This window comes from Leptinotarsa decemlineata, unplaced genomic scaffold (assembly GCF_025532065.1).
Source record: "Leptinotarsa decemlineata unplaced genomic scaffold, Ldec_3_MD MMD2_P_RNA_scaffold_12, whole genome shotgun sequence".
In the NCBI taxonomy this organism is placed as follows: Eukaryota; Metazoa; Arthropoda; class Insecta; order Coleoptera; family Chrysomelidae; genus Leptinotarsa; species Leptinotarsa decemlineata.
The window spans coordinates 1,834,909-1,901,263 of NW_027412526.1; the positions used below are offsets into that span (position 1 = coordinate 1,834,909).

General features: G+C 37.8%; 3 protein-coding genes across 4 annotated transcripts; 2 read left to right on the forward strand and 1 right to left on the reverse strand.

The window, feature by feature from the left end:
• The first annotated feature begins 5,878 nt into the window (after positions 1 to 5,878).
• Cyt-c1 (Cytochrome c1) lies at positions 5,879 to 13,089 on the forward strand. Its single transcript, XM_023173910.2, is given in 6 exon segments — positions 5,879 to 6,155; positions 6,337 to 6,384; positions 6,506 to 6,654; positions 7,013 to 7,269; positions 7,272 to 7,304; positions 12,519 to 13,089. Coding segments are annotated over 6 exon segments (918 nt in total). The 5' UTR covers positions 5,879 to 6,083; the 3' UTR covers positions 12,878 to 13,089.
• A 9,832-nt stretch (positions 13,090 to 22,921) lies between these two features.
• Positions 22,922 to 30,302, reverse strand: LOC111517687 (cathepsin L-like proteinase). 2 transcript variants are annotated; one of them, XM_023173909.2, is made up of 5 exons: positions 30,208 to 30,302; positions 27,981 to 28,071; positions 26,528 to 26,863; positions 24,217 to 24,493; positions 22,922 to 23,333 (listed from the first exon to the last, which is right to left on the reverse strand). In XM_023173909.2, the coding sequence occupies exons 2-5, from the start codon at positions 28,059 to 28,061 to the stop codon at positions 23,065 to 23,067; spliced, it is 963 nt and encodes a 320-aa protein (XP_023029677.2). In that variant the 5' UTR covers positions 28,062 to 28,071; positions 30,208 to 30,302; the 3' UTR covers positions 22,922 to 23,064. The 2 variants fall into 2 exon arrangements, with proteins under 2 accessions (XP_023029677.2, XP_023029676.2); XM_023173908.2 differs by lacking the exon at positions 30,208 to 30,302 and adding an exon at positions 29,978 to 30,078.
• Positions 30,303 to 47,034: 16,732 nt separating this feature from the next.
• On the forward strand, positions 47,035 to 50,125 carry LOC111517684 (cilia- and flagella-associated protein 263). Its single transcript, XM_023173905.2, has 2 exons — positions 47,035 to 48,014; positions 49,664 to 50,125. Exons 1-2 carry the CDS (start codon positions 47,126 to 47,128, stop codon positions 50,098 to 50,100), a joined length of 1,326 nt encoding a protein of 441 aa, XP_023029673.1. The 5' UTR covers positions 47,035 to 47,125; the 3' UTR covers positions 50,101 to 50,125.
• The last annotated feature ends 16,230 nt before the right edge of the window (positions 50,126 to 66,355 follow it).

Genomic DNA, 66,355 nt, shown 5'->3' on the forward strand with positions numbered 1-66,355 from the left:
AGAAAATAGTTTTTTTCTCATAACGGAATGCGAGTCCTTACAAAATTTTTGGGGGTCATTATGATACCTCTTTTTTTCGAAACTCTCGAGTAGAAAATAAGTTCTAGCCTTGTGCCGTCAGTTGTAAGTGGCGGACATGGAATCTTGAAAAAGTTGAAACAATACCTCATTGGTATTCAGATCTTTCAATTTTTTTTTCAAAATGAAATATAGCGCTGGTAGTTCAGTAAGATGCCTTTTGGCTTTAGAAATGCACCTGAGACTTCAAAACTGTTCATTGATGAAAAATATTTTGTTTCGAAGACATTTTTTCCAATACTCAAGACCTGCTTGTTTAAAATGAAGATTACTTCTTATCACTATTCGGCACTAGGACTATTTAGATAGAACTACCCATTGTCAATATTTTTTATAATTTTCTCAAGAAGAAAATAGGTTTTCGCTCCTGATGGAATGCGAACTCTTTCAAAATTTTTAGGGTTCATTATGATACCTCTTTTTTGGAACCCCCGAGTGAAAAATGAGTTTCAGCCTTGTCTCGTCAGTTATAGGTGGCGCACATGGAATCTTGAGAAAGTTAACACAGTACCTCATTGGCTAACTCAGTTATTCATTTAGAAATATCTATTCAGATCATCAGATTTTTTTTCAAAATGAAATTTAGCGTTGATAGTTCAGCAGGACGCCTTTTGGCGTTAGAAATGCACCTGAGACTTTACAACTGTTCATTGATGAAAAATAAATTGTTTCGAAGACATTTTTTCCAAAACTCAGGAACTGATTGTTTCAAATAAAGTTCACATTTCATCACTATACAGCACAAGGACTACTCAACGTCAATATTTTTTATACTCAGAAAATAAGTCAGTTGTAAGTGGCGCACATGGAATCTTGGAAAAGTTAAAACAGTACCTCATTGGCAAAGTCAGTTATTCATTTAGTCATGTCTTATGAATTCGTGCGTTCTTTTATGTGAACGTAGGAACAATTCCATTTTATAAAATTATGGTACAAAGTCATGAAAGGACCTATCCTGCACAGAAATCAAATGATTAGTGGATAAATAATTCTCTGAAACCCATTCCTGAGTGATTATTCGGTTGATTTCATGAAATTCTTATTGCAAAACACTGGAAACATCTGCAATAGAGCTTGTTTAGCACAAATGCTTGTGGCATGTAACCCAATATCCATGGAGGTATTAACCTGGAAAGTAGTTATTTTCCAAAGTCACCGTAGGAAGGCTGGGAAAGATGATTGTTTCGAATTTCTTCCAAAGTATCCTTTGGCTCAATAATGACAGCGTTATTATTTGACAGGGAGAGGCGCACCGCCTAATGGTAACTAATGGCCATGTGGCAAGGGATCATGGGGTGCAATTCTGATCAGAAATGGTGATTATGAAACGGTTCTCAGGCGATCAATATATGGTGAAATGTTGGTGTTTTTTCAATGGAAACGCAACAGAGGCGATAACCGTTGGATTTGAATCGCTGGTGTCTGTAATTATATGTTTGTTCTGTAAGGACGCCAATTTCCAAACGAAAGAGTTTCGGAAAAGGGTAATTCAATCTGCGAAAGGCCTTAGAAATGCAACAGCTCAAGACTCTCGGTGTTTCTTGATTGAATTGTTTCAAAAGAAGACTACTTATTGATCATTGCTGGTATAGATGGTCGCTCAAAGTTGAGTGGACCAACTATTATATAGAACTCTTTTTCTGTAAGGAAAGTTGAATAGCCTACATAATATTGGTTCATATTTCATTCTTCTCCAAAAATATTTATATATTTATCAATTTCTATTTTGTCCTCTTCGAAGCAGTCTTATAATACACATGGGCTGGAATCGATTTTATCATCGCTCATCATCAGTTTGGGATGGAAAATTCAATGAAAATCACTGAAGAAGAAAGAAATTTTATGTATAACCACTTTCTGCACTATTCACTTCATTTTTGACTGTAGACATAAATTAGTAACACAGATATCGAATACTGAAAATGAATATATACTTGAAACTTCGAAAACATATACCCAAGGGCATGTATGCCCTTGAGGAATATTCGAGATGAAATGAATACATGAATGACAAAACATATTTATGCATAAAATCCAAGGGAACTCATTTCATTTCGACGCCTGTCCGATCCAATTCGTTTTCCTCAGAAATAATGTATAAATACGCAAATGTACGACTGGGAAAACTTCTAAAGAACTTTTTTCGTAATTACATGTCACTGTCTTGTTGTATTTTTCTCCGCTTTTCTGAATCCTTCGATTAGGAATAAATTCGATCACGTCGAAAAATGATGGAGTAGGTAGCAAGGTGACTATTATTTTACAGCATTAATGGTTCAGTGCGTAAAAAAACCAATAATGGCAAAAACGAGCGAAACGCTCGACTGGAGACAGTATTTGTCCTGGTGTGGAAAAAAAATTAAGCAATGGTATTTCCCACATTTTTTGTATAAAGATATAGAAGTGGAAAAACAAAAAGCTATTTTCTCAAACATTTAACAAGTCCTAAGACGTATCCTCTTTCCAATGTAAACAAAACTCATATGATTGTCATCGTGACAGAGTCAGATTTGAATTTTCCGGTGAGATAAGATTGTGAATTAGTGCAAAAATTGGGCCTGTTTTCTCTTTGGAAAATTTCAACCTTAGGGATGCTACACCTTAGGGATGATAGATTTTCATATTGTGGAAATGTATGTAGATGCACACTGTCTCCAAGATGAAAATACTAGTTAGGGTCACATTTACATGTTTTGAAAAGGCGGTTAACACTGATCTCTGGATTTAGCTTTGGATAGATATCCAATAGCTCTTCTCTGTAAGACAAATACTGAGCTCATTAGCTGATTACAGCAAAATCCCCAGAAGGAAATGTTGAAATATTAAGTGTGATTCAATGAGAGAAAAGTAAGCCATTCTGCATAAGGCAGTTCGTAGTTGACAGATGGAGGCATAAAGTCAAAGGACATTTCCAGAAAGCTGTGACTTCCAATGTCAACCAACAGTCTGTTGCACTCTGCATTAAAATGATTTGTGCAATTGGCAATGTGTACAAGTCTATATGTAGTCCATCCAGCCTCTCTCTACAGGAACATGTGGAAAGGAGGTAGATCCAGAAGGATCTTCTTGGCCGCTGACTGATGACACCACTGATGGCCAGACAAGCCTGTCTCTGTAATCCAGACAGCTTTGCCTGGGCCGTTTTCTGTAAAGCCTTCGGCCACCAGGCAAGTGCACCATAAGTGATTATTGGTCTGAAATTGATCACATAAATCCAATAGATTTGTTTGGGAACTAAACCCCAAGTTTTACCATAAATCCTCCGACATGTCCATAGAGACAGTCTAGCTTTGTGTAAAACTTTTTCCAAGTGAGCGTTCCAGGTGAGTTTTTGAACAAGAACAATGCCAAGATATTTCACCTCCGTTCCAAATGGAATGACCTAACCATTGAGTGAAAGTGGACTTAGATTGTTCAATTTTCTCCTCCTGGTGAAGGGGATTATCACAGTTTTGCTGGGGTTGACAGACATCTGCTCCCTCAGGCACCAACCGTGAACAACGTCCATCGTGCTTTGGAGAATATTACAAGCTACCCTTCCCGATGTGGACCTTGCCAAGATGACAAGGTCATCCGCATTAGCTTGCAGATCAACTTTTCTTCTGTCAAGGGCATCAAGCAGACTATCCATCAGGAGCGACCACAGAAGGGGAGATAGTACCCCATCACAAGGGCAGCCTCTGGTAACCCTGACTAATCTAATGGCCTCGCCTTGAAGAGTCGTAGTTGTAGTTCTGTTTACCGACATGGCATAGATCCAGTCAGTTATGGTCGATTCTATGCCTTTCCTAGCCAGAGATGATACTATAGACTTAGGTAGTGCATTGTCAAATGCTCCTTCAATATCGAGAAATGCAGCAACCGCAATATCCTTGTTGCTGTCAAGGGATTGGGAAATTCTCTCTACATGGTTGTTCATTGCTAAATCTGTCGATTTAACTGTTTGATAAGAGGTGGTTATTCAGGGGGGATGAATGAAATGCCACCCTCCTGTATCCTCTCAAGTCCTTTCAACAGGAAGGATGTAAACCTGATTGGTTGTACCGATTTAGGGTGTAGGTCTTTCCGATCCACTTTAGGTATACAGGGTGTAACTGAAAAAGCGTAAAACATTTGAGGAGGTAATTCCTCATCGGAAAAAAGATAGGATCATTCATATAAAGAAATTTCATTGGAGCATCCCTTGTTAAGATACAGCCCTTTGAAGGGGGTACATAAAATTTGTATGAAAATTTTTTTCACAAGCACTGGAAAAGTTACAATATTGAAATTAACCTGACGTTTTGTACTACCAAAAAAGACACTCAGCCAATAATTTATTTGGTTTACCCCATGGTTGTAAGGGGTGGAAAACGCAACCCCTAAAATTTATTTCCAATTTAACTTTTTGTCTTATTATTTGTTTACCATTTAAAAATTTATTTCCGATAGCCTGTTTCATTCTCAAGAAAAAATGTTTCTTGGGTTTTTTGCCCAAAATAAACCAGTTCGTAGCAAAAAATTATTTTACGAACAACTACAGAGATACATCGTCATCAATGCGAACTGGATTTATTATTAACAAAACACACAACACGTAGAAATCATAGTAAATGTTCAATATGTCTACCTTCAGACATTACGCATGCGTATAGACGTCGGCGCATTGAGCCACTTATTCGCTCAAATATTCCTGGAGTCTCTCTGATTACCCTGCACGCATCGAAGATGCGGTTTCTTAGGTCCTCTACATCGCGAACAGGAGTACGATAAACTAAGCGGGCCAGTTCTGTGGTCCTCTTCGACCTATCCACTGATTTGCATATGTTTCAGTTAAATGCTGACGTGTTACTTACCAGCAGAGGTGTGTCTTCCGCGTGGAAAGCCAACTTGTTGAAGTTATTTTTTGGCTTGGGCACGTCAGCTGTGTACACCGCGCTTTGTGGGACTTGTGGAGAGTTTCTGTCCTATTCTGCATTGGCATCGCCGGTCGGCTAGAAAAGAACCGATTTGTGTCACCGTTGGTCTCGTGTAGCGAAAATTAGTTACCTTCGCCACGAGTCCGCACCATATCGGACTCTGTCGAAAGCCTTGCAGACTTCGAGGAATATCACTTCAATGGTAGGATGTCTTTTCAGGATGACGCGTTCTGCTCTGCTACTCAGAGGTTGTGGTCAAGCTCTGGGTAGAGATTTCAGTGCCCGAATTGAAATTTGGCCTGAGTCTTTCCGGGTCACAAGACCGTCTACCAACTCAAGGGTTGAGCACTCACATGGAAGCTAGAATCACATCCAGCCAGCCCCACTCACTTCCGAGCGGTGTGAAGTTCTGTTTGTTGAACTTCACTTTACTGTTTGTAGTGAATGCATGGTGGTTCCCTCTACCTAGCTGGAGACCCACTCGGTCTGCAGCTACATATAGTTGAGACTTTCTTTTGCGGGAGTATGTTCCCAATGAGCAGCTATTACGTCGTGACATCTATTGGGTAATAGTGAGAGTAGATGGTAGAGTACGCCGTCAATTGGTCCACTAGAAGTATCATTCAGTTCATCTTGAAATATAGGAGAATATATCCGTTGTGGAAGCATCTCACTTTTTGTCGCCGCCATATTTCAAGAAACTTCATTGTCAAACTGTCCAACTCGCTGTTTTGTGAATTTACAGAACAGTGGTTAAACAATAATTTTTATCCAATATGAAAAATTGGAATAATAGAGATAGATATAAATGAATATCGAGCTGTATTTGAATATAATCAGAAAAAATGGTAATGAAACCCAGTGTTACCGAGAACACCGAGAATAAAGCGAACTCTGTCATTTTTTCTCTGGCAACATCGCCTTTGAAGTTACGTAAACTGTCATCCGTAGAGAAATATTTTTCTCTCTATTCCTGTAACTTTTCAAAAATTGACCAGGCCTTAGTTTTTAAGTTTTTTGTACAATCCCATTCGATTGAATTTTTGAACTTCACAAGTCTGGTAACCCTACCAACATCTGCTATCTGACCATTACCTTCCCAGCAACATGGCAGCGAGGGTAGGACGAATTTGTGGTGCTGGTTTATTAAAACCCTCTAATTTATCGTCAGTTAACCAGGTAAATGGAAATACTTAACTCAAGAGGAAAATTATACTTTTAATAACAACAGGTTTTTCGTACCAACTCTCTATAGTTTTGTATTTGCAAATTGTTCTTTTGATACTGTTATGTCATCCTTTTATGTTTCAAGTATGAGGTTCTAACTCTGAAGATCATTGATTTATTTCTATTTTTTTAGATTAGTTTATATTCAACGACTAGAGAATGGACAAGAAGCAAAAAAGCAGTAAGTATTTACTGGGACTTTATTTTCTAATGCCACACAAATACTAAAACTCTCCTGAAAATATACCCTGGACATAGAAGAATATGACGTGACAAACACTCACTGTTCCTTATAATTTCAGCTTCTTGGAGGCCTTGGGGTATTGGCAGGCGGTGTCGGGGCCCTCGCGTTAGCATTAGATCAGTCAGTAAGAGCGTCTGATCTTGAACTACACCCTCCCAAAAACGTATGGAGTCATTCTGGAATGTTCAGTTCCCTCGATCATGCCAGGTGAGTCGACTTCAAAATTTCTTTCACACCATACAATAAATTTGAGTGCAATTCTATTTGATTCGATAATGACAATTTTGTGTCGAATACGCTTTTGAAATCTTCAGTAATCAATCTTTTATCTCGAATGTGTTTTAGAGGTTAAGTATTTAAGGAGTAATCATACTCAATTCATGACTTACATTAATTAAAACTTTCAACAACGTCTAGGAAAGAATTGATTTCTTGCCAGGGAACTGTGATCCTTTTGAGTTTGTTGCATGACTCATAAGAACGTTAATAAAATTTGCCAATATGAATATTCCTCGTCAATTGTACAACAAAAAACTTAGCTTTACATTTCAATTGTTTGCCTTAGTGTGAGGAGGGGCTATGAAGTCTACAAGCAAGTCTGTGCAGCCTGTCACTCTATGAGATTCATAGCTTACCGTAACTTGGTCGGTGTCACGCATTCCGAACAGGAAGCCAAGGCCGAGGCCGAGGAACAGATGATCGAAGACGGTCCTGACGAAGAAGGAAACATGTTCAAACGTCCAGGTAAATTGTCGGACTACTTCCCCAGTCCCTATTCCAATGAGGAAGCTGCCCGTGCTGCCAACAATGGTGCCTATCCCCCGATCTTAGCTACATTACCTCTGCCAGACATGGAGGTAAGTGAATTTTATTTTATTTACTTATTCATTTAGTTATACAGGGCTTTTCATGATGAGCGTTAATTAGCCGTTTCTGACAAACTGTTTAACGGATCGACCTGAAAATTTCGCAGTATGCTTAAATCAATATGACCCACATGCCTAAAATATTTCAGACGAAGCAGCGTTGTCGCTTCTACTGTAAAATAGCGGCTTCTTTGATTTTTCAAATGGAACACCCCATATATAATATCATATTATGATTCATTATCACTTTGTCAACGAATTCATATACTATTTTCCTATACCTATCTATTACCTTTTAGAAGATATAGAATAATTTCGATATTTTTTTTACCAAACATGAACTTTTATAAATGCTGATAATCTTGAACTCTCTTGCACTAAAACGATCAAATTTGAAATGGAGTGGAGTGATACTATGAGGATCTTCACTCCGAGTCATATTTTCATTTGCCTCATACAGGTCTTCAAAAAATGCAGATACTTTAAACACATGAAAAAATGAGTGGAACTCAATTTTTTCAAGTGGAACACCCTGTATATTTCAAAATTTTTGAGCTCTACTTCCAATTTTAGATTGACTTTGTTCAGATAATACTATTTCTATTTTGAACCGTTTTTGAGATAAACTGTTTCAAACGGAAACTGACGTGGTTTTCTTGCTTGTTTTTTTGAATTCATCACTTATTTTGGATATTCAACATTTGTTTTTATACTTAGTAATATTTCTTTTTGATCCAGTTTTGTAACTGTCTCAGATCAGTCAATTCGAAATTGGTATGTACCTACCTTAGAAAAAGTTACAATTTGTATACATTGAGGTATTGGTCTCTAACGTACAACAGTACACATTAATATTTTTTAATAGTGTGTTTTGGAAAAATAAATAAACCAATTATTTAACGTCAGACTTTCGTTGGTGGTTTTGACTGATTGTGATAGCTACCAATTATAATAGAATAATGTAAAGATTAGGTTACAGTAATGAAGATTTCTTGAATTTATTAATAATTTATGGTGAGTGCAATAGAATTGCAAGTAGAACATGCTGAGTATTTCATGAAAGATATCCACAACTTCCGAAGCCGAATAATAATGTGATAAATCGACTAATAAAAAACTGTAGGTTGAATGGAACCTTCCGTCCAAAAATCATTCGTAAGAAGACTAAAGTGGATGATGATGACAATGGTATAACAGTTTTGGGATACTTTCATGCATTTCCAAATGCTTCTCTGCAAGAGGCTGAAAGGGAGATAGATATACCCTACGTGACAATTTGTCGAATTCTTAATAAGCATAAATGGCATCCCTATAAGTTCTACTGTGTCCAACATTTGAAAGAGACTGATTTACCTCGTAGACTGGAATTCTTTGAATGGTTACTTGTCAAGACTCAAGAGGATGAACATTTCCTTGACAATATCATATGGACAGATGAGGCCAAGTTCACAAAAAATTGAGTTTTCAAAAGACACAACAGTCATTATTGGGCGCCAGAAAATCCCCATGTTGTCCGCCAAAGGGGTTTTCAAGAAAGATGGCAATTCAATGTATTTTGTGCCATAAAGAATGAGTCAATTTTTTATATCGAGTTTTATGATGATAATTTGAATGCATCAAAATATCAAAATTTACTGAGGAATGGAATTCAAATGATTTTAAATAATAGACCAGGAAGAGAACGTGTATGGTACCAAATGGATGGTGCTCCACCCCATAATTCTCATTCAGTCAGCGAAGCTTCAACCTAAATCTTCGAAGACAGATGAATTGGTAATAATGGACCTTTTCGTTGGCCTCCTAGAACACCAGATGGCAATCCATTAGATTATTTCGTGTGGGGTTTCATTAAAAATATGGTTTACTCTACTCCAATAACAACAATGGAAGATATGAAATCGAGAGTTACAACTGCTTTCAATAGTTTGACTCCAGACTTGATCAGAAGCGCTACACATGACAATCTTTTGAAGAGATCACATGTTTGTTCAAGTAGAGGTGGAGATGTGTTTGAACATATTCTGAAATACACTGACGATTAAATTAACTAATTAATTTATGGGTTTATTATTTTCAGTTCGTGTTTCAGCGTTGATAAAACTATTGTTTGAAGAGAAGTTTCATTCGATGGTTGAGGAGTATTTTAATAATTATCTTTTCATTGTATTATCTGTGACTAATTGAGAAACATCAAACGAAATCTGTTTTACGAAAATGAGTGATGAACAAGGAAACCATGTCAATTTCCGTTTGAAACAGTTTATCTCGAAAACGGTTCAAAATAGAAATAGTATTATCTGAACAAAGTTAATATGAAATTGGATGTAGAGCTTAAAAATGTTGAAATATACAGGGTGTTTCTTTTGAAAAAATTGAGTTCCACTCATTTTTTCATGAGATCAAAGTATCTGCATTTTTTGAAGACCCTGTATGAGGCAAATGAAAATATGACTCGGAGTGAAGATCCTCATAGTATCACTCCACTCCATTTTAAATTTGATCGTTTTAGTGCAAGAGAGTTCAAGATTATCAGCAATTATAAAAGTTCATGTTTGGTAAAAAAAATATCGAAATTAATTTATATCTTATACATTTGAACTAATATAATTCTAACAGGCAAGTAACAGTAGACACAATACAACAACACAAGCAGAGATTATTAGATGGCTAAGAATATGGTTTTTAAAGCGGGAAATTGATATATTAAAGTTTTTAAGGTTATTTAAAGAGCTAGCCAATCAAAGAGTTCTGGGAATAAAGCTGTTATATGAATCTGTGAAAAGAAACTTAAAACGTTTGCATTTGTCTAGTTGAACGACTGATACTCAGTCTGTTGATAATTTTGAATAGAAGTAATAAATCTCTATGTTTCCGGCGAGCCTCAAGAGAAGGTATGTTCAAAATGCAGTCCAATGCAGTTATACGCATCTTGAAGGCAATATATCGCAGGAAATTGTGCTGTACGACCTCGAGTTTCACTTTTTGTGTAACTTAATGAGGGGACTAAACTGTGGAACAATTATCGAGATGAGATCTAACCAGGGAAAAATAAAGAGATTTAATAGCAATGATGTTGGTGAAATCACGAGTGGTTTTCTTTATAAAGCCAAGCGTCTTCATAGATTTTTGAATTACAGCGGAAATGTGTGATTTATAGCTAAGTGTGGAGTCTAGGATCACACCTAGATCTTTGGTTTCAATAGCAGAATGTAAGATCCTATTATTCATACTATATTTGAAAGTGATTGAGTGATGTGTTCGATGAAAGCAAAGAATTTGGCATTTGGATGCATTCTAACACATACGATTTTGCAAACACCAATTAGATAGGCAATCTATATAGTTTTGTTGACATAATCTATCAGCTTCACTTTTGATTATTTTGAAACATTTTAAATCGTCGGCAAATAGCAAAGCTTCGCTTTCATGGAAAAAGCTGATTAGATTGTTGATAAAAAAGTTATACAACAGTGGTCCCAAATGTGAACCTTGTGGAATACCCGATGTAACTAACATTAGAATAGAAAGGAAAAGCAGTGAGAACAAGTTATATCAAGACATCCCTTTGCAGGAACTCATCTGAGCTGTAATAATAACTGCTTATCCAATCCAATATCCTACCACCTAACCCAAATGGCATACAGTTTTTTAATCAATAAATCATGAGAGACCCGATCGAAGGCTTTAGAAACATCAACCTGTGCAGATATCTCAAGTGTTTTTGTTATGTAGTGCTGGTAATAAATTAGGTTGGATACTATAGATCTACCATTTGTGAACCCATGCTGCTCTGGTATAATTAATGATCTACAAACCATGAACCAAATGAACCATGTTGTATCTTTTTTGTAGAATAAATACACGTCTTGCGCCAGTAGAAGTACCTCACATTAGTATATTTTGAGCCATGTGAGAATAGGCCAAAGAATAATAGACCATCTTGATACCATCTAAGTCAAGCAACTCTTTGAGCTGGTGTATTGCAAATATTGCCTGGTTCAATTTTCTACACACATGATCAATGTGCGGCTCCCAAGACAAGATTTTATCTAAGTACCATACCTAGGAGTTTGGCTGTATCAGATAGTTGGAGACGTTTTTGAGATTCAATGTCTTTCTCAAGAAGAAACCCAAGTGAATTATTTTATTTGCATTCAGTTTCAGTTGGTTTCTGTCACACCAAGAAACCATAGCGTCCATGACTGAGTTTATATTGAATTCTAACTCATCTGATATGGTAATGTCATCTGGGAACATTACGATGTAACCATGTTTGATATATTTCGGGAGATTATTTATATACGCTGAGGATACACTACAAAAACACACAAAAGTGTGTTTTGAATTTCCACAAAATAAACAAGTCGTCAGTCAAAGAAGTGAAATCATTTATATAGATTGAAAACAGCAGCGGTCCTAATATTGAACCTTGTGGTACACCAAGCATAATATCTTGAATATATGATGCAGTGTTATTCAGAGTCACAACCACTTTTCTGTCAGATAAATATGACTTAATCCATTCAAATAAGAATCCTCCGATACCAATGTTGTACAATTTACTGATCATAATTTCATTTCTTACTGAATCAAATGCTTTCGCCAGATCAACTAAGATTGAGACTACATACTTTCCCTTATCAATGTTATTGTAAATGAACTCAAACTTACTAGCAATAACTGTTTCAACCGATCTAGCTTTTCTAAAGCCATGTTGTTGATCAGACAAGATTCTGTATTCTTCAAGGAATAGAACAATTCTATTTGCAACAATTTTTTCTAGTAGTTTTGATGGCACATTTAATCATGAAATTTGGCAATAGTTGTCAATATCTACTTGGGAACCTTCTTTATGTATTGGTATAACCTTTGCGGTTTCCCACACTTCAGGAAAAACTCCCTCAAATATTGATTTATTCATGAGCTTCACTAGAATGCCCGGTATTGTTGGAATCAAATCCACTCCATGATTCATTTTTCAAATTATTCGTCCTTAGTATCTCAGGTTCCAACACTTCCTCGAAGAAAACAGAGTTTTCATGGAAAGTTATCTTGTTATTTTGATGGGCAATAAATTTGTTATTATTATTATCATAATCGAGGCTGCGCGCGGCCTTGACTACGTCACATTTGATTTATGGCTGCCAGTGGCGGCCGGCGTTATTTTCTTTAGGGCATGATTTACAACAATATGTTATTCTGCAGGTGAGGACTACATCTTCGCCCTACTAACAGGCTACTGCGATCCTCCCGCGGGCGTGGTGCTGCGAGAAGGCCAGTACTTCAACCCCTACTTCCCAGGGGGGGCTATTTCGATGGCGCAAGCGCTGTACAACGAAGCCATCGAGTATTCCGATGGGACGCCTGCGACGGCCAGCCAGTTGGCCAAAGATGTATCCACTTTCCTGAAATGGACCGCGGAACCCGAGCACGACGACAGGAAGAAAATGCTCATCAAATGTATAGGCATATTCGCGATGCTGGCAGGTCTTTGCTACTACATGAAGAGACTCAAGTTTTCTTCGCTGAAGACGCGTAAGATCGAGTTCAGGCCCAAGAAGTAGGGCGGGGCGGGTACCGTAGCGTGACATTTAGCAAGATTTCAACTGTATTAAGCATAATTTTCTTATACTGTACATATAATTGTGATTTACTCTTTTTTCCCATCATTTTAAAACAGGTGTCTGTTTGGCACGTGGTGAGTTTATTTATTTTTTCTGTGGTTCGTCGTGATGCGAACCAAATGTCACGTTCTTTGAATAAAAATGTTGAGTAAGGGGTGTTTTTCTTTGCGATTTTTATACACTGCGATATATTGAAACTTTCCCTTTTTGTATAGCAAAAATGACACTTGGTCACACATGATTACTGTTGACTTGTTTGAAGATAAGTTTAAAGCTTTTTTACATACATAAACAGCTGTGCGAAGTTGTATAACTCTAAATTTTAAGGAATTTTAAAAAGTAATCAAAATACTGTGGAAATATATCAGAAACAGATCAATGACGTTAGATTAAAAAACCAAATTATCAAAGAACAATTCGTTCAGGACAGTCTCAACTCCCTACACGGTAGGCTAATGGACCGACACCTATCAGAAAACAACTACTCCCCTGGCTAATACCACGAAGGGCGTTGGATTATATCTTAAAGGTGTCAGTGCAGGATTCTTCACAGAAGTTATTCCTACATATGCTGTTGGTGATACAACAGCCGCAATAAATTTTCGGGCTGTTTGGCCACTCGTTTGGCCATCTGTCTACTGTGTAGGGAGTTGAGACTGGCCTGAAATTATTCTTTGTCGGTAGCCAAGCGGTTCGGCGTCGGTGATTTGTTCACTCAGTCGAATTGACTGCCTTGTTGGTCGGTGGTTGAAGCCCTAGTCTGAACGATCGATCTTCACTTGCTATCGTCCAACCCGTGTTAGGAATCACACGTCAAAAGGTAAGACCTCGTTAATCCTTAGCTCGCACAAGTTTCGACTTCTGAGGGTTGTCGTTCGTAGGGGTGCGACAGCTGGTTAACGGAAAAACAGATTTTGTTTTTTTAATTTGATTTATAGCCAGTCTTCAAGTATGCCCAGTGACTATATGTGATTGAATGAAAAAGTCCAATAATGTTGCATGTGACGGTTGGAAAATGATCAATGAAAATAGTAACAGAGCAGCATACCTATTTGATTCCAAATAGGCTGCTATATGACAAACAGAGAAATTGTTGCAATGGATTGACATCTGAGTCAAAGACGGGGTGCCACAGGGCTCTGCTCCAGGACCTCTATTGTTTCTTCTCTATGTCAATGATCTTCCTCAACATATAAAGGGGGGTTACGTCAAAATGTTTGCTGATAATACAACGATAACTATAGCAGGCAATAATGCTGAGCAACTCAGCAAATCTGAACACATTATTGATCAGTACAGTACCTGGTGCCAAAGAAATAAGCTTATTCTAAATACTTCTAAATCGATCAGTGTTAACTTCCACTTCAGAAGAAATATTTCAATTGGTCGACGCTCTAGCTAGGATATTAAAACTTCTGAAGAAATGAAGTTTTTAGGGACCTACCTAGACGCTAATCTAAATTGGGATAGGCAGGTGGACTATATATGTGCTAAGTTAAATAGAGCATATTATGCCATAAAACAGTTGAAATCCTGTTTGGATGAAACTGGCTCACTCAGCATATATTATGCCATGGCCTACCCTCATATAAGTCTGAATATTATGGCTTGGGGCAGAGCAAGGGATTTTTTTTCATAGCACAGAAACGCATCATAAGGCTAATCTTCAATATGGATTTCCGGGATATCTGCCGGCCCGTCTTTATAGACAAAAAATATTGACAGCCCCATCCATCTTCATTCTTGAGTGTATTTCATTTTTTAGGCGAAACAATAAATTATATGACGAGACTGCTTCAGATCACAGTCATAATACAAGAATTCTATATCAGCGACCAGAGTTTTCCAAGAAAATACTCAGGTCGGTGTTTATTTCGGTGTTCTCCACTTCTCCAACTTTAGACAAAAAAAATTGTTCTAAAAATACAAAAAATATTGAAATCACTTAATGCATAACGGAGATTTTTAACAAAATTATTTGGAATTGAAAACTGAGGAGTTTTTGGATACAGTAAATTTATTTATTTATACTATACATTAACAACATGTATACAACGAAAAAAAAAAGGTCACATATGTAGTTATTGAGTTGTTTCAAGCTAATATTCCAAATGAGCGCCATTTGAATCGGTGGCAAAAAATATCGTTTTAGTTTCGCAAAAGCAAAGAAGAAAATAAGTGGTAACGTGACAATTTCTGCCCATCGTTCAAATCGTGCGGCATCCACTTTTCAATACGTTTCAAACCATCAAAAACCGCATGGGAGCTGACACCCAGTTTTATCGTCATCCCACGCACCGTTTTCGATGGGTCAGTCTCCACCAGGCTCCTCAAATCCTCGTCCTGGATTACTGTAGGTCGACCACTTCGGCGTTCATCTTCGAGGCTAAAATCTCCGGAACGAAATTTTGCAAACCAACGTTGATCAGTTCGTTCATCAACACTATCATTGTCATATGCCTGGTTAATGTTTCGGTCTGTATCAGCAGCGCTTTGGTTCAATTCGAAAATCGCCCAACATTACATAATAATGAGCTCAGTGATTTTTCGAAGAAAATTTTTCACGCGCCATCTATTCGTGAAAAGCTTGACTACACAATACAATGTGATGAACACGCTGGGAAACTATTCATTTCTATGTTCACCTAGCAAATTTTCATGTCGATGCCGGTATAATCAGATAATAGATAACAACACTATGAATATGATTTTTCACATTCGCCATTTATATTTGAAAAGCCGAACTATTGAATACAATGTGATGAATTGATTAGGAAAGTATTTATTTTCACATTAACCGAGCAAATTTTCGTGTCAGTTCTGGTCATCAGGCAATAGATGGCAACAGTAGGATATTATATGTTAACTAATTGTAGGACGGCATTGAAAATATTCCACATGATAATAATATATAATATCATTTGATAAATTAGACGAATTATTAAGGATAAGGATGTGAGAGGGGGGGAGAATTGGAAAAATGCTCTCAATTTTAGATATATCCAGGAGAGTTTTGTTCACCACTTGCGTGATGAATCAAGTATATTACATTTTTGAATCGTGGAACATTGAGCTGATGTTTGTATCTGTATCTGTAGAGTAGGGAGGGTGAGTAGAGGCCCACAGAACTTAGGCCACATGTGACCCATTGTACATCCTCCCGAGGAGTTGTCCTCCCAGGTCATCGTCCATCTTGTCCTTTCCAGGAAGGTGGGCTGGTCACTAGGATACTTCTCCTTTATATCGGCATGTGTAGGCCAAGACTCGCCGAACACACACTCTCTTACTGACGATAACTCCGGGCACTCGCATAGGACATGCCTGACAGTATCATCTTTCTGTTCACACATCCTGCATAGAGGTGTGTACACTAACCCCATATTGTGGAGCCCTTAGTTGACAGTCAGAAAACCTACTGTTTCATCCCATCTCTTTAGGGATTGATCATGAGTGTGTCGTTTGGCTAATTCCGCAATTGCCGAAGTCATCAGGCCGTAGGTACCACTGAGTCCTAAAATGCTTAGTCCAGCCGTGTCCTTGGCTGAATAGTCGGCAATACGATTACCTTTACTCCTGTCGTGCCCTATAACCCACCTCAGGATAATGATATTATCTACCGAGGCTTTGGCTAAATCTTGCTGGCACTCTAGTACTAGCTCTGGGGTAACACGTTGTCTGTTCAAGGCTAATAGGGCTTGTCTGCTATCAGTGCAGAATGTTATGTTTTTGCCAGAAATTCCTTTCATGGATATTTTTTTTTGTGGCGATTGTGATACCAACCAGTTCTGTTTGGACCACACTGGTATTTTTTCCCATTCCCTACTTAATCCTTAGGTTAAGTGATCTGGAGTACAGTCCACATCCTGGGCCTTCTTTGGTTTTTGAGCCGTCCGTATACATGCGTATTGCATTTGTAGCATCTGACTCAGTGTTCTGTTTTTATTTCTCCTTAACGAACAGATCCCAGAGGGGTCAGACCAGTATTTAATTCCATTGCCACGGTTGGTGTTGTTCTCATGGCTCCTGTGATGTTTAAACAAGTCAGTCGCTGTATTTGATATAACTTTTGGATGACCATTGCGTTGCTTGTAGAACTTTCGATCCCCATGCAATCTACATGTTAACATAGGTCTTATTATTGTAGTATAGATCCAGGTGACCAGCGTTCGATCTAGCTATTTCGCTGCTCCGGGCAAAATAAATTTTGTCGCCTTTTACCCATGCGTTATTCCATAGATGGTATAATTTCAACCTATTTTTGTCGCCCCTCATTTTTGCCGCCGGGCAACTGTCCGGTTTGCCCCCCTAGATCGGGCGCAGGAGTGAAAGACCCCTTGAACGCGTTCCTTGAACTGATGTCGTCAGGAGAATGGAAAAATGATGTATTCAGAAAGTTGCATAAAATATCGCCGACGTAAATGACAAAGAAAATAGGGCCAAGAATAGAACCCAGCGAAACCCCCCGTTTTGTCTAAGTGAAGATATGTTACATAATGATTTTGAACGAATTTCAAAGTGTCTTTTCGAAACCAATTTGCAACTCGACTAGTTTCGCTCAACTCCTCCGGAAGCAGGCTTGAGCTGAGAAATTGCAGTCGCTAATTTGACCGTCATAGAAATGAAATCGTATTCTGAAAATAGTTGCAGATTTGAAATGAATGAAGAAAAATCAGGTATATCTTTTTTTAATTTTTCATGGGATTCATTAATTTATTAAATACTGTACGAAAGATTTTTATAAGAAATTGCAGAATTATTTCGTTTAGTGGTAGTTACATGAACAATATTTTTTTAGAAAAATTTAACGTGCCATTTTCCGCTTCATATGAGGAAATACAATAAATTTATATAAAAAAATAACAGACGACAGTTTTTCCAAAACTTCAAAGAATCACTCTGACTAACTACAAGAAACTACATGCAGTTCTGGTGTATGGGAGAAGTGTTTATGAAGGATTCACTCTGCAGGGGTGCAGTTTCACCATATTTCTATATTTTCAATCTTTGTTTTGAATACATATTGAATATCAATTGAACGCGCATTGTATTTTGATATTCGATCAACACGACTCGAAACTTTATGAACAAACTCTAATTGCTCATTATACGAGAATTTAAGACATTCATTTAACTGTTGCCTTCTAGTTTGCATGTTTTCAAACTTTTGATTGCTTGAAATCAACCCATCCAAGGCATTCCTCGTAACTCGTCAAAAATGTCACTTTTCAATAACGTTCATATCAATAAAGTTTTTGGCTACCTCCCGATACCTACAGTCCCAGTCTAGCCCACCATTAATTCAAATAGTTCAACCTGTCTAACTCTGAAAAAGATCGTAATGTGGCCGTCAGATCCGAGAAATCAGTGTAATACAGGGTTAGCCAAAACTTTCAACCAAATTTAATTGATTTCCGATTGCGAGAAATATAATTCACAGAAAGTAAACGGCGAAGGGCACTGTGTGTGTGATTTTGCGTATCATTTGATTTGTGTTTTTGTGTTGTTTTTCTATTTTGAAGATTCTTCCTTTTTCATGCAATTTTTAAATTTTTTTGCCTGTTGTGTTTTTGTGCGTTGTTAGGCGTAGTGTGCTGATGTGTGTGCGTTTTTGTTTTCAGTCAATGCGGTTTTTCGAATTTTTTTCTGGCGATTTTTGTGTTTGAGCGTCTTTTTAGTATTTTGAGATCCTAGCGTAGTTTATACTAATTTATATGTGTGTCTGTGTGTGTGTTGTGTGATATTCACTGTGTGTTTTGCAGTGGGATTATTTGCAGTGCGCTACTTTTTTTTATCGCGTTTTGTGTTTTTATATGTTATGTTTTATGGTTGTGTGTTTCGTGTCGTGTGTAGTATATTGTGCATGCTTTTTTGTGTCTATTTCATTTATTGCGGCTTGTTTCTTGTGTGTTTTATGTTCTGTCATGTATTTTATGATATTTGCTGTATGTTTTTTGTGTTTTGTGTTGTGTGTTATGTGTAGTGGGCGATTTTTTGTTTTTTATCGCGTTTTGTGTTTTTATGTGTTATGTTTTATGGTTGTATGTTTTGTGTTGTACGTTTGTTTTCAGTCGTGTGTCGTATGGGTTTTTTGTGTCTATTTCATTTATTGTGTTTTTGTGTGTGTTGCGTTTGTTGCGTCTTGTTTCTTGGGTATTCTCTCATGTGTTGTATGATGTTTTTTGTGTTGTGTGTTATAAGTGGTATTATGTTGGGTATTGCATGTGTATTCACTGCATTATTTTGTTTCTTGCGTGTTATAGAAAAAATCAGGCGTATTTTTGAGTATTTTAGAATATCTTGGCTTGTGTTGGGTGTGCTTTTTCCGTTATTTGCTTTTTGACGGTTTTTGAGTTTTTTGCCTCTTATATGTGTTGTGTACCTATGTGTCTGTTGTGTTATTAACTGTATTGTGTGTTTCTTGCAATTTTCACGTGTTTTGAGTTTATCGTGTTTTTTATTGTTTATGTAGTGTGTCGTGTCCTCCAATAAGAATATTGTGTAAAATACTGGCATTTCTTGATTTCGTTTTGTATAGAATTTGGACTAGTTTTTGGAAAAGAGAGTTTTTGGCTTTCTACTACTAGTTCTTTTGAAGCGACCATTTGTGTTCAATAATGATAATAATGTATCCACTGTTGGTTCACTAGACACATATGGTATGCCATGATTACATTGAAACTACTTATTTAACCGAATCAACTAATACAAACTTGTGAATCGTCAGGTATTTATTGGACATTCTAATAAAAATCGGAGTTATATGATGCTTAAATTTTAAGATATAAACATACTTGGAAGCAGGTGACAAACAAGTAAAGAAACGAACAAAAATAATAATTGGAGCTGAAATGCAAAATGGTCAGAGATAGAAACGTTGAAAATCGAATGTGCTAGTATAAAATATACTAATCGTAGGCACCGTTTTAAGGGCCATATAGAATCTGTCATCTGTCTCTACTGAAATATCCTCTTTGAAATCTTGGTAACTGTAGTAGTACTTTCTCATCAATTGCATCTTGTTCTTGTTGAGATCCATTTGTCGCAAGTACCGACAAGATATGTCAAGCGAACATAACACATTTCTGATGGGAATTTTTTCTTCCTATGACTCATTCCAAGTGCTTGATATGCCACCGTCATGACCGACCCTGTATCACTGTTCCATCGTGGTCACTCAATTAGAGGGGTTCATCTTTCCTACTGTGCCGGTGACAATCAACAATCGCTCATGCTTCTGTTTGTCATGCTTATGTAGAAGTGGTCTCTGCTCTTGAAGATCAGTTGTTTGCAGTGCCGTACTCGAGTAAAATAACATACAAGGGGGGAGTAAAATCAAGTCCAGCGAAAAGTTGATGAGTCCTAACAGGAAAAGTGGGACTTGTACGCGGTCTATGTCATATTGAGTCAAAATGTGAGTAATACAAAACATGATAATGAGAGGAATACTTTTTCAGAAAAAAGCTTTTCGGTGTTTTTCACAATGTTTTTCTATTATAATTCTACAGTTTCTAAAATATGCGATCTACCAAAATTTCAAAGTATTTGTTTGTTCGACAACAGTGGAGGGAGACATTTACATCATCTCAGGAAAATTCGTAGAAGTACAGCTAGATTACCCTGTACATATCGAGACGCTCACATACTTCACATGAAAACAAGAACGAAAGAGCGGGAAATTCAAAATTCAAACTGATTTATACTTTCCATAAAATAGAACACCGGCAGAGGATGTAAATCAATGTCAAATGGAAATAATATATCTGTTAAATAAAATTGGAAAAGACAATGAAATTGTTCAAATAATGAAAAGTTTGAAAACTATTGTAGTAAACCGTTTTCCTAGTTACGAGTATGAAATGCTACTAACGAAAAATTTATATGTTTAGACATAAGTGAGGTTAAATATTTATTTACACAAATATTAAGGAAATATGTATCTAAGTTTAGAAATAAGTAGCAAACTTGTGAAGAAAATAGTTTTTAAGATATCAAAGTTAGAAATTTATGGTTAGTAACTAAGGAAAGGGGATGCTTTTCAACTTTTCTATCAACAAAACATTCTTCCCAAGGCGATGAAACGAGAAACCATTCTAAATCTTCTGGTCCCAGAATTTAATTGAAATTGATAGAAAAGTCAGCAGATATTGTATAATTATATTAAAAATCATACTTAATACTTGAAAGAAGTTTGAAATAATACTAACCTGAATGAGCCAACTCCAACCAAGGGATTCATCAAGAAATTTATCACTTGGAGAATTTCCAGCAGGCAAGGGGATAATCCGGTGGAAACACAATTTTCACTGCACAAATCACACACAGAAGGAAAACCAGGTATTGACCTCTTTCCATATCGAAGATAAAAAATACACGCATATATAAATAATTTGTCCAAAAGGAAACACTAGACAATTGAACAACAATTAACTTCATGAATGTCCATCGAACATAAAACAACAAAGTGTCCAGGATAGATTAACTGACATTTCATAAACTGATAGTGCGTTCCAAAATTCATTTACCTAACATTATTCGGTTTAGCATAGAACATTTCTAGCGTAATTTGCTGTTCACTCTAGTTAATTTAGAAAGAAAAAGGTAGTCTTTTTGCTGACTAGTCAGAAAATAAATGAAACAATATTTGGGTATGCAGCAGGCCAAAACTTAGTGTACTTTTATAACACAGATTGGAATCGTGAAAGATTGGAATCTGTGTTATAAGAGTACACTTAGTTTTGGCCTACTGCATACCCAAATATTGTTTCACTTATATATCTGTACTTATGAATGCGGAGGATTAGCATTTGTACAAAGGAGGAGTTTTCAATCCAGCTAACTGTCCAAATAATCGTCTCAATGACGCAGTTTTAGCTGTTGGTTATGGTACGTCTAACTCGGGAATGAAGTACTGGCTGCTGAAAAATTCTTGTGGACTAAATTGGGATGAATATGAATATCTTAGACTGATCAAAGATGCATCTTTGCAAGAATTTTCAGCAGCCAGTACTTCATTCCCGAGTTAGACGTACCATAACGAACAGCTAAAACTGCGTGATTGAGACGATTATATGGACAGTTAGCTGGATTGAAAACTCCTCCTTCGTACAAATGCAAATGCTCCGCATTCATAAGTACAGATATGGGTCCCAGGGTTCCTGAAATTCAAAGATATTACATTGTTTCACTGGTTTTTATTACACTATACAGTGTGTCCGCAAAGTATGGAATAAATCGATATTTCCAAAACCAAAGGTCGTTTTACAAAAACCTGAAACATGTCAGTTTTTAATTTTGATATTCTACCTTTCACAACAAAATTCCATTACACAGGGTGATCCATATTAATGTGATGACGTCATCGGTAATTTGTTTAAATGCAACACCCTGCATTTGGTGTCAGTTATAGATAAACCATACTTTATGTGGGGCCATCTGAAGATGGTTGCCAGACTTAAATCCAACGGATTTAAGTCTGGCAACCTCGCTGGCCATTCAATATGTCCACGTCTACCAATCCATCGGTTCGTAAACATTCGGTCGAGATACCTTCGAACATCGGCACGAGTAGCTAGGGAAAGATGGCCAATCACGGCAGAGCCCTGCGTTACCGTGACAAGGCGATGCTACGGCGAGACGGCGCTTGGTATCTCGATGGTTCCGTAGAGAAAGCTGATAGGCTCAGTGTCATTCATCCTTTCGGCAAGGATACACACACCTTAGGATTAAGCCACCGTTGGGATGCCACTTAGTTAGGGAATAACAGAACCACAAGTGATTCTGTCGTACCCGTATCAAGCGGGGCTACGTGGGAGCAGACATCTGATGGCCGATTTGCTCAAATCCCCACCCCAAGCCAATGCACTCGCCAAAAAACAGCATACACAGTGGTTCAGGCAGTGAAATATGAACAAGGATAGCCACCCGTATGAGTCTGAGTCTGATTGTCTGAAAGATTCTACTTCTTGGTAAGAAGAAACGAGGACACTCAAGAATATACAATTTTATTAGTAAAATTTAATAAGATGTCACATCTTTAAATGTTATATGTAGTTGAAGAATCATTATCCAATATGTGTATAGAGATTTCCTTTCATTGTCAATTGCTGTATGAATGAATTCGGGTAATTCTACTTGAGAAATGCGTAGTACATCCTAGTTGCCACGCCGCACTTGTTATCTGCATCTCTGATCAGTCTGAGGTATCCATCTTCACCCCACTTTACTCCATAAGTATTCTTCAGCAGCCAGTACTTCATTCCTGAGGCAGACGTACCATAACCAACAGCTAACACTGCGTGATTGGTATTAGTTGGGCAGTTAGCTGGATTGAAGATTCCTCCTTGGTACAGTTTTAAATCCCTCGCATTTATACCCACAGATATGGGTCCCAGGGTTCCTGAAGAACAAAAATATAGCATTGTTCTATTATTTTCAAGTACACTAGCTAACACGATATGTACACCCCGAATAGAAAGTTGTTGAATATTGCTGCGATCAATCCTTCCAAGTGAAGAAGGGTATCGTAGAGGGATCGATTCGGCTCATGCTTCATGAAGCTCTTCCACTGAGAGTAAAAGCAGTTCTGATGTGCACTTTTTGGTATTTCCTTGAGCTCTCGCAGGGATTCGGTTTTTTATGTCCTCAATCGCCGAAAAACGGCGACTGAGATATGATTACTTATTTATTTATATAGAAGAAATACAAATGGGTCTGATCCAAAACAGTATTCACAGATATGTTATTTCTCAATATTATAATCAATATCTATGAAAAGTTTTCAAAATTGTTACGAAGTTGAGTGTTTGAAGTGAATGATAATGATATAAAAAGAATTAAAATTATATACATAATAATACATGTACATAAACATATCTACACACAAATACCAATAAAGTTTGTGTAGTGTCTACCGGCGCAACAATCCCAACGGGTGTAGATCCTTCTGGTCGGTAGCTAAAGCTGTTAATCAGAACTTTACAAAATACACAATTACACCACTAACACAAGCGGATGGTTCAATCGCAACAACAGCCATTGAAAAAGCAAATATACTAGCTGAACAATTTGCGTCCAAGTCGATTTTCTGAGAAAGGGACCACCCACTATATCCTCACTAGAATCCACAATGCGCAACGAAAGTCTTCCAAATAACTATAGATCAGTGATATCAAAAATCATGGAGAAAGTCGCAAACCACCAGGGATCCATATTGCCTTCGACCGTCTTTTTACAAATACCATTTCCTTCTTACAAATAAGTCATATCGAGAAAAACCTTACCTACAGCTTTCTTGAGTTCTTCCTCATTTGGGCTCAATCTTTTATATCCCTTCATTCTCAGAATCACTTCTTTGGAGTCATATTGACAGTGAGTATATTTTGCTACGTAAGGATAAGAACTGTCTGCTTGTAGTCCATTACTCTTGATATAGTCGAGAGCCTTATTCCTTTGACTACCTTTACTGCAAGTTTTGTGGAAGCAGTCGACCAATTGCTGTTCGCTGAGGGGTATCCTAACCTTATTCACAATGACATTTTGTCCTTCCAAAGCACCATTCTAAAAGAGACAATTCATTGAAAAGATTACAGTTTCAAGATGGAATTCAATTTGGATTCAAGATGGAATTCAATTTTAAACATTTAGCAGTTACCAATCAATTCAGAGTTGATGAGCACGAAAATACCTTTTAGTTGCCTACTTTGATTGCAAGCTACCTCAATGATTTTTGTCTACGCAAAACTTCGAAATTCACTTTGCGAGCAGTTCTTTCTTCTCTGAACAGTGCTCAATATCCCATCAGATGCATTTTATGAAGAAGGTTTGGTTCTCCAGACCTTTCATGAAGAGAGTCAAACTCTCCTCTAGTAATTACCTATACAGAACTTATGATCTCCCACTTCTGGATATCTCGCCACCTTAGTTGCTTGATTTTGCTGCATATCTCACTGAAAAAGATTCGACTTTATGCAATTATGATGGAGTTCAAGTCGAGAGCTGAGTCGAGATGTTTTAGGGATGCCTCATTCTAATTTGATATCTAATGGGGATCTCTTATCCTAATTCAAGTGCATATTTGATGACTAATTCGAAGGCTAAATCAAGGACCCAGTCGAGGATCAAGTCGAGGTTTTATAATAAAGCCTAAGTCAAGGCTCGAAATTTTTTTTGGAAGTCTCGTCCTTATTCAAGTGCCAAATCGAAAACCAACTCGAGAGACAAATCGAGAACCAATTCAAGGATCAAATCAAAGTCCTGTTTCGAGGCCTAAATCGAAGTACAATTTTTTTTGGGGGGATGCCCCATCCTAGTTGGAAGATAATTTCTATATCCAAGTCAAAGACCTATCCCAATACGGAATCGTTGTTGAGGATATTTCATTCTGATTCAGGTGCCAACTCCAAGACCCCTGAGTGCCAAGTCAGGCTTTCATCTTGAGGCCCAAATCGAGGCTCGTTTTTTTTTTTTTTGGGGAAGCCTCATCCTTATTCAAGCGCCGACTCGAGGTCCAATTCGAGACCCAAATCTAGGATCAATTCGAGGATCAAGTCGTAGCCCAAATCAAAACTCAATTTTTTGATATGCCTCATCCTAGTTCGAGGACCAATTCGAGGACCTATCTCGACACGGAATCGTCATTGAGGATGTCGCATTCTGATTCAAGTGCCAACTCGAGGACTGATGCGATAACCAAATTGAGGACCAAGTCTAGGGCCAAATCGAGGTCTTATCTCGACACCTAAACCGAGGCTCAAAACATTTTTTGGGGATGCCTCATCTTGATTCGAGGTCCAATTCCAAGTCCAAGTCGAGGCCCTATCTTGGAATCGCCGTTGGGAGTTTCTTATCTTAATTCAAATGCCAATTCGAAGACTATCTCGAAGGCTAAGTCAAGGACCCAGTCGAGGGCCAATTCAAAGTTCTATCTCGAGGCTCGACGTTTTTTTTTGTAGATGCCTCATCCTAATTCAAAGATCAAGTCGAAGTCTTATGTCGAGTACCAAATCGAGGTTCAAATAATTTGTTTTGGGATATTTGACGTGAAATTTTGGGTGCGATGCCTCATCATAATTCAAGGACCAATTCGATGTCCCAGTCGAGGTTGTATCTCAAGCCCTAAACATTTTTTGGAAGACCCATAAGAGATCCTATCTGGGGGACCACACGGAGGTCCCAGTCGACGATGAACTCGAAAACCACCCCTAATACCCCCCAAGGATCGCGGACTCTTGCGAGGTTGTCTTATTATCTTCAGATATATAGCACAGACGGGAAGGGGCCAGTTTCGTCTCTGTCTTACTTCTGCTATTGGTTTGTCCATTGATTGAAACTTGCATTTCATAAATCCTGTGATGTGATGAATATTTTTTGTTCAAGGAGTCTGTCATGATCTGCAGGTTTTTATGCCTGATGTTTTGTCCACTACTGCGGTTGACATTATCAAAGGTGATGAGGTAACGAAATCAAAATGCTTCCAAGAAACCTACACCTGGCAATCGATTCTCCATTATTTTTCCTTGTGAAACTTTATTTTCCCTATTTAGAGTACTGCTTTGATCAGAATACCAATTCAATGAGTTGGAAAATACTTACAACACTGAAGGCCCAACACGATTGGCATTTACCCTGATTCTGCACAGGCAAAACTGCTCCTTCCACGACCCAGTCTTTGGAATCTGCCACTTTCAGATCTTCAGCAAAAACGTGAAAACTCTCGTTCAAAGCAGGAATTTCATCATCTTGGAAGTTGAGCAAATCGAGGTATTCTTCATCGGTCCAATCCGCAAAACTTGTAACTCCCAAAAAGTAGCTTTCGAGTCCTTGATGATACCTTGCATTGTGTTTTTCGATTATCCGTAAATTGTTCTGGAATACTCCAAATCTCCTTACTTTTTCTGATGGATCTGAATATGCTTTGTTCTCGGTTCGCTGCAATAAAATCCATAAAGCTTGAGTTATCATGTGTTACACAAACAAGATGTTAATGTACGTAAAATGTTTATTTTGTTACCCTAGAATCTGCTGAGCTTGAAAACAGAGTGTTTCAAAAAATGTTCACTGGAGAAATAATTTTTAATAGCAGGCTAAAAACTCTGCTCCAATGAAATAGATGAAATATGTGTTTTGTTGACAAAAAAATGAATGTAGGTGAGAGGTTTCAGTTATGATCATGAGTCATATATCATTCCAATGGAATAGATATGAGATGTTGATACTGTTACGTTTCCCGTGGGTTGGGAAACGGACGGGATCGCCGGACTCCTGGTCAGTGGCAGAAATAAGTAGGGTGAGGGGAACTGATACTCCCCAAAAGCCTTTGCGAAACATGCCACCGTGGACCAGCCTACCCAAGCAGAGGTGTAAGGAATCGTGCCGACAGCTGAATGGCCGTAGGGAGAAACCAATCTCATGGCTGGGCAGAAGTGCTCACCTCAATCTATGGCGGTGGCTGGGGATGATCAGAAATGTCCAGCACAATCTACTGCTCGGAGTGAGGCTCGACATAGTAGATCACCTCGTGATGTAATACAAAGGCGGCGTATTTGCGGCGCTGAGACCAAAAGGAGAAAGAGAGCGAAAGATGCAGGAGTGGCAGCAACTATAAGTGCATCCTCCTCCTCCCCCACTCCACCTCCAACAGCAGGGGCACTTCCTGCGGCGAGCGCCTCGAATAAAGGCAAGGAACCGGCCTCATCGCCTTATCAGATCGTTCTGTACCGCACTATCCACCAAACTTGACTACATCGATATGCTCGTGGAGGCATTCATATATGGCAATCGGAGTACCTCGAAGGAGGGAGAGAATTCGTCGGAATTCCGACTTGAGTACGTCACAATTGATTTATGACGACCAGTGGCGGCCGGTGTTATTGTTTTCAAGGGATAATTTGGAACGATACGTACATTTTGATCCAGTTGTCATGTAGTCATGATGTCTGTGATCCTACAATGAGGTTTCCATTGATCCCAGAACGTCTCACATCTGATTCATTGTATAAGAAATGCATATCATCGGTACAGTTATCACTATTACTAGCATTATTACCTGAAACTCCAACCAATGTTCTTCGTCAGTAGTAGCATTGACTGCGACTAGGATGGCTGCAAAAATGATCAAGAGCTGCATCTTTGAGTTCCTTCAAAAATAAAATTATTTTATAGTTACGCGCTTGTATTTGGCTAGCTGAAATTTGTTTGAAATAAGGTTAGGTTAGGCTACAAGAGTATCTGTAGAGTAGAGAGTTTAACTGTAGGTCCACAGCACTTATGCCACATGTGACCCACTGTACATCCTCCCGAAGAGTTGTCCTTCTGGGCCATCGTCCATCCTGTCCTTTCCAGACAGGTGAACAGGTCACTGGGGAACTCGCCGAACCCACATTTTCGTACTGAGGATAACTCCGGGCACTCGCCTAGGACATGTCTGACAGTTTCATCTTCCTGTTCACACATCTTGCATAGAGGTGTGTTCACTAGCCCCATAATATGGAGGTGTTTCCTTAGTAAGACAGTGGCCAATAAGAAATCCTACTGTTGAGCGAAAATTTTTTCTGGTCATCGCCAGATATTTCTTCAGCGCCAGCTTCCCAGGGTCGCCCAGGGTGATCCTGGCAAGATTGCATCCTTTCATTTCCTTCCATCTCTTTAGTGATCGAGCATGGGTTTGACGTTTGGCTATTTCCGCAAATGTCGAAGTCATCAGGCCGTAGGTGACACTTGTTCCTTAAATTCTTAGTCCAGCCGCTTCCTTGGCTAAATACTCGGCAATGCGATTACCTTTACTCCTGTCGTGCCCTTTAACCCACTTCAGGATAATGTAATTATCTACCGAGGTCGAATCTTGGTGGCACTCTAGTACTAGCCTTGAGGTAACACGTCTGTTCAAGGCTAATAGGACTTGTCTGCTATCAGTGCAGATTGTTATGCTTTTTCCAGAAAGTCCCCTCCTGGTTATTTCTTCTGTGGCGATTAAGATACCAGCCAGTTCTGTTTGAACCACGCTGGTATTTTTTCCCATTCTCCACTTAATCTTTAGGCTCAATGTGATAGAGTACACTCCATATCCTGAGCCTTCTTTGGTTTTTGAGCCATCTCTATATATGCGTATTGCATTTGTAGCATATGACTGTGTTCTGTTTCATTTTTATTTTGTAGGGTTTATTAAACACAAACCTGGGTTCAATTGCATCATTGGCTGCCTGCAGCAGAGGTTGCGCAGTAAACGCATCTCGCCATAGACTCAGCGTCAATTGACCCATTCCTACTTCTAGGTTTAAACCAGCCGTGCGCAATCGTAACATGGCCATTGACGCGACGTCATTATTGTACAGGTGCAGAGGGGCCAGACCAGTAATTAATTCCATTGTCGCGGTTGGTGTTGTTCTCATGGCTCTTGGGATGTTCAAACAGAACAATCTGCTGTATTTGATATAATTTTTGGATGGCCGTTGCTTGTAGAACTTCCGGTCCCCATGCAATGGCTTCGTACGTTAACATAGGTCTTATTATTGCAGTGTAGATCCAGATGACCACACGGGGTGAAAGACCCCATGCGCGTCCCACTGTCCTTCGACATTGCTCATAAGCCACATATGCCCTTTTTTGCTCTACTCTGTAGGTGAGTGTTCCATGTCAGCTTCCTGTCGAGGTTAGTACCAAGGTATTTCACCTCTTCAGAGAGGTTTACTTTGCTTTTGAAGATTTCTGGAGGTTTTAAGCCCGATAAACTTCCATCTTAGTCATCTTGGACCATCTTAGTCTTCTTGGGATTGATCGACAGTGAGTGTTCCTTACACCATGTTTATATTCATTTGAGCCCTGCGTTCTATGGCACAGTGTGTTCACAAATTCGCTGGTCTGCAAGATAACTACGTCATTTGCATATGCAATTGAGTAAAATCCATTATTGTTGAGATGATTAATTTGTGTGGTTACAACGGCTAATAATATTCCATTAAACTGTAACAACAGACATTCATCTGTTCATTTTGTATGTTTTTTCAAAATTTCGGGAATGTGAATAAGTATTCTGAGCTTGCTTACAACTTGTTGGAGTAGAATTGCCCATAACAGCAAGATTTCTCCAGCAGTTGGTCTATAAATATTGCGAGCTTGATAATGTCAAGCATAAATTCAATTCACGTAGCTGGAATGGACTGGTTTGAGCTGGTTTGAGAAACTCCCAATTTTATGAACCTCACTCGAGTAAACCGTCCTTCATCAAAGGATATATCAAATGAAAGTTTTTTCAATAATAGTCAAGATAAACTTACCCCAATAAACGGCGAAGCAAACAAAAGAAGTTATCGGATGTTTATCCTTTTTATACAGTCAGAATGAACTTGAAAGGTTGATTTAGTAATTATCAGGAGACCTTCCGTCGAACCCTGTTTCCAATAGTGGTTATCTCTTGAACTTTGTGGAAGTTTATCTCGGGGAAATATACCTCATTAGTTGAATATGCTTCTATAATTTTATGAAAACACCGTGTTGCGTTTTTGTACAAGGTGACCTAGAATTTAGTCACAAAGCAACATCTCCGTTACATGTGAAGCTAGAAAAATTCAACATAGGCGACCCAGAAAGAGGTCAGATTACCCGTCTGAGATCATCTCATGATGGTTTTGACAATTGTAGCGTCGTGGAAACTACCCAGCACTTTTTTTTCGAGTGACACCCCAGCAATTGATACCTAACTTGAGTCTCCGTGTCACTATAAAAACAAGGAGGTAACATTTTTCATGATCATAAAATTTATGGATTTCTGGCACAATCTTCCAGGATTGGCTTACTCCAACGAGTGTGAATAGGTGTGAGCCACAATAAACCCTTGCGGGTTGCAGTGGAGGGTCGAATAGATCCACTCACTTTATATCTAACCTAACCCAGTCATTGCTGTGAATCAAAATGACCTCCACAATTTTTTCATTTAGTTGATATGACTCAGCATTCACTGAAAACTATCATTACTACCAATCTTAAAAGTTGATCTATTGTTTCAAAAATGAAGGAATAAATAGCTAATCACGCTGCCAATCCCTTTTGGAATTACACTCATTACATCTATCAACATAAGCATAGTTAAGGAAAATCATTTAAGATGTAAAACCAACACATAGACAATTACTCCGGCGATATAATAAAAAAAACAATGAATAAACTCGGTGTAAATCACTATAAATAGAGGTTATGATATAGACAGTCCGATAATTTATGTTGATAAGGTCTGAAAAATGTGGCTATTAAAATATAAATTACTTCTAAGAGGTCGGATCCGAAATTATCCTCAAATTTATGTTAAATGGATTATTTAGAAAGCGGATAAATATTGGCTATTATATTAATAAGGGGGAACCTATAATAATGATGGAATGGCTCCGAACAACTGACGTTTTTTCGACCGGTTTCACTCGCCAACGTGATGGGGATTTTTTCGAGACCGCGGTTTCATTTGAAGGATTTCGTTAATGGTTTCATGAACGGATCTGAAGAAAACAAAAAACCGGCACGTTTCGCTAATATACAATAGTTGAAGCGTTCTTGGAACAGTTTTTCGTAAGATTTTCACTGAAAAGTTTACAAAATCGCAGCACTAAGTCGGAATTCCGCAACAAAACAAAACAAAAACTTGAGTTGTCGAAATGAAAAACATTTTGAAGACTGTGTCGCTGGCGACTGTTTCTGCCAACATCGAAATGTCCCATAGGCAGGCGGAAAGATAAAAAGGTTCCAGTGTTTAGTCTGTGTTTTCGTAAACAGATATAGCATGTCTGTAATTAGAATTATGTTTGAATATTTTCGGTTCCGTACATTCAAGAAGTTTTCAAATTCATGATTGAATATTCTTAAAAAATTACAAAACGACCATCTCACTTCTATTCATTTCTGTCATCATTTATCAAATCTGTCATAATTTTGGATTCAGAAAAAATCATTCCTGTGAATCAGCTGTTCAGTATAGTTTCTCTAGATGGAAAAATGCGTATGATGCGTATGACTTTAAGCGCGAATTAGAAACAATTGACAGAAACATTTTGTTAAAAAAAATTAATTTTTATGGGTTAACAGGCTCTGTGCTGGCATGGTTTCTTAGTTACCTTAGTGAAAGAAAACAAAAAACAAAAATTGGTTCAAAAATATCTGATGAGGTAGATATCAACATTGGTGTTCCCCAGGGAAGTGTACTTGGCCCACTTTTACACACACTCCAAAAAGTATACCGTATCTTAAGTGAGACTATACCAAAGCGTTACATGCTACTTTCGCAGTTCTCTAGCAATAACTCTCACTGCATAACAGCTGGTGGAAATTTTACTTTTCATTTTCCTGATGTAAGCGTTAGATTTCAGTCCATCGTCTATATACAGTCTCAGAAACTTAGTACAGTCTCTGTTTTCAATGATACCGCTCCCTACAGATAAATTCTGAAGTGAACATTTGAAAGTCATAATATTTGTTTTAGAAATATTGTGGGTGAGTAGATTGGAATCATACCAAGACTTGATTTTTTATATATCATGAGCTATTGTCTCATTGAGTATATCTATACCTTTACTATGCCACAATATCGTGGTGTCGTCAGCGAAAAGAGTGAATATTCCAGATATACTAATGTTCATCGAATCGTTAATATACAACAGGAACAATATGAGACCGAGAACCGATCCCTGTGGTACACCAGTATTTATTTCGATACTGATTGAACATTCAATCGTTTTCACAATCTGACTGCGACCATTGAGATACGACTCAAACGACTCAAAAGTGTTATCCTTCTACATCCATAGACACTCAGCTTACGTAGCAGTATTTAATGATCAATGCAGTCAAACGCTTTTGTAGGGTCACAAAACATTGCTGCAGCAGCATCTCCATCATTCATATTGAAATACACCTCAAACAGGAAAGCAAATATTGCATCATGTGTGCTCTTGTTGCTCTGGAATCCAAATTGATTTTTCCTTATAATGTCATGGCGAAGGAGAAATTCATTGAGTCTTTCCTCAACTAGTTTTCTAATTAGTTTTGCAGTAGTAGGTATGAGAGATATTGGTCGATAATTTGAAGGATCATCTACAGAGTTACCTTTCCATAAAGGAATCACTATTGACAATTTTAGAAAGGATGGAAACCTGCCATTTCTGAATGAAAGATTGATTAGTGATACAAGAGTTCTGGGCGCTTCTATTGAAAGATTTTCAATAATTTTGATTGAAATTTCATCATAACCAGATGTTGATTCATTCCTAATATCACCAAAAACTTCAAACAGTTTATCAATATTCGTATCATCCAATTGAAGAGATTCATTGATTGCAACACTTTGCAAATCAATATGTGGGTCAGTACCACAATATTCTGACTGAGCTTCTGTCCAATCGAACAGTAGAATTCATTTATATCGTTCACACTGATTGGTATTTCGATATCTCTGCTCTTTTTGGTACTATTCCTCTATTTGGTACTATTGATACTTTTAGTTTATTGTGTGAGTTATCAATTCTATTTTTGAAGTAAGTTTCTTCAGCAATTCTGATGGTATTTCTATAAATTCTTGACACATTTGATTCCATCGAGAGCGGTACATATCAGAAATACGCGACGGACTCAGTTCACCTCAAACTTCACTTTTCAAGAACTCTTTCATCTGAAATACTTCCTGAGACCGTTCTTCCAAATGGATTCAATCTCAAGCGATTCGCACAGGCAACGCTTAATAATAATAATAATATACATAATACATTTAAAGCAAATTAATCATGCACAGTTCATTTATTATAAGAAGATAAAAGGCGAAGTTCAATTTACATGATGAAAGTCATCATTTAATTTCTCTTTCACTTAACCTCAAGCTTCAAGACCGTCTGAAGAATTCTTCAGTAGTACATGTGATTTGCCATTAAAAAAGAAAAACACTGGACTCAGAACTGTGCCTTGCGGTATCGCATACTCAATGATTCTTGATTTACGTGAGTCATCACCAATTGTTACTGTCTGGGTCGTTTCATTAAAATAGCTCTCTATGAGCTCATGACAGTTTTCTTTCATTTCTATTTCGTCTAGCGTCAAGCGCCGTTACTTTTCCTCGTTCAATGTCAGGACTCGATCATTTGCGTCAAAAAAAACGCCCTTGCTAGACAACACCGTCCTCGGTATTCCATTACAGACTGAAAGCAGGTAATTATATTTTCAAAATATCTGAACCAGTCTTCGATTTATTATCGGATAAAGAGACTGTGAATCTGCCCATTCACCGTTCTGATCAGCCTCACATTCTCAACGTACCCCCATATTAAGGTACATTAGTTAGGTAGTTTTCTCGACTTTACTTAATTTATGTAATTATAATGTGCCAACAGTGGTGTAGGGATGGGGGTTTGGAGGAGATGAGAATTTTGAATCTGATTGATGGAAATCGAAAAATATAGTCGAAGTAACCTGTATTGTGAATAGTTGAAGCTATCGGCATTTCGAAGGCCAAAAAACCCAGTACAGAGAAATAATACCGCTGCCAACTAGTCCACGTGGACTGAAGAATTGGCAGTTTGTATTGGATAATTTTCACTAACCGAGTTTTATTATTGGCTGAAGAGTCATCAAATTAAATTTGAAGTAATGTTGCGGTGACGAATAGAATGTAGAGATGAGTATCGCCGTTGTGTCGTGAAAGTTCGCGAATTGAGTGTTGAAATTCTATATTGGGACAGTCATAATTACTTAAAAATTTTGTTATGCATTTGTTTGAATATTGAAACACAGATTGTATGTTTCAATGTATATATGAATGTACATCTCAAGTTTGGTTTCGAGGGAAAGAAACTATTACAAGCAACATCAGATTTGACCGAAATTCCTTTCTCAACTGTACGTAAAATAGTCAAAAACGAACCTTATGAACGCAAGACGCGATATAATACGGGATTACTAAAACCTTCAGATGTTCATCTGATAAAATCATTGAAAAAAAACAAGCAATGAGATTTCTACATCTGAAATCATAAGGAAGAAATTGAATACTTCCGGCCATAACGTGAGCCGCTGTGACACAACCCTCCAGAATTGGATAAAAAAACTTGGATTTAGATTTAAAATAATAAACAAACGTCAAGCAGTAATGGAAAGCAGAAGAATAGTGGAATTGCGTAACAAATACTAAAAAAAATAACTAAATATAGACGAGAACAACGGCAAATTTTCTATTTGGACGAAACTTTGTATAACACTCACGGCACAGTTACGAAAGGGTGGACTGATGGTTCGAGAATGTGTACGCCTAACATGCCTGCAAACAAAGGGTCGCGACTAATCGTTTTGCATTGCGGAGGAAGTCAAGGATGGGTTCAGAGTTCTTTGAAAGTATGTGAAAAAAAAACTTGAGAACTGCAATGTTGACTGTCATAAGAACATGGAAACTAATATTTTCGAGGAATGGTTTGAAAACACATTGATTCCAAATTCGGATACGAATAGTGTAATAGTTCTTGACAGCTCATCAAAGTACCAAATAAAAATTCTAGGAAAGATGAAATACAAAGTTCTTCAATGGATAACAATTTGTATTTTGAAGAAAACTAAAGCAAAAACCAACTCTTGAAGTTTTACAGACAAAAACATTTGAAAAATTGTATGCCCTTGAGAGTATTGGACACACCTTACTAAGACTTCCCCCCATTTTTGTGGTTTCAATCCCATCGCGTTGATATGGAGAAAATTCAAACAAAGCATCAAAATTTCATATCATCCGATGGTGATAAAATTTGTGAATTTCATAATGGTGTTAGTGGTTGCAAGTTACGAGGGTGGATTCAAAAGTACCCGGCCTGACCTAGAGATGGCGGTAGTTGTTTGAAAAATATACCAGTATTGAAAAGTACACAATCTGTGAAGCATATTTTTCAAGTTTGAAGACGCTGCGTTGTTTAGTATATGTTTGACAGCCATCAATAGCTAACGTTTACCGTGAATTAGTGAAAATGTATCTGATATGTCTGATGGTTTTTAAAATAGTTATATTTTTAAAACGAAAAACCTACGTTCTGGTGAGTAATTCAATCTGGAATTCATTATCCCTTGTACAATTGAAACAATAATAATCGTATAAGTTTTTTGGGGGAGGTATGTTTATGAAAATTCTTTGTTACAGAGCCCTGAAGAAGAATTAAATTAAATTCGAAATGTCGGCAAAAAAATTGATTCCGTTACCTAACCAAACTTTTTTCAGAGAAGTTATTGGATTACTAAACTAGTTAACTGATTTATGCGACTGTTACATATTTTAGTTACCCGCCTTATAGGTACATACAACTATAGAGAGTCTTTCGAGATTTATCATTTCAAATCATGCAACAACATTGAATATTTGAAATGAATACTACATTTTTCACTTTTTACCCGATCAAATTATGTACGCCTATAGAACAACGACTAGAAAATGCTCAAAGAAATATACTTGGGCCGGTGGTTGAAACTGAGAGGTCGAACAATCGATTTTCACTGTGTTTCGTCCAGCCAGTACTAGAAATGGCACGTCGAAAGCTAAGACCTCGTTAATTCATCTCCCGTACATGTTCATACTTTTGAGGGTTGTCGGTCGTAGGGGGCGATAGTTGGTTAACCAAGAACAGATTTTAACAGATATGAACAGATATACTTTGAACTGTAGAATCAGGATTATATTAATATTATCCCAAAAAATTCAAATACAAATGAAGTACGTTTCAAATTTTTTTTTTCCCAATCTGAAAAATGTTTTACGGAAAAACCTATAAGAATTGTTCAGGAAAACAGAGATTCATTCACAACTCTTCTGCTGATGTTTGTCATTTTCAGAAAATCGGTCATTCACGATGAATATATTGCCAGTTACACAAATGAATGGCTTACCACTGACCGATACCCCCCATAATTTTTTGATAAAACCCTATAAGTGATAGCACCAATTTTGCAATTCAATTTGGCAGTAATTGAGTTTTTTAAAATAACTCCCTAGCTGATACATACTCTAGATGAAACAAATTATGTTATTAAATATTATTGCTTCATAAAATTGGAAGAAATGAGCACAACGTAGTTTTTCATTCTTCGGCATTGCTATTAAAAGCGCATTAAAAGTTCATTACGTATCTACGGGGTATCTATAATATATTGTTGTTGGTAAAAACTTATTTGTATCAAATTCCTCGAAATCACTCATCGAGATCGATTCCTCAAAGAGTTTTCATTTCGAACAAGTCAAAAACAATGGAGATAAAGCAGAATAGCAAAACAAAGGGTCTTTCATTGAGCACATTCTGTTTTTAAATTCAAATAAAACATCAGAAACGTCCAATTTTACATGACTGCCGCATAAATCATGCATGAGTTATGTTGACTTTGTGGACCTCTGTAGTTTGTGCATACACCTTATTTTCATACACCTGCGAATCTGGAAAACCTCCAAGAAAAAGTCTAATGGGGTTAAATCACACCATCTCGGTGGCGAGTTCACAAAACCTCCACAGGAGATGACCATGCCCTCATATGGCTTGAGCAGAATATCCAATGTGACATGAGCTGTGTGGCATGGGCTTTGCGGCACGTAGTGGTATCTTCTTGAAGTCAAATATCGTTGGTGTCCAGATCATAAAATTCAGGCCAAAAGAACTTGGTGACCATCGACCTATAGTCTCGTTGGATGGGCTACTTATCTGGCCGCAGGGTGGTAACGAACGATCCTCTTGGGGGAACCAGGCGCAACCTCATTGTAATCAGCCTTCCTCTGGTAACGCGGGGCATTGAAAGAAGTGACCAACTCTTTCCTTGCTACTCATGGGAACACGCATGAATGAAAAAAACATAAAAACAGATACAACAAAATCAAAAACCAATCTCGAGGCTGGACAGAAGTGCTTACCTCAGTCTATGGCGGTGGCTGGGGATGAACAGAAATGTCCACTGCAATTCACCGCTCGGTTTGAGGCTGAAAATAGCGGATCACCTGGTGATGTAATGCAAAGGCCAAAACTGCACCCTTCTGCTCCCTCACTCCACTTCCAACAGCAAGGGCACTTCCTGCGCCGGGCGCCAAGAGCTCCGCTTCGAATGAAGGCAAGAGGTTGAAGAAGCTGGACAGTAATGTCGCTTCACCTTTCAAAACCTTCGCGGAGGCCGCCGTGAGACACCTCAAGGTTTCCAAAGAGAGTGTGTGTTCGGCCTACACCTGCCGATATAAAGGAGTGACCTGTCCACCTTCCTGAAAAGTACAGAATGGACGATGACCTAGGAGGACAACTCTGGGTTACGTGTTGGCTATGTGCTGTGGGCCTACACTGGCTAACGTCTTCTCAAATAAATATGGACTGATGACGCTGCTAGCTCAAAATCAACACCAAATTCGATAATTTCGTTTCGTCACCTATCCATCCATCCAGAAATGGCCATCATCAGTTGTCAACTGCTCCAGTGACCATTCAGCGAGCACACGTCGTTGTCAATGGTCGTTTACCTTCAGTAACTGGGTCAGTTGATTTTGTACGGACGCAGGCTCAAGTTGCCACGGAAAATTTGCCAAGGCCGATTTCTTGGAGACATATCCTAGAAATTAAGCAATTCATACAGTCCAAGTTGAAATTAGAAGAAACTAAAGAATATAAAATTGTAGAGTTGTAACCAGCAAAGGAAATACGATTTTTGGAGTGGGCAACAATAAATCTGCATGAGACGGAGACCGGAGACGGAAACCTTATTCATCAAAAGGAATAATAATAATAATAATGAATATTACTGGAGTTTTTTCCCAACACCAAATCGTTATTTTTAACACCTCGACACATGTTTCGATCACCAAGTGATCATCTTCAAAGAGGAAGATTAAAACCAAAGGTTCCAAACAGTGCATCATAAGTAATAATAATGTTCATTCATATTCAAATCACAAAAAAAAATAACTAAAGTAATACATACAGTTGAATAAACATTGTAGAAACCACAGAAGCATCAGATGTTGCTTGTATGTGATGAAAAGGAGATCCAAAGGAAAAAAAGGAATATATGATAAATATTAAAGTATGAGAATGAATTATATATAAAGGGGATTTGCATATGGAAATAAACTACTTAATATATGGAATTAAAAACACATAAGATAATATAAAATCACAAATATCAGTATAAATATAAAAAGTTGTCAGTTTTGACATATAATATTATTCAAATATAAAATCATACAAACATAAAACTAAATTGACAATTAAATATAAAATCACAATTGTAAAATACGCGTACTAGTAATAATATATGAAAACATCCATATATGATATGGATGTTGTTGAAGATGGATGTGATATATACTAACAAAACGATAGTGCCCATATATACAAATATATACACATTCATATATGAACACATATGTATTACAGAATTGTAAGCGGACAATATAGCGAAGGTACGTATGGTTTTTTTCCATCTACTCAAATAGACGTAGAAGTTCAAGTCTCTGACTTGGAAGATTATGCTCTTTCAACTCTTTTTTTGAAGCGATTGATATTTGAGAGAGATTAAATATTTTCAGAAATTTGGTTGTAGAGTTTAGGCGCAAAGTAAGTAAATGATCTTTGTGTAACGACCCTGACCAAATTACTGTATGTCTATTTGTATAATATTTAGTGCTAGAGCACAATGAATACAACTGTCGTATGTCTAGCAGACGAGTTTCGATGTATAATTTATCAGAGGGATACCTACCATTTAAAGAGAATATTAATTTAAGAAAACGCCTAATTTCAGTTTGAGAAATATGACTATTTAATGCTCCTCCCTGAACTACTATTCCATAGCGGATATGACTTTCCACAAGCGAGTAGTATAAAGTTCTGAGATATTTTAGAGGCAGGAGTTCTATAAATTTCCTAAATTTGAATAGAATGGTTCTCAATTTATTGACGGTATATTTAATATGGAGGTCCCATTTCAAATTCGTGTCTAGAATTATTCCTAAGTATTTTATTTTCTTTTCAGAGAAGATCTGGAAAGGAGTATCAGTTTTTATTGTTAATTGGTCGAACGGGGAGCTCTAGCTGCATTACAACAGAATGGTAGGTAATGTGTTTTGTCAATATTCATCGTCAGTAGTTTCTTATCCAGCCAATATTTTATGTGGGAAAATTCTGACTCAACTTTCATTTTCAAGGAATTCCAGTTATCTGCTTTGTAAAAGATAGCAGTGTCATCTGCGAATCCGACTATGGTACCGTTGCCTAATGCGAAAATGCCTTTAATATATATATATTAAATAGTATTGGTCCCAGCACGGAACCTTGAGGTACTCCACAGTCGATCACCTTATCACTGCTCAATATGTCATCGATTCTTACTGCTTGGCTCATTCCTGTTGAATAACTTTCAAAGACTGAAGGAGTAGATGGTGACTGACGATGTCAAATGCTTCTGAAAGCGGTTGTGATGAGAGAAATCACACCCATTTTTTATGAAGAGTGGGATATATATTATCACCAATAGATAAGTGTTCTCACATTTTCCTCTGTTTTCTAAAACTGCGTTGCCAAAGGGGTGATTTTTCTGGTCAAATTCGTTGCCTTTCTGTGACCTCCTAGTTTCACCCTAATAGGACTAGGGCTTGAACCACCGACCAACACGGCAGTCAATTCGAGTGAGTGAACAAAGAACCCACGTCGAACCACCGGGCTACCGACCGAATAAATTGAATTCTTGGATTTGCACTCCAAGTTTAGTGGCCTGGTTTTCTTGAGGCTGCTACGGATAGTTCCCAGATCTGAAACTGGTTCTGATGGCACTGGTTGTGATAGCTTCTCTTCCTTGCGAGGTTCTTACTGTCTCTTAGCCAAAGTCTGTTCTACCATCACTCTGGAGTGAACATTCCGTGAAGATCTTTTGATGATGCCTATTTCCTTCTCAAGACCTTCCTTCGTATAACAGAGCCCGTAAGCACGGTCTAATAGAGTCTTGATAATTTCTATTTTGGTGGATTGATGGTGGTTTAAATCTGTTTTTCCGTTAATCAGCTGTCGCCTTCATACGAACGACAACTCTCAGAAGTTGAGAAACTTGTGCGAGCTAAGAAGTAACGATGTCTTACCTTTTAGGGCGTGATTCCCAACACGGTTGCAGAATCATCTCAGGTTCAACCAGATAAATTCTCTTGAGAAAAATATCTGGTCAAGGCGGGAATCGAACCCAGGGCTTTCCGATCATTAGTCAGGCGCACCACCACCGCGGCCAATTCCAATTATATTCGTGATTCAGATACTGTTCCACGTGGGTGGGTTTTTGGTATAGAGCTGTTTTCGTCTTCATCAGTACGTCCGAAAATGGCAATTCGTTGTGGACTTTCTTCTTCATTGTGAAGGTGGAATAGTTTGGTTGAGTTCCAAGCGGTATGAGCCACAATAAACCTTTGCCAGTTGAATCTACAGGTTCTTCAGGTTGAAGCTAAACCAATAAATTTTCAGTGGTTTTGGTCACTTTTTAGGGTTTTACCCAATAGTAAGTTCTTGTCAATTTATAAAAAATTGGACAATGCAACAAACTATTTCCAAAATTGAAACCTTTCATCATTATACTACAAATATTTCAATCGGTACTGTCGAAGTATCTGTAATAAGACTCCATTTGGCCGTTCCTGATAATTGACCACATTCAGAACCCCTCCACTTCAAGCACGCCCCTGTTCAAATCGCTATCCTCAGATCCCGTCGCCATCTATTACCTCATTAATAAATTCTGCGCTGCCCAATGGATGATATTTAGATTCCTGCAAGAGATTGTAACTCATGAGATTGCCTCCTCTCGCTTCTCGTCTTGTCTGTATGCAAAATTTTATAATGACTCGAAATCAGGTGGTTCTGATGCATGGCTTTGGCTGCGTTCAGTTTGTCTTTGAATATCATTTTTTCTTATGTTGTGATTAGTTTCGTGGAATGTGTCCTGCAGTATTCTCATATAACGAGATATTGGAGGTAGGAAAATTTCAGACCTAACATTAATACAGGACATTTTTTCCAGAATATTAAAGTGATAGCTCCTTATGGGAGGGTAAACCGCTTGGTAACGTAACGCATAACGATGCCAGTATGTCTGACTCCCCTTTCTCTCCATTCTAACACGCAGCGCTAGCTGTATTCTGAACAAACGATTCTTTCGCTTCTCTTCGCATGACTCAGGGTTCAGTGTGCGATCGACATATACTGTTGACAGTGAGCACCGCTTTTGGAAGTGATTATGTAAAATTTGACGAAACAAGCAGAAAATGATCCTTGGAACGTTACATAATCTCCTAACGAAAGGTTACTTTAATAATATATGATGAATTTAAAAAACCTGTCACTTTCTCTGTAACTCCATCATAGTCTCCCGTGGAGACGTAACTATTTTTATCGAGTACTTTCTTGGTTTTTTCCCATTTTGTCTTCAATCGAGGACCGCCTGCCCGGTACTGACGATGCCCAATAGGCTGAAACAGCTGTCTACCGGTGGCTCTTGAATTGAAATCAATATGGGAATGATCAAAAAGTACTAATCTATTCATTTTTTGATTTTCATGGAATTATTTTCCAGCAGCTTGACTTCATTAACCTTTGTAGATTTCATATCATTTCTAGAAACATGTGGATTCGTTTTCCGATGGCAGTTCAGGTTAGCTTCCAAAATTTCTGCTACCGCAGTTGTCAGTTGATTGGTCAAACCACCAACACTGACATAAAAACTTGTCAAGTTGACTTGGGTGTCACACCAATAGGTGGTTCCACTTATGTTTCGCTTGCGTTTACGCAGCTATATTTATCAAGTACTTTTTTGGTTTTTCACATTTTGTCTTCAATCGAGCACCGCCTGCCCGGTACTGACGATGCCCAATAGGCTGAAACAGCTGTCTACCAGTGGCTCTTAAATTGAAATCAATATGGGAATGATTAGAAAGTACTTATCTATTTATCTTAAATATACTTATATACATATTAAATTTACTTGATTCTCAATGAACAAAAAACAGAAACTATAACTTTCGAAACAATTTGCTTAAATCGAGATAACAAAAATTCTACCAAATTTTTGGGAGTACAAATAGATTCCAACGTGAAATTAATAGACCATATAAATAGCATTTGTAGTAAACTTAGTGAGACAGTTTTTGCTATCAGAAGAATTTAAAAAATAGTAAATCAAAGTGCGGCACTTGCAACATATCATTCACTTTTTCATTCAGTCCTTAGGTATGGTATGATCAATTGGAATAATGCATTAAAGGTACATCTTAAGAGTATATTTGTCATTCAAAAATCTGCAGTAAGAAGCATAATCTCTGCCAAAAGTGTCGACCAATATTTGTTAAACCTAAAATAATGACTCCATTAATAGTTATTATCTATGAAAATCTGCTTCTTGTTGAACAAAACTTGATGAACAAAGTTGTTCACAAGGATATACACCAACATGATACAAGAAATATATCAAACCTTGTTCCTACAGCTGATAGGTTGAAAAGAACAGATAATATAGGAATTGAGCTATATAATGCCTTATCTGTCGAATTTCATACCTTGCCATTTAGAAAATTCAAAAACTTATTGAAGAAAATATTAATCAAATATCCTTTATATGGAATTGATCAGTTTTTTGAAGTTATTCAAGAAAAAAGAGACACTTTTGTGGTCACCTCCCAAACTTTTACTCAAATTTGAATATATATATATATATATATATATATATATATATATATATATATATATATATATATATATATATAATATGTCAGAAGTGGTTGTTTTCAACGTGGTACTAATTGGCCGGCAAAAATAACGGTAGAATAAAAATTTAGAAAGTAGTGGGAGGGAAAATCGTATTCACACCCCCCGTAGTTTTATCATGGATCCGCAAAACATTCGCGCTTTCTCCGAAGTAATCGCCCGGCAACGATTCCTTTCGCACAAACGTTAAAAAGTCCGTAGCAGCCTCCCATTCAAACTGAGCCCATCCACGTCAGCATATTCAAACATCACGAATCGAACCTTATCGCTAATGATAGGCATTAGCCGTTCGTTCGATCCACCGCTAATACGTAGTTTAGTTACAAATTCAGCCTTCGGGGGATAATTTACCAAATTACCCACCATAACACTTCAAAATAAACAAGAAAACAAGCAACAATCGCCTCGACATGATCGTGTACTGTTTATTTAAATAAGTGCGGTTTGACGGGCCAGGACCGTTTTCAGGGGGTTTTGTGTTCCGGATATGTTTTCCTATACATGAACGATTACTGGAAACATGTATAATTTTTCAGAACTACTCCAGTTCACAACGAATTTCTTAGTTATTTCAGACTTTCATAGTATTTTTCCTCCAATTATTTCATGATAAATAATTTCAACCATCTTGTTTCCAGTATTTGTTTATACATGTTTTTCATAATTTGGGTTGACCATGAATTGTTCCCATGATCACTGACTTACAAATTTCCTGGTTATTTCAGACTTTCATTGTGTTTTTCACACAATCACTTCATGATAACTCATTCCAACCAATTGTGTTTCCTGTAAGTATTTGCTTATACATGTTTATTATATGTTTGACTGTCCAGCATGGCTGGATCTATGCCGTGCTGGTAAACAGAATTGCAAAGAAGTAGATCGGCAAGCTTATGCAGATGATCTTGTCATCTTGGCAAGGTCCACGTCGTGGAGGGTATCCTCCATGATAAACGTTATTCACAGTTGGTGCCTGAGGAAGCAGATGTATGTCAACCCCTGCAAAACTATGATAATCCCCTTCACAAGGAGAGAAGAAAATTGGACGATTCAACGCCACTTTCCCTCAATGGTGAGGTCATTCCATTTGGAACGGAAGTAAAAGATCTTGGTATTGTCCTTGATGAAAAACTGACCTCAAACTTTCACTAGGAAAAAGTTTTATACAAAACCAGACCTGTCGAAGGATTTGTGATAAAACTTGGGGTTTACGTCCCAAACAAATCCATTGGATTTGTGTGATGATTGTCAGACTAATGATCATTTATGGAGCAATCACCTGGTGGTCGAAAGCTCTACAGAAAACGGCTAAGGCGGAGTTCTTTGGCTTACAGAGGCAGGCTTGTTTGGCCATCAGTACTCAACCATCAGCGACCGAGGAGATCCTTCTAGGTCTACCTCCTCTCCAAATTTTTCTGGAGCGAGAGGTTAGACGGACTGTATATTGCCAATTGCACAAATCAATTCAATGCAGAGTGCAACAGACTATTGGTTGACACTGGAAGTCACAGCATTTTGGGAATGACCTCTGACTTTGTGCCTCCACAGTCAACTACGAACTGCCTTTGTAAAGTACTGTTCCTATTTTAGGAGGACTGGTTCCTCCGAGAGAAAGAAATATTAAGAGTAGACAGGAAGAACTCTACAGGGAGAAATACTGGTTCAAGAGAAAATTAAAAGGAACTAATTGAGTACTTGAAGCTTTGGCGTAGAACGAACTCACATTTTTCTAGACGCTTGTTCCACCTACCGATTCCTCAGGTTATCCAAATGATATTAGCCTGGTGATCACTTTGGAATTCACCTCAGGCGGTGGCCCCTTCCCAAAGCCGGCCCTGCATAGAGACGGAGGTTATTTATGGCAGCGCAGCGGAGAGGTACTAGTAGCGACCTCGTTAGCGCCCTCTGTCGTCCAAACCGGCTATCATTTTAATAAGGGGCAGAACGTGGACGGGGGTCACTCTCCATAGCAATTGAATCTTAATTTCGTTTTATCGACTTTGGAGGATAATTTGCCCGCGCGGATTATGTAAATTGCGGAGACTCTAAAACGCCGTTATCGGTATTTTCACATCGCGGATACGTTGTAAAATAAATCGATAATGAACAAGTATTGTAATTTCAACTGGGGAATACTATAATTTCACACATAAAGTGTTTTGAAATCGTGCCTGATTCGTACGGGACGTCAGTGGTATTTGTTCGACAACTTTACGGAGGTGTGTCTGGATCGTTACCGCCATTTGTTTCGTCTCCGACGTCCGTGCATAACTGTATTGACGGTGGCGCCCCCTTTCTCTCAAAAAAATAGAAATTTCAGACAATTACACTCAACATAAAAAACCGCAATTTATATATATGTCTCACTGCAAATTTACCTACAGAAGTGGAAAATTTGTTCACGTTTTGTCGAAGTGCTCCACAAAACTTTCGTCTCTGCATCCTGATCGCTTGGTTCATGCCCATAAAACTGAAGATGCATACGTCATCACATAGTTTGACCCGAAATGGATATAACTATCATGATGTAATCATTCTGACCCGTCCCTCTCTATGATATTTCGACAAAAATACTCGATCCAACGTACTGCGCCATTTCGTTCACAGAGGCGCTAAACGCATACCAATGTTAACATTTGAAAACGTTTCTGCTTCGAACTGTCAACATATGTACAGAGTTTAGTCAACCACAATTCCTTCTCTACCATCACCAAACTCTATTTTTCAATAACCATTCCAGTGATTAATTCATTTTCAACCCTGATCATAGATCAGTTATTCCTGCCAGGCGTCTACCGGTGTAACTTCTCACTAGGTAAACAGCACAGAGTAGGGATGAGAATGAAGCCGGTCTTCTATCTCTCTCACATAATAAGCCTTCTTTCGCTGCCTACACAGTTTTCGCCCACTATTTTCGTTTATCGTTCGAGCTTAGATATAGTTCGCGATGCCACCGAAGCTGTGAATCATCCAATACAGTTTTTGAACTCATTTGATTTGCCAGGCATGCTACCGCATAATTTATAACTGATGAATGGATCGCTCCGTGATTTGAATCCACCACGGCTGTGCAACGGTCCACGATTATTCATTAAAGAATTTACGAAAAACGTTGCAGCAGCCAGTATTTTGAGTTTGCTGAGTCAGCTTGATTTTATATAAAATAATAACTCGAAAATTTTGGTTCACAATCCATTAATTTTTGTAGTGAACAAAAATTGTACATAGGAGAAGGTAAAGTTTACTTCTTCCACCAAATTTTTTCCATGAAGTGGATATATAGCTTCATGACAATACATTTCGGGATATTAACTCGTATTTATTAAATGAGCCACGTTGTCTTGGTAACCGACGAATTATTATCGATCTAACATAATATAGTGAAACGCCAGAAACCAAACTGTCAACTCACCGTATATTGTACCGGAAAAATATGTTCGACGATGAATATGTACAACAAGAGTATGATCCAGGCGACGAAGGCCAAGGAAGCTTCTCCCAAAGAGACTCCGACATCACAGAAGAAGATCAAAAGCATCCCCTGGATGATCTCTCCGACCAACAACTGATAGACCTCATAAGCGAGATGGAGACTGAGAAGAGGCATTTGGTGCTGGAGAACATGATTTTCTACGATTTCCTGAAAAACAATGACCCCCTAGCAATGGAGGGACTGGAGAGTCTGTTCAAGTACGCGTTAGGCATTTCAGAAAACCCCAACATAGCGATTTTTGCTACTGATATGATGTCAGCTTCTGTTTCTCTGGGTGTGCCAAGTGTCACCAGGAGGAGCACCAAGCTGGACTCGTATACCAGCATTTCCTCGTTGATAGAGGGTAAGGGACCGAAAATAAACCTTTCCCAGAAGAACGACATGGTTTTGAAAGCGACAGAGGAGATCCAGTCGAGCTTGGAGCATTACGTCAAGAAGAGCCACCGGCTGAAGAGAAACCTTAAGGCAGAGCTGGAGGAGTTCAGCATCAGGGAAATAGATATTACAGAAGCGAGGAACATCTTTGAGTTCAACATAGTTACGCAAGCGGTGGACCCCCTCACTCAGAGAATCCCAGCGGAGAAGTTTGTCAAGTACATGGAGGACTGGTTGAAGAGTGCTACGTTGAATATCGAGAAGCTGAGGCTGAGAACTGCTTCTTTGAAGGGGCAGTTGAAGAAAGTGTCTGGCGTGCTGATACAGCGACAGGAGCTGAGAGAAAATGTGCATGCCGTGGATTTTGATCAGCTGGAGATCGAAAATAAACATTTCTTGGAGAAAATTGAGCAGAAGCAGCTGCATCTAATTGAGCTGAAGAAGATGAATGGAGGTGGGTTTTTTATTTTATATACCAGAAGAATTTTGGGCTTGTTTATCTACAGTTTTTTTGCTTTTGGGAATTTTCATTCGCATTTTATGAATCTGGTTTGCATCTATTATTGCAAGATGGAAATATGTATGTTAGTTATTTATGTCAGTAAAAATTAGAACTTTTCGCAGTCATATGCTTCGAAAATCGAATCATTTACATACAATATTTGCTTTGATCAAGATGAAACATTTTTAAAAAAATAATACTAATATTAATACTAAACGAGCCACCATGAATAACTTTTGGTACAATGTTTTTAAGAAAAATAAAAAAACAGGTCAACAATAGTATATAAGCTCATGGCTCGGGAGTTACAAATTATTTGAGTTGAAAAGGAGCCACTCTGTATAACTTTTGAAACAATGATTTTGCAGGAAAAATAAAAAAACAGGTCAACAATTATGCAGGAAGCCACATTTTGAAATATCTGTTCTAGAGACAAATATGGAAGCAATAAATCAGAAAATAAGTTTTTTTATTAATTCTTGAATTAAAATCTGATGACTGGACAATGAGAAGAAAAGAATGTTCTATAGTTAATGTTCAAAAACTTCCATATAATAGTACAAACAAGTTTCCACTGCCGCTCTTACATGGTTGAGAATCTCGGGAGTTATTTTTCTGCAATGCCTCGTGATATTCTCTCTTAAATCTTTTAATGTTGTTGATTCTATCTCATACACTTTAGACTTCAAATGACCCCATTCAAGAGTGAGATCCGGAGATCTTGGTGGCCATTCTACAAGACCTCTTCTGCCAATTCAGCGATCAGGAAAATAATCATCCAAAAATTGTCGCCCTAGAGCTGCATAATGAGGAGGTGCACCATCCTACTGAAAAACCATTCCGTTTTCGAATAAATTTATATCCTCAATTACCCTATTGATCTGTTTAAAAAAAATCTGTTTAAAATCTGTTTAAAATCTGTTTTTCCGTTAATCAGCTGCCGCCCCCATACGAACGACAACTCTCAGAAGTTGAGAAACTTGTGCGAGCTGAGGACTAACGAGGTCTTACCTTTTAACGTGTGATTCCTAACACGGTATTATTCGATTTTCCAACATTTCCAAATATTCATGACCGGTCAAATTATCATCGATAAAGTATCATCGATGTGGTCACCTAAAATTCCTGCCAAACATTCAGTTTTTTAGGTCGTTGGGTATGAACTTGATGGTATAAATGAGGATTCATATCACTCCAATATCAACAATTTTGCCTATTCACCTCTTCATTCATACTAAACGTACATTCATCCAAAAAACAAATTTTATAGAAGAAATTCTGATGCAAGTTGATCCATTCATCGTTGACAACTCCTGAACGGTCATGCTTTTCATTGGTAACAGATCCAGTTTCCATGAATGTGTTCAATAATTCCGAAACGTATTTGTGTCGTACATTTCTTCCTGGATGATTATCATTGAAAATACGGGCAGCAGCTTTAGCACTACTTCCATTCTGGTAGTACAAACTCACTATTTCAATCCGTTCTTGAAGCGTATAATTCAAATTTTTTTTTCGCGCTTTTTGAAAGCCTTACACCTGTGGAAAAGTTTTCCAGACATTCTGAAACGACGACCTATCTTACATGTTTCTTGTCTTAGGTGCAAATTTGGTGCTGAGCAAACACAAAAAATATCTCCAGAACCAGCAAGAGGACTACAATAAACTGAAGGAAACCGTGGCGGAGAAAGAAAAGGAAACTCTTGCGCTGGAAGATGAATTGGACAAGACTGACGATGAACTTAACAAAGTTGTTGAAAAATATGAATACTACAGGGATATGCGGAATAACTATCGAGTCCCTGACGTCATGAGCTACGTCAATCTGAAAAACGAGTTGTACGAACTGAAGAAGAATATGAAGATCCTGCTGCGGAGAAAGAAGATTCAGGACATTGCTTTGAATGCTTGTATCAGGGAGATGATGAACATAACTGGAAGTTCAAAGGTTGATCCGTATTGGTTCAGGGATGCTGCGTCTGAAAGTGGGGACTCAAATACGACTTTATCTGAGATTCATAATAACATAGATGATTAAAAGACAGTGTTTTTTGTCACAACAAGTTTGTTTTATTTGTGATGCATAGTTTGGAACTTTCGGTGTAGTAATGAATGTTACTGGAGTTTTTTCCCAATTAGTCCGGTCAAATCACACCAAAAAATAAGAGTAAATCTACCTAAATTTCCACGAAGCTGAAAATCAGTAAGATTGTTCAAAATATGACTAAAAATGAAATTTGAAATTCCCCCATCTTTCCCCTGAATGGAAAAAATTTTATTCAGTCAAAATTATATTTTCCACTGAATTTTTAGAAAAATGTATCATCCGTCGGTTATCTCAACCTTTTAAATAATGAGGTTAGTAAAGTTTTAGATAATATGCCTTTGAATATTAAATACGACCTATGGTATCAGCTTGATGGCGCACCAATACATCACACGGTTGCTGTAAAACAGTCCCTCCAACAAATGTTAAGAGGCAAAGTTATTGGACGTAACTGGGAACATTATTGGCCACCTAGATCACCTGACTTGACGCCTTTAGACTTTTTCTTGTGGGGTTACCTGAAACAAAAAGTGTACCGAAGTAGACCATTTACTAACATACAACATCTGGAAAATACCATTCGCGAGTGCTGTGCAAATATAAAACCCAGATTTATTAAAAATGCAGTTACAGATGTCAGTAGAAGGACCATAATTTGTATTGAACGTGAAGGACGACATACTGAAATGTAGGCTATAAGTGTTTGACAACCTCATTCAGATCAATAAGTAATTTTTTGTGCCCATTTCTATTTTCTATAATATTATTGTTGTTTAAAATTTATAATAATAATAATAGTTCTATCGAAATTATTTGCATTTTTTCTCAGTTGCCTCTGCTTTTTCGAAATCAAAGTTTTGTCTGAGAAAATAGCCAAGTGATTGAAACTTTGCACCAGTAATGTTAAAATTCTTATAGCAAATTTTTAATTTCTCTCTAAAAATGTCCGTATGAGTAAAAATGTATCAGAAAAGTTGAACTCCATGATGCGTTTGTTATTCATACATGAATTGATGACTATCAACCGAACTTGTTTTTGAAAATAAAGGGGATATCTGTCAAAAATAAGCAAAACGTTAACTTTATCCTAGTTGCATAAAATGTGGCATATGGATATAAAATTGCCGTAGACACAACTTTTTCAAATAACTTTTTGTTAAATTCGATCTAGAAATGCACTTTTTCAATTTTTTCAAAAAAAAGTTGAATTTGACAAACACTGAACGTCAGTGGGTCGCAGTTGGCCGCATCATTTTAAGTTAAATTTAAAGCACAAACAAGTGCCGAAGTTAAACTTCATTGAAACTTTTCGAAAAAAAAGTTTCCCAAATGGTGCGCATTTCAATGGTGACACTGTATAATGAATTTACGAAGCTAGCTACACTATGAAAATACCCAGAGAAGGTAGATGAAAATTGATTTTCCTCCACAAAAAATGACTTCCGTTCAATAAACTATGCTATCCTTTGCATATGATGACGATATACATGCCTGGTCAGTCAGATTTGGATATTTTTCCCCTGTTTGTTCAGGTGACAGCTGCCGTTGTGGAATTTATCCAACTTTGGAATAGTAGACCCCGTTGATCCTCGTTAGTACTCACGAGTTTAGACTTTTGAGGATTATAATTCCAATGGAAACAACTTCTGATACATTTTCAACCCATTTTCGTCTCAAAAAACCTTGGAAGAACAAAATATCAATTCGTTTCCCCAAAACTAGGCCAATTTAAGCCAATTAATCATGGAATAATTACTTTATCGCCATAAACATTCAACTTTACGTCACTGAATCTGATTTATCGAATGAACTAATGATTTCTGGGAAGCCCTAGATGGGTTATTATTATTAAAAGATCTCTTCGGCTACCACCGAATAAAATAATTAATCGAGTCTGATTTGTAGCTCTTCAATTAATGTTCGCTATAAATAAATCTTTCCTTTTTCGTCGTGTCAGAAAATAAATGGCTGACTTGGCCGGGTACATCATTTATTGAAACAACCAATTAATTTAGAGAAACCGGTATTAGGCTGTCATATTTCTTCTACCAAGTGGAATAATCGATTTAATGTAGGACGTGAGGAAATAGATGATATCAGGTGATCTGGTATTTATCTTAATGAGTTGAATGAAGAAACGTTTCGTGGTTATTGAAATACCCTCGAAAATTCAAAAATATCTAACACAATTTTGAAATAACCTAGAAAACTAGGCCTGTTTTCTATCATATTGTCTGCGTCCTTTGTATTTAATGGTATGCTGTTTGTTTTGTAAACATTAAATGGAGTCGCACCAGTTATTCATTTTTATATCTTATCTTATAATCTAATGAAGATCATATAAAATGTTATCGTGCCATAATATTGTGGTATCATCGGCGAATAGGGTAAACTTTCCTTCTATATCGATAGATGTTGAATCGTTTATGCGCAACAAAGAAGTATCGGCCCCGGTATTGAACCTTGTTGTACGCCATTTTTATTTCGCTTGCTCATGAGGGTGATGAAGTTTTCATGATCTGACTTCTGTCCGTAAGATAATTCTTGAACCATTTATGCATAATTTCACGGATGCCATAGTGATAGAGTTGTTTTAGAAGTATTATGATCTACACATGCTTTAGAATGATGGCTCTTTCGATTATACTACATTGATAGAGTTTCAGTCAAGTTGCATCCATCGACTTTAGTATATTATAAAATTTTCAGATTTTTCCTAATTATAGTTTTCCTATATTCGATGCAGATCCTGGAGATTCACCCTGTATAGACAAAGTTGCTTTATCAAAAAGACCAGATGTTTTTTGGACAATAAAACAGAACAATTTTTTTCTGTAGTATACGCTGGTCAGGCCCTATCCCCGAAGCCTTGACACATTTGTGAGGGCGCGCCAGCATTATCAACCAACGACCAGTCCCCACACCGTATGGTAAGTGATCATTGGGTCCGAGAATCATGTGCCCTGAGCAAGCGTAGTGAGCCAAGAATGACAGCCTTCTGCATCTGTCCGGCTAAGATGTCTGCCTTAGTGAGGCAAGCCGGTATCATTAGAGATTAGAGAGTAGAAAGGGTGTCATTCCACCAAGGACTGCAATTATCAGAACAACCATCTCGACAGAGTGGTATGGATAGAGTCTGCGGAGTTTGAAGAGAAAATCTCGATATTTCATCCGTTTTAACTCCTCTTTTCGGATGATATTCTTTTGGTCGGGAGCTGAAAACTCCACGACAAATATCGTCTTACTCTGGCGGTCGAGAAGGACTACATCAAGCTCATTAGCTTTTGTGAGCTTGAGGGTGGGGAACGAAGAGTTCCAATAAATTTGGATAGATGATATATCACTCTAAGGACTGCGTTATGTCGATGGATATAGACCGATAGCAAGTGCATTAGGGTCTCGTGGGTCTCACGGCAGGCCCTGCACCTTGTGTCAGGAACCTCTATACCCATCACGCAACTACGGGAGACTGAGGAGTTGAAGTCAACATCCTGGCAAACCAGGATGAACCCCTCAGTTTCCGACTTCAGCCCACTCGACCTGAGAAAAGCGAACGTCAGGTGCTTTGATAAGCCATGGTCTCCAATGTTATTGAGGAAGACTCCATGCATTGGCTTATCCATTTGTTTCCGCAGAAGTGAGGTTATCTCTGCGGCTTTCATATGAGCTTTTCGCTAAACGGGTTCCAACCCGGTGACAGAGTTGTGGTCACCTCGTTCAGTTTCGGAAACCATACCGAGTTCATCAGTTGCTCGGGCAGCTGCCCTATAGAGAAATGCTCCAATTTCTGCTCTCTATCATGATCATGGACCACGTAGAGAAGGGGATCCAAACTCCTGACAACTTTACATGCCATATCCAGTACCATTCTGTCATGTGGACACTCCAAACTCAAGTCCACGGCTTCCCTGTTGTCGGGGGAAGTACAACCGTGGAACGGATGATTTGGGATGCGAACTCCTATAGAGATGCATCATTTTTCGGGTCTTTACGTCGAGTCGATATAGCTCCTCCCGAGTCCACTTCACTACTCCAAACGAGTAGAGTAAGATTGAAACGGCAGGCAACTTTGTTCTTCCCCGACAGTACCGATGAGCAGATCTGTCGAAGTTTGTGCTGATACTTGCCGAGGAGAGAATTTTTCACTGCTGTCACCTCTTGTGAGTGGCTTTGTTACAAGTATACGTCTCCGGCATCCAAATGGTATAGGATGCTTCCATCTATGAGCTGCATATCCTCTTCGTAGTTCCCGCATCGTCCTCCTTTGAAATGGAATATTGCACATTTGTCTATCCCGAATTTCATACAGATAGCATGTGACTGCTCTTTCACCACCCTCAAAGATTCATGGAGATCCTTCTCTCCAAAGGCATAAAGTTTAAAATCATCCATATAGACAAATGGATGACTCGAAGATATGAATGTATTTCTGAGCGCAATGGAGAACGGCAACAGAGATGCAGAAGAGGAGGGGGCTGAGGGAGTCGTCCTGAAACACACCCCTTCTGAAAGTGACCTACCCTGTTTGGACTCTGGCTTGACCAGATGTTGTGGTGGAGCTAGTTTACCAGAGTAGTATCAATTGTTCAATACATTCCACTATTTTCTCGGGTACGGCTCGGGATCCGAGCAAATGCTCATGAGCTCATGCGAAGTTGTATCAAATGCCTTGCGGTAATCGATCCAGGCCATAGAGAGGTTACACTTATATTGTATTGAGTCCTGCGCTACACCTCTCTTCGACCCTCTCTGCTCATATATCCGTTCGAACCGCAGGTTAACTGTGGTGAGTATTCGCGTCTTTAAGATGCTTGTAAACATCTTATAACAAGAATTCAAGCAAAACATCATTATTATTCTCATCATTATTATTAGTATTACATACAAGAAATGAAGGACACAAGGTGAACCTACTGGAATCTGTGGAAATCAAAAAATGCAGACGGGTCTGTGTATCTATTAATTATTATTTGGCTGGCCCCGCTTCTCTCTGATGAAAAGTCAGACCACCTGTTTTTTATTTCGAAGGGTCATCCAATACTCGTACTCATGTTTTTGAGGCGATATTTCTAAACTAAATCATATTTGCTGCCTCCTCAATTTGAGAAAACGTACAAAATACACATAAAATTGAAATCTAGTCCAAATTTCCACACAGAAAAACAATTTTTGTCTGAAAAAACTATCTGAATTTGTAGAACTTCTGGCGTAATGTGAATCTGTTGAAAACACTTCTTTCACACCAGAACAAAATTACTGACTCACAACACGTTTTGCTAATCAAGTTAGCATCATCAGGATACCACTAAAGCTTCTGAGTCAGCTCTAATAACATTTAACTGATAGAGATACAACACAGAAAAAATATAATTTTTCTCACTTCAGTTCTGTTATGTATAATTATGTTTCATAATTTTTCTAGATAGAACACAAGCACTACAGAAAAATCCTCAAGGCGTTCCAAGAGCTGTGCCTGTGCGAAAGTAGCGATTCACTTGGAGTTTCCCAGGGATCCATTTTGAGGCCGTTAATATTTATGCTATACATCAATGACCTGACAGAGTATGTTGGAATATCCTCGATTGTACTTTATGCTGATGACACATCGATTTCTGCAGCAGCAGAAAGTCCTGAGGAGCTTGAAGAGAGACTGAATTTCATCAGCAATAATTTTACGACATGATAATAAGCTTGTCATTAATACAGGAAAATCAATATTACTTGAATTCTTTGGTGAAAAAGATTTAATAATCATTTACAGATTTCAGTCAATAATAACGTATTCTAAAAACACTTTATTGTGTGATTTTCACTAGATAGTTTTACAAAAACGCTGGTTCTTCTTCACCATTTTATGTCACATAGTTATTGAAACACCGCGTATAGTTTTAAAACCGCTTACCGATAATCGCTAGTAAATTGCTATAATTTTGTATGACTTCATACCATTATAATGGACATTTAATTTCTCTACGCCCGGAGAGCCAGAATTTTTACCTGGCCGTCTAGCTCATCATCTCGAAAATAAAGCAAACGATCATCACATGTATGAAATTACAGCGCTAATGTCCGCAAATTGTTACCTTTGCTTCCTTAATTAATAATTGCTGGCACATAACGGAAAACAATGATAGCAGCATATTTGATAAGATATAATTAATAATTTAATTAGCCGACTTACCAATCGAGGATGTGTAAGTTTAATTTGTAATATAGAATTATGCAAATTCGTTGGTGTACACAAAAATGAGTATGGGGGAATGCGAAGACGAGGTCAGGGGCGGCGCCTGAAATAATTTTCTAAGAGGATTATGTGGGAAGGACGGCATATATATAGACGGCTCAATAATCAAAGAAGGCTCAAGATGTAGATGTAGACGTAGACGTTATGATCACTTATTGATAATTCTCAGCCAAATGCATCGACATTAGAATAAAGTATCAATTCTCAAATTGAATGAATTTCATGACATGAACAACGAGCAATTCCAGCAAGAGTATTTTTTGAAACTACAATTAAAGACACAATGTTCAAAAATCATGAACACCCGTATTTTTCAATAAAAAGATTTCATTATTGGAATCTATAGTGCCTGGAAATGTGACCACAGATTCGGTGCCCGACTTATTTGATGCGTATAGATACGTCACGTCGCGTATTCTTTTTGGTTTTATGGATATTCAGAATGATGTTTCCATTCGAGTCAAAAATGTCCCGGTAGCGAAGCAACCTGTCTATGTTATTTGGAAGAATATACAGAAAATTCTGTAATGAGAATCAGGCAACAATTACCTCCGCTTCAACGCCCATGGTGAGCTCGTTTCAGAAATTATACTTATCGCGATCATATAAATTATTCAGAATATTGTGCGTGTCAATCAATTCTCCACAGTTTTTATAACAACATTCCTCATTTGCATGTTATTACGTGAAATATTTAAAAGATAATTACGTTTAATGTGTTCCATGTTCGTTAAATCGATATTTTATTATCGATTTTTTGTGCGTCTTATCAAAGTCGATATCGGGGAGAGGCATAATTGGTAATTACGGAAAATGGGAATTGGTTCAATCATTATCACTCTCAGAGGAAGAATACATCTTTTTTTTGGTTCATAAAGCTTTTTTTTTGCAAAAAGCAACACAGCAAGAAATGTAGTGATGTATAATCTCAATCAGAACAGTCTCAGTCCTACTATAGAATTCACAATGGGGATGGAAGACAATCACGATTCCCTGAACTTCCTAGATTTGAATATCTGCTGCTCAAAAAACAAACACAATTTTTCAACATATCACAAAGACATACAGATGTAACAATTCACAATCAATCTGTGGGCCCATACTCCCATAAACTAACAGCATACCACACGTACAGACAATTATAAATATCCCACGAAACCATTCAAAAAAAATTAACAGAATCAAACAGATTGCCTTCAATAATGTAAATAAAACCTCCATCGTAGACGAAATACTAAAAAAATGTAGGCAAGGAAAAAAATTGTTTTTACCTATACGTATGAGCACGGCCGTAAAGAAAAGAAATACCAGGGGGGAGAGGGAATCCAAATTTTCCCAACCCCACCAGCAAAATTTCGCAACTTTCGAAAAAATGAAAGCCGAGGGATAAGTTACTACTATAATATATTAAATTTCTTACTTAGCCATCCAAAAATTGGCTGAATGCTTTTGCCCGTTAGGGTATGCACAAACAAAATTTCCCAAATTTTTCCCAAGTCGAATAAGCAGGGGGGAGGCTCCCCCCATCCCCCCATGGCGACGGCCCTGCGTATGAGTTTTGTTGAAGGTAGGTTTATGAAAATTAATTGTTACAGACCTTTGAAAAATAATTCAATTGAATGCGAAACGTTGGCAAAAAACAATTGTTTTTCTCAAGAAAACAATTATCCTGTTTCCCAACCAACCTTTTTTTCAGTAATAATAATACTAATAAATAAGTTTGTTCATTGCATTGGGATTAACGAAGAAGTCAAGTCAAGTCAAAAATGTTCATTGAAATTTTTGGTTAAAATTACATAATATTTGTGGCAGTGTATTTTGAGAGATGCCCCTCCTATAATATGCTTATGCCTCGTCAGGGAGATTGTGTGTGTAGTCTTATGTTGTGATATCTTATGTTGTGTTGTCTTGTGTTGTCATGTGTTCCTCTTGTTTTTCGTTGGAGTAGTCCGGGTCCATTGCAATGGTCATCAAAATATGGGTCCAGGTTGTTAGGCAAGGGGTAGATGTCGATTTCAGCTTCTCCAGGACGTAGTTGTCCGCTATCTGATTTCCAGTGAGTACTCCTCTAGGACACCTTGGATCTGCTTCGACGGATCTTCCATTGCTGGGGGAAACGGGAGCTTCTCTCTAGCTTCTTTCTCCACGGGGATTCCACGGTATGGCCAGCGTATTGAGGACATCGGCGTTATTGCTGCTCATCGTTCTTGTCGTTCTTGGTGTAGTATTTACTAGGTTGCATAAGGTTTGAGATGGATAGCGGTAAGGGAGGTTGCTGATGTTGCCTAGGATTCTTCTCTCGGTTGTTAGGATACGGTGGGATAGTCTCGAGGAAAGCGTACAGTTTAGAACTGGTCTGATGAACAGTTCAGAACTGGTCTGATGAAGATTCCAGAAGTGTGTAGTAGGGTTTTACTGTCACATCTCCCAAGCCTGCCTCTCAAGGCTTTTAGAACGTTTGCTCTTTTCCGGACGCTGTCCAGACTTTCTCTCAGGTCGACTTCTCGGTTGAGGGTCCTCGCGAAGGTGACCCCCAAGTAGGATACCGAGTCTTGGAGGTCTTGGAGGTCTTCTCCGCTCCCAACACCTGCACCACTGCTGCAGGTGTTGGAAGCGGACGAGTAGAGGCATACGTCGGCATACTGGAGGCTTTTTTGGGTTGTGGGGACGTCGTAAACGTGAATTAGAAATAAGGAAGGAGCGAGGACTGAGCCCTGGGGGATCCCGGATTTGGGAGTTAAGGGGGAGGATAAGGCGTCGCCGACTTCAATTCGGATTTGTCGGTTAGACAGGTAGGAAGCTACTAGTGGTGTGGAGGGCGAATTTGGATAAGCTTTCAGATCAGGCCCGCGTGCCAGACCTTGTCGAAAGCTTCCTGGATATCTGAAAGGATTGCAATTCGTTGTGGATTTACTTCTCTATTATGAAAGTGATGGAAGGTCCCATGCTGTTGATGTGTTTCATTAAGGTGTCTAGTTCAGTATTACCATGGTTCCATATTATGAAGGTGTCGTCAACATATCGGACGACACCAACAATCGGAGAGCATACATCTGAGTATTATGAAAAGGACCGGGGAGTTCCTCAGGGATGGATCTTGGGGCCGCTTATTTTTTTGTTGCTCATAAACGATCTAGCTGACTATATCAATTCAAATTCAGTAGTTCTCTATGCAGATGATACTACATTGGCCATTGATGCAGATAGTCCTGAAGAAGAAGAAAAACTAAATAATTCAGCAGGAGAATTCATGAATTGGTGTGAAAGAAATTTTTTGATAGTGAATGCAGAGAAAACAGTCTGTATGCATTTCCATTCTAGGTGGAGATCTGTGACTGACATTCAAGTGGTTGTCAAAAATAGCACTATTCATCTTTCTGAAGTTACGAAATTCCTTGGAACTTATATAAATAGTGGAATGAATTGGGAAAATAATATTGATGCCATAAGCAAAAAAGTTAACACAGGTTACTATGCTATATTGCCATTAAAAATATGTTCAATACCAATCAACTAATTAATGTATATTATGCTCTAATCTACTGCAACATATCCAGAATATTTGTTTTCCAAAAAAGAATTATCCGACTCATTTTCAATCTAAAACCAGATGAATCGTGTCGACCATATTTTCAAAAATATAAAATTTCAACAGTTCCATGTATTTATGTTTTCAAATGTTATTTATGCAACATGTTGAGATGTATCAAACAGTTTCTCATTGCCATGGTTACCCAACTAGAAACGGAGACCTCATCAGAATTCCTGCACACAGCTCATCATTCTATGAAAGAAGCCCCTCATATAGAGGTATGAAGTTTTTCAATCATCTTCCCGCGATACCTACAGTATCAAAGAATTTGTTGATGCAAAATGAAAATGTGTTTGCTTATATGTATGAATATACATGTTTATACATGTTTTCATGTATATTTGAACAAATCTATCAAATTGTGATATTTTAATATTGTTGATTGTAAATTTGTCTATCATCACACGGTTTTTTTTATTTGTGACGTATCCTATATCATGCTGTATGTGATCTGTAATGATTGATTAAAGATTATTATTATTATTTTCTTGTAGGCTTCTTCAATGGCCAGAGTTTCAAACCACTCCATATATATGTTGGCTATGACTGGTGAAAGTGGCGATCCCATTGGCAGTCCCTCATCTTGTGTAAAGAATTCGTCATTCAGTTAGAAATAACAGTTTTGTACACATCATCCTAGTAATTCCATAATTACTTCTATAGATAAATTCGTTCTCTCTTTCAGATTCCCGTCTTCGGATAGCTTTCTCTATATGATTTGGAGTGCTTCTTCGACTGGAAAGTTGGTGTAAAGGCTTTCCACATCGAAGCTAATTCGTTGATCTTCCTGTGTGACTTCATTTGACACTAGTGGTTCAACAAAATGCCTTGAATTCTTCACAAAAGACGATGTTTTCCTTGTAATGGTTGTATTATGGGAAGTAAAAATCTAGACAAGTTTTGAGTAGCCGAATCTCTGGAGCTGATGATAGGTCTAAGCGCAACGTCCTTCTGGTGGATTTTGGGTAATCCATACAAGTGAGGGGGCTTACTGTGGTGTTAGTGATGATCTTTCCTTGTCCCAAAAATCACCTTCAAACAAGTCGTAAGAAGAGTTGATATTTTGGGAGACGTGAGTACGTAATTCGACAAGTGCATTCTGTGTGGAATGTTCTGGTCTAAAACCAAGCTGGTGAGGAGGGATAATGTTGTGTTCTTGTAGAAAGTCGTTTAGTCTGTTGGTCATTATTCGTTCCAGCAGTTTGCCAAGACAACTAAGCAGGCTGATAGGTCTATAGGAATCTGGTTTGGTGAGATCCTTATGAGGTTTAGGAATAAGGATTGTATTTGCCTGTTTCCAGGCGTTTGGGAAGTAGGCATGTACTAGACATGCATCAAGAATGTGGTTGAGGAAAGTAATGGTGGACTCAGGAATATTTTTGAGGACTTGGCGGATCACCGAGTCAGGTGCTGTACAAATCAAAGTAAATTATAAACTATCTAATGTATACCTTTATATCATATACATGTCTATTATAAAACTATACTTCATAAAGAGAAAATTTCCAAAAAACTCCCAGTCACTAAATTAACTTGTCCAGTTGACACAAACTCTAAGGAGCTCGCAATAAATAAAACTAACACCACTATAAATCCCCAAATTACTACTGTTTCATGATAAATGAACATCTCACGGATCTCGACGTAACTTACAGCTTCTCAAATTAGAAGCTCAATTCCGGGGAAACAGAGACAACGTGGCAAAATAATGACGTTTGTGACTGCCCCCCGCCACCACGAAAGTCACATTAACACAAAAATCACCCCCTAAATCCTAGCCGAACGACGGGGTGCGACAAAAAACTACATCTGTGGATGATTTCTCGGAATGTCCGCCTACCTAACACAGACTAATCTGGCCGCAACATCGAAAATTTGTTTCAATGTGGTTGACAATGTTTCTTGGTGAATATCACAGGTTCGGACTGGAAAGGTGTTGACAGATTTGAAACAACGTCAAAAATAAATGAAATAAAATATTGGAAGTGATAACATACCAAAAATAGTCGCAAGGAGCTAGTTTAAAACATTTTTCATCAAACTAATATACGTCCGTATAAGAAAATGAATATTTCGAAAGGAATTACAGTGATGTGGCATTTGAGGCTTCAGGATCTGACGGTATTGAAATCTGAATGTGGCTCTCAGTTCTAACTCTGACGTCCGATGGACAAAAATCTGAATTTTTGGAAGTGATGAGAGAGTAAACGGCTTCGTTACGTAACACGTAACGGCGCCAATTCGTCTGGCTTTCCTTTCTCTCACGCATACGCCAGAGGGAGACAGGCTCCTCCTCTCTCGTCGGACATGCTCAGTGTTTAGTGTGCGTTAGACATATACTGTTGACATCATTATAAAAATCTAACCAGCAAGCATGTAATAGTCTTTATTATGTGCAAAAATGATTGTGCATGTACATTATCAGTATCATTATTTAAACTTATAAAAGTACCAATAGGCTTATGGTAGGTAGGTAGGTAGGTCTAAAGTGCATGGGTCTATTCAACCCTCCACCGCAACACACAAGCATTTATTGTGGCTCACACCTATCCACACTCGGCCAAATAAACCCAGCTTTTCAACTGAGCCGATTCGATTGTATGGTGAGTGGTTTTCCAGCTCAGATGGTGAGAGTACGGATCTGCCGAACTCTAAGAACCTGATTCGGTTCCCAGCGGGGCAGGCACAAAGTATATGCTCTGCTGTTTTATCATTTTCCAGACAGAGGTGATACATACCTTGGACTATCTTCCGACAGCCCAAGTCTCTGCATTTGATGATTTAAATAACAGTGACCTGTAGGTAAGAATGCCTGTTAAACATCGTAGTTCATCCCTACTGTAGTCCAACAACTGTTTGATATCAAGCTTCGTAGCTTCGAAGGGTGGCTTTGTGTAAAACTTTTTCCAAGTGAGCGTTCCAAGTGAGTCTTTTATCAAAGACAATGCCAAGATATTTCACCTCCGTTCCAAATGTACTAACCACACCATTGAGGGAAAGTGGCGTTAGATCTTCCAATTTTCTCCTCTTGGTGAAGGGGATTACCACAGTTTTGCTGACATTTGCACCCTCAGGCATCAACTGTGAACAACGTCCAACGCGCTTTGGAGAATATTACAAGCTACCTTTTCCGACGTGGACCTTGCCGGGATGCCAAGATCATCTGCATACGCTTGCAGATCAACTTTTCTTCTGTCGAGGGCATCGAGCAGACTATCCACCAGGAGCGACCACAGAAGGGGAGATAGTACCTCACCTTGAGAGCAGCCCCTGGTGATCCTGAACCGGATAGCCCCGCCTTTAAGAGTCGTAGTTGATGTTCTGTTTACTAGCATAGCATAGATCCAGCCAGTTATGGTCCTTGCCAGAGAGAATCCTGTAGATTTAGGTAGTGCATTGTCAAATGCTCCTTTCATATCAAGAAATACAGCAACCTCAATCTCCTTGTTGTCAAGGGACTGGTAAATTTTCTCAACGAGGTTGTTCAATGCTGAATCTGTCGATTTTCCGGTTTGATAAGCATACTGCTGGTTATTCAGGGGGGATGCATATCCCCCCTTATGTGCTAGGCTTTATGGTACATGTAATACATGTACATACACAAAATGATGAATGAATGAAACATTTTACTGATAAATAACCTTTCTTTACATGATCATATCAATATACATAACATTCAGGTTATAACCTAAGCTTTTCTCAAGTTTGTGTATTTTTTTTTGTTGGATGGATATAGTTCAGTCGCGGATTATATTTTCGAATCGATTTGCCCCACTATGCTTGACTACAGTGAATCATTCGTCTGGAGATGGTATTGTATAGCGAAACAGGTGGAAGTGTAAATCTCACAATAAAGTGTGTTTTCTAAATACTCCATAATAGATGTACTTCAAGTTTTGGTCAGTTCAATCATATTTTCAATCATTTGACTATTTCGGGCTATTTAGTTTCTATAATTTCAAAATTCAGTTCTTTTTTTTAACATTCATTTTATTTTGTATCTTCAGTATTTCAATATTTTCATATTCATTTTATTTTTGTCTTCATAGATTTCAAATCTGTGAACACCTACGCAACAAAGGCAGTCCAGACCTGTAACATCGGAAATTTGTTTGGGGTTAGGATGACATTCGAGAGTACCTATCTCGAGAAATAATAGTCTATAAATTGTGGCAGGCCATTGTGTGATGATTTCTTTGAGTTATTGTAGATTCACGGACAAGAATATTAGGACTGGAGAAACTAAGATCTGGGGGTGGAGATAGACGCTTTGTTTGGTTTTTCTAACTTGTGATTTTCATTGTGATGCTATCAGTGCTAGACATTAATTGACTATAATAAATTATGTATTTGTAATCTTGCAAGGATCGCGATATATAATAATAATAATAATGATATCTTGAATTTATTGGAGCCTCTGGAGACACCCTACATTTTATTTGATGAAAAACAGGACATTTTCAGATCAAGATCTTCAAATGATGTGGTGCGGCAAGTTTTTTCGGGTTTTCCTGCAGCTTAAAAAGCAAATGCACCACTGGAATCAATTAACTCGCCCCGGAGCGCCAATTTTTGTTGTTGTTGGTTCATAATTTCATAATTTGTATTACTTTATTTTTCAAATTTTGAATTTTTCCAAGGAATCAATAAAAACTAAAAAAAAAAGTAATGATTTATTATTTACCATAACATTCAGTAGATCACAAAACGAGGTAAATAAATGGATTATGCTAGGTCTCAAAACCAATTCTTCCACACAAACCGCAACAAAAATATATAAACATTTCAGCTATAGTTCTACCAGAATATAAATACAACTCGAATATAATTGAGGAATATTCTAGAGAAAAAATTATGTTTCACTGCTCCTCAAATGAATGTGTTTTGACATTTTTTTCGAAAGTGTAAATTGATGAAGAAAATTCGGAACCATCCAGGATGGAGTTCAAGCATTCAACGAACTACCGGAGGATATTAAGAATGCTACCTCTCTAAATATATTTAAAAGAAAATTAAAAGTGCACTTTTTAGACCTACAAAGTGTTTATTATAGGAACCTGCTAATACAGTTTTTTTTTTTCTTCTTTTTATTTTATTTATTGTGCTGTTTTTATTTATATGTTTCAATGTACATGATTTTAAATTTTAAATTTTAATTGTGACATTTAAATTTTTAACCTAGATTAAGACTAATATTGTAACTGCATTAGCTTGTGCTAAATAAACGATACATATTGCCATGAAGAGACATCTGGTAGGTAAATGACCTTTTATAAATTTCTTTATTGTTTGCAGAAATATGGATCATAATTTTTCTCCGAAGATTGACGTTCTGCACATCTGTCCTACATACATATAATTTTTCTATATAAATATTCGGGATTTTATTATTCCATAGTAAAAAGTAAGAGCGTGTAATTTGCGTCTGTTAAATATACTCAACCATTCCGCGTCCTTCAGGTTATATGAAATTCTTTCTCCTCCCAATGTGATACATCATTCGAAGACAACAATTTTGGGCTTTTTGAAACGAAACGGAACAATATCATAGTATCGTAGGTCTTTCGAAATTTTCTATAACACTTGCTTTAAAACGTTATATAGAATCTATGAATAAACCTAAATTTCTGCAGCTGTCTCTGAAAATCAGCGTTTGAGCCCCTAAGATTAGCTGCATTTCACTCAAAACTTCATGTTTCTGAGTATCATCACCAAATAATACAGCAGAAGATATTCACAATTTATAGATTGAAGATGGTCATTAGAAAGATTAAGGAGGATCTCTAAATCACGATTGATTTTTATATTAGCTTCTTTCCAATTTCCAATTTGAGTTTCCATCAGCAAACATGTGGGGATTGCAAAGTGTCAGATGATTATGAAAATAGGAGGTATACAAGGTATGTAAAAGTGGTCCTAATACACTACCTTGCGGAACCCCTTGGTGAACCACTATGCTATTAGATATTTCATTTTATATTTTAACACACTGAGTTCGGTTTAATAAGTATGATTTGAGAAAAGAACAAGCAGGAATACTAGAAATAGCCAACTTTACTGAATATATAAATTCACCAAAGGGATATATTGAACCTAAAGCAAAAAAAAATTAAATAACTAGGAATATGCAGAGATCGGATTCCTTATTGCCTGAAGAACTAAAACTTTCATTCAGTCACTAAGTCATGTGAAGAATCGGAAATACGGCTAGCACTGTGGGTTAGAGTGAGGAGGAGGGAATGCCAGACAGACTGGCGCCGTTACGCGTTACGTAACGAAGCGGTTTACCCTCTCATAAAAAGTTATCATTTCAAAAAGTCGGCAACGAGGTAAAATTGAAGAGTGTTGAGTGTAGATTGTTATATATTTTACAACCATGGTATATAAGAGAGTGTTTGACAAGCTGTCAA

Excerpts from the sequence above, each read along its gene's own strand:
- LOC111517687 (XM_023173908.2), bottom strand. The coding sequence starts at position 30,063 with ATGCTTGACATTATCAAGCTCGCAATATTTATAGACCAACTGCTGGAG. Across the intron at positions 26,864-27,980 it reads AACATTGGTTGGAGTTTCAG|CGAACCGAGAACAAAGCATA; the intron begins GTAATAATGCTA and ends ATTTTATTGCAG. Across the intron at positions 23,334-24,216 it reads AGAACTCAAGAAAGCTGTAG|GAACCCTGGGACCCATATCT; the intron begins GTAAGGTTTTTC and ends TTTGTTCTTCAG.
- LOC111517684 (XM_023173905.2), top strand. The coding sequence starts at position 47,126 with ATGTTCGACGATGAATATGTACAACAAGAGTATGATCCAGGCGACGAA. Across the intron at positions 48,015-49,663 it reads GCTGAAGAAGATGAATGGAG|GTGCAAATTTGGTGCTGAGC; the intron begins GTGGGTTTTTTA and ends TTCTTGTCTTAG.